Genomic DNA, 69,024 nt, shown 5'->3' with positions numbered 1-69,024 from the left:
AAAAAAAAAAAAAAAAAAAAAAAAAAACAGAAAACAAAAGATAAATCCATCTTTCGTGGGATGTACGATTGCATTTAGCGTATGCAACAAGCCTTTTAAACCACTAGGAATTCCATAGTGGACGAGTGAAGTCTCGTGAGGGTTTTCCAGAAATGTTACCCATAAACATCATGCACAGTTCATGTTATTCCAAAAATTAAAGCATCACTTCAAGATCATGATTTTCATTCATTAGCAAGTTTAAAAAGATGAACTCCATCTTCACAATGAATTGGAATCTCAAAGTGCAGTTACTTACAAAGGACATGCTAAATCATCACAAGTTTGAAATTTGTGTATAGTGAATCAGTACAAATTTATGAGGCTTTCAAATCTTTCCAATATGCAATGTCTCCTTATCTCAGAATTTACTGAATTTCCTATTAGAATGACACACTGACATTTTTTTTTTTTTTCGTCAGGTTGTGCAATGTTGGTTCCCTTAAGCTTTCTGATTGACCCATGTAGCAAGTGTTAAATCAATGACCCCTAAACCAGATGGTTTTAGGGCATTAGGTGTAGAGACACCCCTAAGGACCTACTAACTCGAGTCAGAAAGGCTATAGAACCAACTAACCATGATATTGATCAAATCCAAATTTTTCACCTTTTGACGTGAACACTCAATGCTTTTGAGGCAAGGGGTCCAGTTACTCAGTGAAAAGCTATCAATGATCATTTATTTCATTTTTTTTTTTCAAATATGCGAAGTGTCATCTAATAAGTCATCCAATTTCATCCAAGATGCAAAAACACACATATCAGACTTCATGTCATTCCTCACAAATTATGTGCTAATGTACTTGAGTGCTCAGTTCAAACATGTGATTTTTCAACTGTCCTAAACAAGTAACCAAACTAACAGATTCACTCATCAGATCATGTGTTCAAAATTTTAAGCTCATTGATGAATTCAAGCCACAATTCTTTTAGATTAACTTAAAATTTTTAGAGCAAACATGAATATGCATAATTATTTTTTATTTTTTATTTTATTTTATTTTATTTTTTAACTAAACAAACAACACACAAAACAAATAACATGAAATTAGGACAAAGTGTGTGTGAACAAACATGTGTGCCCATACCCCCAAACTTAAATTACACATTGTCCCCAATGTGTCTAAATTAAGGAAAGAGTGTACCCGGGAGATGGACGACATCGTCTTGGAAAGCATGGCGCATAGCACACCCCCAAACTTGAATTGAAGCACACTTGTCCCTGCAAAATAATAAAACACCCAAACAAGTAAAAAGGAACAAAACTGAAACTAAATAAAAATTGAACAAAACAAAATAAAAAAATAATTATGGGATGCTGCCAAGTGCGCTTGATCGCACATGCTATACGTTCGATCGCACTAACAGAGTGCGGTAGCCCCACAATTGGAGACCTGCACTCGATCGCATGCGTGGTGCGATCGATCACAGTAACAGAATGGGAAAAACATGACATAACACTAAAAAAAAAAAAAAACCAAAAACACTAAAATAAACAAAACACAAACACAACAAAATATAAGTCAAACAAAATAAAATAAAACAAACAACAAAATAAAATGATATGCTATGGGGTGCCTCCCATGAGCGCTAAGTTTCACATCTTCAGCCAGACGGTGGTCCCCTCTCAGTGTTGTCCAGAAGTAGATGCTCTAGGTGGTGGTGGTAACCGGTTTAGGATGGACCACATTAATTCTTCTAGGGCAGTTAAGCGTTGATCCATGAAGACCTTATCTTCTCGAGCCTCCCTTCTTTGATCAGCTAGCTCTCTCCAAAGGTCTGCCACTTGTTCACAAAGGGATCGGTATTGGATGGCTCGAATGTCAATTGAGGTCTCCTCCTCATCTTCTGCTACCAACTCAGCTGCCGGTTCATCTTTGGCCATTGGCTCAACCTCATCCGCCTCTTTCCCAGCTTTTGGAGGTGCCCGGGGCATGTGGGAGCAGCTCTTGTTCCATTGGCAAATGCCATATATCGGAGTGGTGGTGTCGGGCTCATCAGATGCGGTGCCTTTAATGCCCTTCTTCCGCAGAATGTATGTGATCAAGTAGGGGAAAGGCAATCCTTATGAATGTGTGGACTCTGCTCCCCCAATGTGCACTCTATTCCAAAATTTATGGATTTGGTTCCAAATGATGTCGGGAATTGTGGAAGGCGTAGAGAGTTTGGAGGAATTGATCACGCCTTTGAGTTTTGTGTCCCAAGGGGAAGGCATTTCGGTGCAAAATGGAATCCACAAACCACAACCTTCGAGGTAGCTTGGACCGGCTGCCGGCATTGTGGTGGGCATCCGTATAGTGCCCTTGGCACATATCTTCAATGATTTCCGCCACATATTATCGGGGCGGTTGCTCGACAAGATTTGCAGTTGCTGGAGGGTGCTCATCATTGCACTGCAAGGCTGCGGCTATGTCGGCCCTAGTCACACGAACAATTTGGCCTCGTACTTTTGAGGAGAGAGCAGCCGAGTTGTCACAGTCATGAGAAAGCTTGGCGTAAAATTCAATGACCAACTTCCGGTAGGCGGTAGAGGTGACAGGTTTAAAGAGCTTCTTGAGACGCCTTCGCCTAAACTCGGCGACCACCCATTGAGTCGCCTCATTGTTTTGAAAGTCTTCTCTAATGGCGAAGGTGGTTTCAAACAGCAGCTCCCGCTCCTCAAAAGTGGGTGGAGGAGAGATGGCTTGGGCCTCGGACCCCCGGGATGATGAAGCACGGGCTCTAGGCATTGTGAGCTTGACTGGGGACTTTTGTCGAATAGGTGGCGTGCACTTCTGATGACCACAAAGATAACTACGGCCAAAGATGCTCAAAACTCCCTGCAAACACACAAAAATCCCAACACAAAGGCAATGTGGGTGGATGAGCACCCACAATTGCAAGAAAATTGAAGAAATTTGGAGGTTGGATGAGTGTTCGGAGATACTGAAGTTTGGGGGTGATAATGGGATGTATAAAGTGGTTACAGTGGAAAGATGGTCGTATGGTGGTCGGAGAAGGGTCTTATATGGTGGTGGTGTAGTGGCTTTGGTGAAAACTAGGAGAAAGATGGGAGGTGGGGAGTTTGGGAGAACCTATACGGCGCCGGGAGAGTAGTTGTGGGCCATGGGAAAAAGTGACCTAAAATAAGTCGCAGGCCTTGCTATCCGAGTGCGCTCGATCGCATGTGTGGTACGATCGATCTCATTCGGTCAGAGATGTGGGTGTATGGGTCAGGTGCGCTCAATCGCACCTATGGTGCGTTCGATCGCACTGACAGAATGTGTCGAGCCACCTTTCAGTTACTGCGCTCGATCGCATACTTGTTGCGATCGATCGTAGTAATAGCATGTAAAAGATATATATATTAGAAAACCAAACAAAAGCAAAGTAAATCAAAGGTCACTACTGAAAATGAAACATAAAGGATAATTGAGACATATATGAAGTAAAGAAAGTAAGATGAAGAAGACAAGAGGAAAATGTTACCGCCTTCAGTGGCTTCAGTGCCACTGTTGTGAGTAGATGCGCTTGAGGTTCGTGCTTGCTCAAGCACGTCTACTTGTGATTGTAATGCTCCTAGTGTGAAGAGCTGCACTTGAGCTCAGAATTTGGCTCAAGTGCTCTTGTAGGAGCAGGACCTCTCAGAACTGTGGCTGCCTTCAACTGCTGGTGACTCCCTGGGTTAGGTATTGTTTGAGCTGGGAATTCTCCCTGCTTTCTCTCACTCAGCTCCTTTGCCATCTAACCCATTTGCACTTCCAGTTTTTGTATGGTTTGCTTAGTCTTTGTATTGACTTGTTTTTGATCAGAAATGAATTGCTGTTGTGAAGTCACCAGGTTATGGGTCATATTTTCCAGCTGGTTTATCTTTGGTTCTTGAGTTGGTTGGCTTGCTTGTTGGGGCCCTTTCTGCTGTCCTTGATTATTGCTCCAAGAGAAATGTGGATGGTTGCGCCATCCTGGATTGTAAGTACTGGAGTATGGGTTGTTCTTGTGGGGATAATTGTTTTGTCCCACAAAATTCACCTCTTCTTGTGCTGCAAAAGGACACGTCTCAGTGGTGTGATCTAAATGGGAACAGACAGCACATACCTGGATTGGTGTGTCCTGTTGCAGAGGTGAGATTTTCTAAACAGTCATGACCTTGACAAGCATATCCAATTTCTTTTCTACCGCAGCCAACTGATTGGTTGATCCCCCACTAAGTTTTACTTCATACATGCCCTTGCTCTTAATTCCTCTTCTTCCCCTTGAGCAGAATTGTTGTGAGTGCTCACTTAATGTCTCAAAAAGTTCCACAGCTTTCTCACTACTCTTCTCCATAAGTGTTCCTCCACAAGCTGAATCAACCATTCCTTTGTTAGTATCATCTAATCCTTCATAGAAAATTTGTACCTGGTCATCTTGAGGGATGTTGTGGTGTGGGCACTTTAGAAGCAAGGAATTGAAGTGGTCCCAGGCCTCAAAGAACAAATCTCCGTCACGTTGTTGGAACATTTAAAGTTCCCTTTTAAGTTGTTTTGTCTTCTGGGCTGGGAAAAACCTCTTCAGAAACTTGGTGGTCAATTCTTCCCAAGTATGAATGGACTCTGCAGGCAAGGAATTGTACCACAGTTTAGCATTATCTTTCAAGGAAAAAGGAAAGAGAACTAACCTGAGTCTTTCTGGAGTTAGGCCTTGGACATGCTGCAACTTGCATAAGTCAAAGAATTCCTTAAGATGCAAGTTGGGGTCCTCAGTAGCTGTGCCTCTGAAGTGAGTCAATGCATTGAGGATTTGAGGAGAGATATAATAGCTGCCATCCACCTCTGGTCGCTATGCTATGCACGAGGGTTGATGGAGGTTTGCTAGAACATATGCCTGCTTCATTGGTCTCCTCACCCGTGGTGGATTTGCCTCTAATGGTCTTGGCCCAATTGGATTCTCTTGCAAATCTTCCATCTCAATTTCTTCTTCTTCTTCTTTGTCTCTAGGTCGTTGTCGAATTGTCCGCTCAATTTCAGGATTGAGTGGTAGAACGGTTGAGGCTTGAGATCGACGACCTTGCATGAACTGGATTACTTCTTCAGTTAGGCAGCTTCAGTACTGCCGGTCCGGATGCTCCCTGGAACTGCGCTCGATCGCAAGTTGGTGCGTTCGATCGCAGAGCTCTTGATCGCATTTGGCTGACGATTGATCGCAATCACAGAATGCCAATCTGCAATCTAAAACAGAAAATAGAAAAGTTAGGGAAAATAAGAAATTCTTTTTGATTTTTGCTAACAACTAAATTAAAAATTGAAAATTAAAATGACAAAGCTAAAGGAAAATAATTTTTAAATAAAATTCGCCGCAATCCCCGGTAACGGCGCCAAAAACTTGTTGTGCAAAAATCTACCTAAATTAATAGGTGAATAATTGTACGTTTTACCTACAAGTGCACAAAGTCAACATAGTAGTATATGGTGCAAATACATGATCATTCCCATGAGAATTGCTGAATTTCCGTTTAAAAATAATTTCCTTAAGTAAAATAGAGATTGATTGAGTTGATAATGATAAAAGGTAGGGCTTTGATATCCACCACTAATTATATTAAGCTAATATATCAATATACCAATGCTTCGATCAAGTTATGCATATCTAATGTTTGTCAACCTAAGGGTATGGGTGTATACTCCTTAAGCTATTGATTTTCCTAAGCAACAAGTTAAGCATGGGTGTATACTCTAACTCTTTTCTTTCCTAAAGGATTTAGCATGGTATATACTAAGTTGTTCTTTAGAAAAGCATATGTTTTATGGAAATCGACAAACACACGAGGCCTAGGGCATGGGTGTATACTCTCGGTTCCCCATGTTGACTAACCCAAGAACCCGGTGTGGATTTCTTTTGTTACTTATATTAAACCTAGGACTCGATCATCCAAATTGATCTAACTAACTAGTCCATACCACATGCATATGTTGATCAGGTACACACATATGAGGAATTCATGCAAGCAGGTATTAATCAAGTTAAATAGCACAACAAGATCATCACAATGGCGCCAATATTGAAATATTAACAAAACATAACTAGGGCTTCAATCTAGCCCTACTAAATAAATTAGCTATACATAGGGTTGATGTTAAACATCTTCATAAAATAAAAGAAAATAAAGGAAAAGAATAAACCCGAGACTTGAACTTCCAGAGCTCCTCTTCTTCTCCTCCCAAAGTATATCTATTCTAGAGGCTTAAGGGTCTATTTATAGGCTTTAAAAGTCCTAGACAAAGTAGTAAACCTAGGGATTTCGTAGGGTTTTGAGACCTATTACAATTTGGAGTTGGAAAACCCTAATATGGAAAGAATGTCAATCTGGCCGCCACTTGAGAAGTCTCCTGTGCACGGGAGCACTTGATCGCAAGTCTGCGATTGATCCTTCTTCTAGCATGCGCTCGATCGCTCCTGTTCGGCTTGATGCTGTGTCCTCTCGAGTATTGCGCTCGATCGCAGGTGCCCTGCGATTGATCACAGTACCAGGGAGCTCCAATTGTCTCCATCTTCTCTTTTGAGCCCGAATCACCTAGTTTTACTTCATTTTCTTCCAAAAGCCTGTAAAAGTATGAAAAACATAAAAAAGAATTAAAATGGCCTAATTAACTAAAACCAAATGATTAAAACATGCAAGTTAAGGGCTGAAAATATGAATATTTTAGCACTTATCAGAGAAGTGAGGGGAATGGGGTATTTATAAGTGGAAAAAAGCTGAGGGCGCTGCAGGCTGTTCTAAAAAGCAGCGTACGTACGGTATTGTTTACCCAGCGGACCAAAGGCTGCATCGTACGTTTGGGCATTAACTAGGGGTTATCCAAAAGTCAGCGTACGTCCAGGTGGTCCCCCTGCATACGTCCTCACTGAAGACAAAAGTGTACGTGATGGAGAAGGAAAAATAAATAAGTTCGTTATTTTATTTTATTTAAGTCTTATTAGTTTATTTGGTTATTTATATTTAGATGGGTGTTTTATCTATATTTTAAGAGTTATTGTATTGGGCTTGGCCTAAAGTCATCTAATCTAGAGTTTAGTGATATTTTATAATTAGATAATGGGCTTAGCCCAAAGTCGATCAAATTAGGGTTATGGTTTATTTTATAATGTCTATTTAAATGCTCTATGTCCTCTATGGAGATTAGGTTATGATTAATGAAAAAATATGTTTTCTTAGAGGCATGATTGCTCTCTTCTTCTTGGTGATGAGACTTTACCAAAACCCCATTGTTGATCGATGAGACTCTGATCAACGTGGTTTATCTTATTTTCTGTTATTTTTTATATATTTTCCATTGTTCCCCTTCCGTCTTGCATCAATTTGGTATCAGAGAATCCTGCAATTATTTTCTATCAACAATTGCGAGATCCAATTTTGTTATCAACCCATGAGTTATTGGCGAGATCGTTACAGCCGCCGATCATACGAGTATACTCAATATACCCAACATCATACGGGTATACTCAACCATCATACAGGTATACCGAAGACTCCCAACCACAACAATTTTCCCAACATGAAGTTCTTTTGCTCCGTTATATAGCAGACCAGTTACGCCACTGCAACAGTCACATGGAAGATATATGCAATCACTTTTCCAGAAAATCACCACAACAATCCATGAAGCCAAAAACAATCCCCATTGTCGTTCCTCCAATCCCCATCCATGGAACCCAAGACACTAAATCACCATAAGAAGAAACCCCAATCACCCATACCCAATTTGTGGCCACTACTGCTGTTCAGAAACCAATAGACACCAAAATACAACCATCGTCTCAACCCATCACACCACAAATCTCACAAGATTCAAATAACACAAAACATTGTGATACCCAACCCCATATGACCCATCTGGCAACCACTACCATTCAACAATCAAAGGAAATTGAAACCCAGCCACCGTTGATACCCAAACCGCAAAACCCACAAAAAGAAACCCACAAACCCCTTTGTACACATCAAGCCACAACCGCATAAGAAGAAGTTGTGTCCCTGCCTACACCCATATCACCATCAAATCCCACCACTCCATAGAAGCAAATCCAAATTTCTATCCCCTGCGCAAAAGCAACTCTGGTTCCCAACAGACAACAACAATTCACCATTCAACCACATCCATCCGAGGTCTCAAACAATATCGTCCAAAAGACCTACTGTACTTAGTGACGTAGGACAAAAGGGGAATACGGAAGGGGAATAATAGAAAATATATAATAAAAAAAAAAAAAAAAAAAAGATAAACCACATTGATCAGAGTCTCACCAGTCAACAATTGGGTTTTGGTAGAGTCTCTCCACTAAGAAGAAGAGAGCAATCATGCCTCCAAGAAAACATCTTTTTCATTAATCATAATCTAATCTCCGTAGAGGACATAGAGCATTTGAATAAACATTGTAAAATAAACCCTAACCCTAATTTGACTGACTTTGGGCTAAGCCCATTATCATATTATAAAATATCACTAAACTCTAGATTAATTGACTTTAGGCCAATCCCATTACAATAACTCTTAAAATATAGATAAAACACCCCTCTAAATATAAATAGCCTAATTAACTAATAAGACTTAAATAAAATTAAACAATGAACTTTTATTTTTCCTTTTGCATCATTCTCCCATTCTTTGAAAAGAAAAACTTGTCCTCGAGTTTAAAACATTCGAGCATAGGCCCAGAATGCTTCAGTCCAAGTCCAAGCCCATTGCTGCTGAATAAGGGCTAAGGCATAATGCACGGTTGTTGCAAGTCTCTTTTTCTTTTGCTTCACAATCCATGGCCCAACACATGTGATAATTCCTTGCTTGGACCCACCAACGATACACTTCACTAAACAAACGACATGTTTCCCAATATTTTTTTTTTGTTTTTTTTTTTTTTGCTTCTTGAGTGTGGATCCCTTCTCTTGATGGTCAATTGACTAAAACGTTTTCACCAAAAAAAATGTCCTTTGATACCATTCTTTTTTTTTAGTCTTCTTTCTCTTTCTGAACCAAAGAGAGCAGACGAAACTTCTTCTTCTTCCTTTAATTTTTTTCTTCTTTCTCTTCCTAAACCAAACATAACAAACGAAGCTTCTTCTCCTCATTTTGTTGAGCTAAGAACTAAACGGCGATGCTGGCGATGTCGGTGGAGGCACTGGTGAGATGGGATGGTACCGGACAGAATGGCCTGGAGCGGTGGCCTGACAGCCAAAGAGGGTGATACGGTCGTTGGGGCCACTTTGGGACGACTGGACCCGGTACTTTCTCGATCTGCGATTGGAGTGGGCGAATTTGCGGCATTGGCGGAGTGGACGGAGAGGCTGAGTGATATAGAAGGAAAAATAAATAAGTTCGTTGTTTAATTTTATTTAAGTCTTATTAGTTAATTAGGTTATTTATATTTAGACGGGTGTTTTATCTATATTTTAAGAGTTATTGTAATGGGCTTGGCCTAAAGTCATCTAATCTAGAGTTTAGTGATATTTTATAATTAGATAATGGGCTTAGCCCAAAGTCAGTCAAATTCGGGTGAGGGTTTATTTTACAATGTCTATTTAAATGCTCTATGTCCTCTATGGAGATTAGATTGTGATTAATGAAAGAAGATGTTTTCTTGGAGGCATGATTGCTCTCTTCTTCTTGGTGGTGAGACTCTACCAAAACCCAATTGTTGACCGGTGAGACTCTAATCAACGTGGTTCATCTTATTTTCTGTTATTTTTTAATTTATATCTTTTCTATTATTCCCCTTCAGTCCTGTGTCAGTACGTACAGTCATTATACCACAAGTCTATATAGTAAGCCCATGGCCATTATATCGCACGTACCAGTGTATCATGTCATACGATGCATCTTATCAACCATTTATTCAGACTGTTACCAAGTTATACAAAAGTAGGCATGCTCGTATCATACGCATGCTAGTCAACTAACATATCACATGTTTTTTAGAAAAGTTGTCGTAAGTGTTTACTTACCTTGTACGCCTGCTTGAGTTGTTCGATATTTCGAATTCCTGCTATAATGAAACATGACTATCATTATATGCAATGCTAGAGGGTTTACTAAAGACATAAAAGGTCCTAGTAAAATATTGTAACGCCCCTAAAATTAGCCTTGGCTAACCTGGCAGGGTTATTGGTAATTACCCTAGTTAAACTAACTTGTGGCTAAATGAGGAATCGTCACTCTAAGCATTATCAGAGTTAATGCATAAGAAGGTGATATAAATATGAGAAAACTATCTAATCATAAAATGGACAAGCATATTCCTCAAAATTAAGACATTGAGCAACTAATAACAATAATATACCAACCTGTTGACCGCATGCAGGTTCTAAGCAAAATCCGTAGTAGCAATCGAGCCACTCTTGGGTTATAGTGACAAACATCCTAAAGGAGTAATAACAACATAAGTCTAACGATTTAGTAAGTAAACCTCACAATTGGGTATGATATGAGTCTAGTTAAACATAAATAAACGTGCAGTTTAGTAAAGATTCGAAAAGAAGTGTTGTCTCCATTAATACATCATAAAGTAGTATTTTGGTTTCCAAAAGTGTGGTGTACTATCGGCGGCAATCGCCTAAGTATTTTAATGCAGGAAGAATAATGCTTTTATAGGTCATCACTCTCATGTCTGGCCTACCCAAAATATTACCCCTTCTCAGCAGGGTTGGCGCTGTCCCGAGGGACCTGTAATACAATGTCGGTACCCAGTCATTGTACACTACCGTATATAACACTAGCGGCACAACCGAGTCCGACCTTGGATGGCCTGTTATGCAAATTTGAATATACTCGCAAGTGCACAAATCGTTTGCAACATAATGTTTTGCAAGTGCGAGGTCGAATCCACAGAGAATTGTATTTTTGAATGAGCAATTCAAATCTAAACTAATTAAATCCTAACCTAGTTCCCAAAGGGTTTTGAATTTTGGTTTTAAAAATTAAAAGACAAAAATAAACTAATTAAAATAAATTAAGAGATAAAATACTAATGTTTGAGAATTTACACTCACCGAATTATAACAATATACTTCCACGTTTATCAATATTAATCTGAAATTCTCACAATTAAAATCTTAGATATGTTTTACTATACTCCAAACAATTAATCAAAACCATCCTATGTATCCATTTATTGCACAAATCACAAGAGGAATCCAATATCAATTAAATAATCAAATATATCCATAAATCATAAAAGATATCCAATCTTAATTGAAACACCAAATGTATCCTTAGAACAAATCACAAGGGATATCTAATTATTTAGGCAAATAAAATCAAGCAATCAATTATGTGAAATTATCTTAAATCATCAAGTGTATCTTTGAATCACAAAAGATATCCAAGAATCACTCCACACATTGAAAAGAAGTAAAACAATTGAAATATTAAACCCAATAAAATTAGATCAATAAAGACTTACATGAAAGTATTGATGTTCTTCATCAGTGAGGCTTCATCTTCAACCTTAGTTGGGAATTTAGCTCCACATAAAAATAAAACCTAAATCTACAGAAAACTTAAACTAAAAAAGAGAAAAACTGTAGACTTTTGCTCTCTGGAATTCTATATATTTTCTTGAATACAAAGGTCTATTTATAGACTTAGGAAAGTCCTAAAAGCCCTATTAAACCTAGATAATTAAGAGGTCTGTCTCCCAGTCAAAATAGAAGTCTGAAATCGGAATAGGATTGTCCAGATTTGTGTCCTTTAATTGCGGGGCAATTTTGGCATAGTAACCGTCCGAATTAGGAAAATCCTATTTCACAACTAATTGTAGTATTTTGAGTTAGCTTTCCAATACCATTTGAATCACTTAAATCTGATATTTGATTGGAAAGTTATGGTCAAAATATTGAGACGTGTACATAATCTGAATTTGAATCCACTCCGAAATCTTATCCAATCTGAAATTTAATCCTATCAGATCTTTAATTCGATTTAACCTTTTCTTGGATTTGGCTAAAATTAACAACCTCTTCTAGGTTTTCTCAAAGTATGATTTCTTCCAAACTTTGCATTTTTTCATTTAAAGTTGTAATTTTTCTTTAATGACCTACAAAACACTAAAAACACAAAACTAACACAAAATATTAAATAATGACATAGCTAAAGGATTAACTAATGTAAATAAAGGGGACCAAATATGGAATATTTGGCACTTATCAAACACCCCTAATCTTACATTTTGTTAGTCCCTTAGTAAAACAAAACAAAAAATATAATGAAAGCAAAAAACATAAATCCTCTTTCGTGGGAGAGACAATTGTATTTAGCATATGCAACAAGCCTTTTAAACCCTTAGGCATCCCTAGTGGACGAGTGAAGTCTCATGAGGGCTTAACAAGAATGATACCCACAAACATTGTAGCACTATTTTGTTAACAAGAAAGAAGTTTCATATAAAACCATGGTTCTTATTCATGAGCAAGCTTAAAAAGACAAACACCATCATCACAGTCAAAAGGAAATCCAAAATCAAATCACTCATAAATGGACAATTGAGATCTCATATGTTCTAAAAAGTGTAATTAGCATACAATTATGAAGCTTTTAGCTTAAACTCAAGACAAATTCGAAAAAAATTTTGTAAGACTCCCTAACAAATGAAATAACCAAGGCAAGATATGCATTTTTTTTTTTTACAGGCTCTGCAATGTCTAACTTCCTTAAACTTTCTAATTGACCCATGTAACAAGTGTTAAGCCAATGACTCCCAAGCTAGATGACTTTAGGACACTAGATGTAAAACATCTATAAGGGCTTATTAACTTAAGTAAAAAAGGCTACGAAGTCAGATTAGCCATATCATAAATCAACATTGAACTTCACACCTTTTGACGCGAACACTCAATGCTTAATGAGGCAAAATGTCCGGTTACTCAGCAAAAAACTCAACATGATCTTTCTTTTATATATATATCTTGCAAGCCAATGGTTATTCATCAATAGGTCATTCAACAAATCTCAAAGAGAACAAGCTTAAGCTCAAACATCATACCTCACAGAAAATATGTTAATGTACTTATAAAAATTTATCTCAAAACAAGTGAAATCTCTTTTACTCAAAAATAAGTCAAGGGACTCAGACTCCTAATGACATAATAATGTGTTCAACCCTTTAAGCAAACTAATGAAATACAAATCACAGTTACAGTTTCACTCAAACTTGATAATAACATAGCACAATTTTTCTTTTTCAAAATTTTTTTAACACAAAATGACAAATAAAAATAAACAAATAAGAACAAAAATAAACATACAAAGTGTTTTTCTGTACTCCCAAACTTGAATTACACATTGCCCTCAATGTGTAGTATAGAAATACATTACTGGAAGTAATGAAACATTAAGGTGTGAAAAAGGGGTAGGGCATCCTCCAAACTCAAATATCAAAACACTTGTCATCAAAACTAATAGCAATATTTTCATAGAAACGACCATCAAAAGATTAATTGTTGAACAAATAATAAAAAAAAAGAAATGTAATGAAAAAGGAAAGAAAGAATTTGTGGAGTGAAGTGCAGAAAATAAACTGGAGGAGAAAACTTTACAGCGCTTCCCCCTACCATGCGGATGTCCAACCAATCCCTTCCACCCCTTCTTCTTCAAAACTTCATACCCATCTGGAAGGATGTGTCGCCATCTTATGTAGACTAGCTTGCTTTGAATGATCTTCTTAGGAAAGTGGTTCCCAGATTTGTGTGCTTGTGTGCACAAGTCCTTAAGTATCTTGACATAAGATGGCTCTTTGAGACATTTAGGCGATGATGCTTTGGGTTCTTGATATGTCTCAAGAGGGACAGTGATGCAGGCAGGAGCTTCAGTACTCACTTCTATGTCATTGGGTAGATCAGGATCTGTTGGTGGCACATTGTTCTCATGGTGCTCAACTTGCTCAGGGTGCTCAACTTCTTCTTCTTTTTCTTCCTCCTCAATGTTGTCAACAATTTTCTCTCTCAGGTGTGGTGGTGACTTGAGCATGCTCAACTTGCTCTGCATGGTCCTTTTTGTTATCCACAATTTCCTTCTCATCAACCATGTAGTGTAAAATGAATGGACATTCACTTTGGTGGTGAGTAGGATTATAACAATATTCACAAAATAGAGATAGTCCACACTTTTTTATAGTTCTGATATAGGCCGACCTAACTGCCTTGAGTTCTGCTATTCTCATTTTTAAGTCATCAATGTGAGCAGTTGGACAAAATTGAAATACCTCATCTTCAGGAAGATAATTTCTTGTAGCACTTTCCTCTCTTTCAAAGTTGGAGGTGGCTTGGACATGCTCATGATAAGAATTTCCGGACTCATCCTCATCAATCATGTAGTGTCCTTTAGCCATCAACTGACTTTGAAGCTCTTCTTCCTTATTGTTATCTTTTATGCTCTCATTGTCCCAATATTGAGTCATTGGGTCAAGTTGATGTTCAGATGGGTGTTCATTCTCACTCTGGCCAATCCATTCTTCCATCACTACGGTAGCTTTGAGTGTTGGCTTCTTTGATCTCTTGATTGGATTGTCGCAGTTCTTGTATGGTTTGTAAGTTGTAAGTCTTGAGCTCTTGTACAACTTGATTCATATTTTGCACGAATGCTTTCATCATGTCTTCCAGTGATGACTGTGATGCAGGCTGTGGCCCTTGAGTGGTGGATTGATAAGCAGGAGGTTGTGTTTGATGATCGAACTGCATATAGTCTGAGTGGTGAACTTCATCAAATTGGTGAACGTAATTTCCTGTAGCCTGAGCTGACCATGAGAAATTAGATTGCTTGCTCCAGTCCGGGTTGTAATAATTGGAATTTGAATCAAACCTTAGACTAGAGAAACTGGTGTTCATTTGCTCATATGGAAAATTAGAAGTTTGTCTCCATGATGGACAATCACTATAATGATAATAAGGATTGGAGCAGTATGGACATGGTTTATGTGGTGTGTAAGTGTGAGAAAAATGGGTCGGGATAGATCTAGCTACTTTGAAGTGCTCTAATTTGTCACGTAAGTCTTTGATCTCAACTTGAGAATCCATGATCACTCTCACTTTTTAGCACATAAAACATTAACCATTTTTTTATATATATTTTTAAATAAAATAAACGAAAAAAAAATGACTAACACAAAAAAAAAAAAAAATTAAAACTAAAATTTAAAAACTCACAAAAAGGACCAAAAATAAATTTTTGGCAAAGATCTACGGAACTGCTGCAGTTGCTGCCTTTGTTGTAAGTGTGCTTGATCGCAGTAACAGGGGCGTGTGGAAGGTATTGTGGCAGAACTATAAAACAAGCCAAAAAAAAAAAAAAAAAACAAGAAAAATCTTTTTTTTTTATTAGTAATAAGAATAAAACAAAACAAATTGTAGAAAAAAAAAAATCCTAATTATAACTAGTAGAAGAATAAAACTAATTTAGAAATAAATTGGTTTAAAAAAATAAACAATTCCCTGGCAACGGCGCCAAAAACTTGTTGTGCAAATTTTAATATACTCGCAAGTGCACGAATCGTCTGCAATATAATGTTTTGCAAGTGCGAGGTTGAACTCACAAATAATTGAATTTTTGAAAGAGCCAATTTAAACTAATTAAATCATAACCAGATAAGCGCTCGCGTGGGGGACCACGCAAGTGTTCGTCCACTGTAGCTCCGAGATTCTGAAATACCCAAAATGCCTTCAGATAATCCTAGACCAAAGTCCAATTAATCCCCTAATTAAGCTGTCTTAAGCCTAATTAATTATTTGGGTCACTACAAGTATCTTAAGTAGCATCCAAAACTAGGAAGTCTAGACAAGGCCGAAACAACACAAAAAGTGCCTTTCAATCACCAGCATCTTATCTAAATCATGCTTCTAGTGTGCATAATTTGGTCCAGTCAATATGTTCTAAAGACTAAATGAAGATATTTTAAAAATTGACAAATACAAACAAGAACATAATTAGGGCATATCAATTTTGTAAACAAAACAATATGATATGGAACCTTAATAACCATAATATATTAGAAGGCAACGACAACTTAATCCAACAACTAATAATCCTTCGCAATGAGGTAACATCAACTACTATAATTAGGTAATAACTATTCTCATTATTATTGTCATTTAGGTTGCTCATCCCAATTCATAATAATTTGCCGCTCTTCCTTTAGCCTCTAAAGTTTAAAGATAACAAGAACTTCACAAGGAGGTTATTATCTTAAATTAGTCAAGTGTATACCATTATATAGATTCAATGTAATTCTCGAGTAACTCCACAACAGCGTGGTTGTTTCTAATGTTAATCACATCCATCTATCCTAAAAAAGTCTATCTTTGAATTCGTAAAGTAAAAACACCTTTCACAGGGAGTATGACTCATGGTTAAGGCAATGTGCCTTACTTTACATTACTATACAACAACAATAGAGGCGGTGAAACTCAACTCTTGATTCTCTTTCTCACTTGATATTTTGAAATATTGAGTTTCCATAAAACAATTGTGATGGCCTTGCCTTATTAAAACTTTCTAAAATTGGATTAAAGTCTTAATCTCATTAAGAATTCTAGGTCAGATAATAATCCTAGTCAAACTAGGAAAACAAATATGGCGAAGGTTCTATTTAAACTAGGTTTTCTTATCCCCTTAGAAATCCTATTTAAAATGGAATTTTAGAGTCTCTATAGAAATTCTAGTTAAACTATCAAAACTAGGAAACCTACTCCTGTCTAAATCTTATATGAAATTTGGAATCAGTTAAAAAATTATTGAAAATTTTAGGTGAAAAAATAAAGAATAAATTATCCTACAATTATCCATCTTAATGCTTTTGTTTTATCCTTTGTGTCCAATAACTTTTTAACTTGCCTCCGGTCCCGAGCCGGGCATAATTAAAAAGAAAAATAAAAAAAAAAAAGAAAAAAAAAAAATTCCCCGATCGTCCCCGTGTGTCGACCCCCATCCCCCTGACTGTTCCCCCCCTTGTCCTAACTCACCGGCTTCTTCGCATTCCAAACCCTAACAAACATAACCGCAAAACATCTCCTTGCTACGGCTACGAAGGAAGCGGAGCAGAGAGAAGAAAGTAAACCCTAAACTACAACCAAAAAAAAACCCTAATTTTGTAAGTATGTTCTTTTGGCAATTCTGTTATTGCTGTTGAAAATGGATGTAATTTTTGAAGCTGAGGGATATTGATGCGATAAAAGCGTAGTAATGGTGGCCAGAACGACGTGAGAAGGAGAGATGAGTCGGTTGTCGTTCAGGCCTCGTCCGCTCGACATTCACAAGAAGCTTCCGATCGTCAAGAGCGTCAAGGACTTCGAAGATGACGACACCCCCACCACTTCCTCTACCCGTAATTCCCATCTGTTCCGTCTCGCCTCGGAGGTCGACAACGACGTACGATGCCCTGCCCTTCTTTTTCTTTTCTGTTTATTATAATTGGTTTCATTGAGGCATTTTATCAAAAAGTTTGCACGCGTGACATTTTGTAAGAATTGTGTGATTTTAGCTGGTTAGTCACTGATTACCTGTGTCATGTGTTTTGTTAAGATGCCCTCCGGTTAACATTGTGATGGTTGTTCGAAGCATTTCTTTTTCTTGGTTGATAAGTTAGGTCCGCAACTGTTCGTGGACCTCAAACCCTCCCTCATATTCTTAACGAGGGAGGAGGTGCAACTTGAGCTAGAGCTCATTGGCGTGGTGGCTATTTGAAACATAAGTTGATGAGTTTTTCGCTTCAAGTGTTGTTTCCTGAGTAATTTGTAATTAGCTTTGTTCAAGATATCTAAAACTACTACATGGACAAGACTGCATATTTTGAAAACCCAGTTGTTTCTCTGTGATGGTTTGAGATTTATTATCATGGGGTTGTGGTTTTATGACAAGAGAGTAAATAATTCAAGATTCCTAGTACATGCTCGCTAGAGTCTTTTTGCATGTATGGCTGAATGGTTAAAGCGCCCAACCTATACCAACCTAATAAAGAGGCATATTCATAGGTTCAATTCTGTGAATTGTGGCTCTGGAGCAAGAGCACTGCCTTATTATGGCTGCATTGGTCAACTTTTATGGGAACATTATTATGTTTTTAATGTATGTATATAAAATGTAATCCTCATGTGATGTGATGGCTGGACATTTGTGTCAATAAAGGCTCACTGAATCTGCTACTCTGGACGTCTTGTCAAGATGAATCTCTTAACCTTCCATTATTGTTTAATCTAAGGGTCATTGGTCTAACATTATTGTGTTTTGTGAATGACACTAGCTCTTTTTTCCCCTACTTTAAGGCACATTAATACAATCAATGCAAAAACTTCTCTCTCTCTTGCTTTTTTTTTTTTTTTTTGTTTTCCCTGGTGGTTAGGAGAGAATTTAGGCGGGGGCAAATGGCAGACAATGATTTGGAAAGTTGGCAACAAAATTGCATAGAAAGTTGTCTCAACTATCTCATGAAAGTGAATTAAAGAAGATGAAAGAGAAAATGGCGGAGAATAAGGTGTAAATTTCTCTCAAGTTATCAATTATCAGTATTGTACCGCAATCCAGCGTAAAAATGGAGAGCTGGGGAACTTGAGATGTTTTTCCGTTGAATCCAAGGTTTATGGTAGGGGGATCTGTTTTACAAATTTTTGGAAGAAGCAGGGTAGTTCTACGTTCAATCTTCTTGGGTAAAGTCAGCTTGTCCTGATTATTGGCCACCGTATAGGCTCTGTCTCAAGCAGAGGAGATGAAGGATTTTGTGAAATCCTGCAGGGTTGGAAACAAAGCCTTCATTTCCTAGTGCTGCTCTTGCAATCATGGTTGTTTCTTGGCTCTTGTGGAGTATGGAAGTGGTGGTCGGAGACGATTTATTGTCATACCAGAAGAAAGAGAAGATTTTTTTTTTTTTTTTTTTTAAAAAAAAAAAAAATTGAAAAAGAAAGAAAGAACAGCACCCCGTGAGCAGGGCCACTTCCTAGACCAAAAAATCAGCCTTTAAGGCCAAAAACCTCTTCTCATTCTGTAGCCAATCCTGTTGCAACTAATGCTACACGGAAGCCATCTAGTGAAGCATGAGTCAGTAATTAGCAGCTCAGATGCATCTATGATTATTTGAATAGATGAAACAACACTGTTGAATCTTTAAATGTTAATGCCTCTGTTTCTTTCTATACTACAGAAATTAGGGGGCATATTCCGCAGGTTTACCATCTTCTTTACTCTGAACAGTTTAGTTTGCGGTCTAAATTGGTTAGTCTTCATTTTAATTCCATTGGTGACGAGGAGGCTATCTGGATGGAGAGAGCTTTTGAGGAGAGAGAGGTTTTTGAGGTAATGAAAGCTTTGAACGGTGATAAAGGCCCTTTGACCTTCTTTCAGACTTGTTGGGAGGTTCTCAAAGAAGATATCATGAATGTTTTCCATGAGTTCTTTATTTGAGGTAAGTTCGAAAGAAGCCTCAATGCAAATTTTATTGCCCTTATTCCTAAGAAAGCGGAAATTTGAAGGTGAAGTGATGTGTTTGTTTGTAGGAATATCATTGAGCGTAGGGAATTGATTTTCCGTCTATTTGGGATAGAGTAGGTCATGCCCAACGAGTGGTGGAGTTATTGGCTTGTTGGAGATGTAAGTTTGGAAGCCCTTGCAATTTAGAAGTTTGGAAGATGATTCTTTTGTGCTCAATGTGGTGTATTTAGTGGAATATTCTGCAGTTTTACCATCTTCTTTACTCTGAACAGTTTAGTTGGCAGTCTAAATTGGATAGTCTTCATTTTAATTTCATTGGTGATGAGGAGGCTATCTGGATGGAGAGAGCTTTTGAGGAGAGAGGTTTTTGAGGTAATGAAAGCTTTCAATGGTGATAAAGGCCCTTTGACCTTCTTTCAGACTTGTTGGGAGGTTCTCAAAGAAGATATCAGGAATGTTTTCCATGAGTTCTTTATTCGAGGTAAGTTCGAAAGAAGCCTCAATGCAACTTTTATTGCCCTTATTCCTAAGGAAGCGGAGATTTGAAGGTGAAGTGAAGTGTTTGTTTGTAGGAATATCATTGAGTGTAGGGAATTGATTTTCCGTCTATTTGGTATAGAGTAGGTCATGCCCAATGAGTGGTGGAGCTATTGGCTTTTTGGAGATGTCAGTTTGGAAGCCCTTGCAATTTAGAAGTTTGGAAGATGATTCCTTTGTGCTTAATGTGGTGTATTTAGAGAGAATGCAATGCTCGAAATTTCAAGGATTGTGAGAGGACAATGATAGAGTTAATAGCCATTATGTTTAATTCTCTTTATGTTTGGATGGCTACTCACAACTGTTTTTGTTTTCTAATTTCTTAGTATTTCTTGATATATGTTCTTTCTCTTTCTCTTAATTGGATATTTCTTTCGTATGCTTTTCGTGTACTTGGGTTGCACCCCTCTGTGTCTTTATGAGATTAAATTACTTATAAAAAAGAAGGCGTAATTCTCATTAGTTACTTTAGTATTTCATTGTGTTTTATCATATCTTTTCAAACGTGAATGGACTAAATGCATAATTCCATAGGGGTCTTGCTTATGTGGTTTACTTCTCCGATTAATCTGGTAACCCAAAAGATTTCCAAACCTTGAGCATGTGCTCTAATTTTGTATTACCATTGGAAATATCTGTTTTGTGAATTTGGTACAAGTGGCCGAGCCATCTTGAGGCAAGGGGGGATGTGGCCATCTCAATACTTTGGATCAACTATTTGTGCAAGAATTTATGCTATATACTCACATATCATTGGGGCTAAAGTTCATGGCACCCCCAATTTCACAAAAATACTCTATGCTTTGGAACTTGTTACACCGCGTGACCATTCCAATTCTTCATTCACAAACATTGTGTAACAACTGGGTAATAGTCTACACTGCCAAATAATGCAGGAGATATAGTTTGTTTTAAGGAGAAATGATACTCCCAGTCTAATATTTCTATGATACTACGGCCACTGGGTGCTCCCCTCAGTTTTTGCCGGGTGTGTATTGGAGAGCTCAACGATCTTTTGTTGTCTTTGAGGTGGGTGAATCCTTTGAGGCAAGGGTTATAGAGTATCCTAGGGTAGCGCATGATGCAAAGTCGTGTTATCACATTATGGGGATCTCTTACGAGGGGGATGAGAAGGGTCTCTTGGATTTCCTGACTTTAGTTGATGAGGGGCGTAGTCAAGAGGTCTTATTTTGTGCTTCTTAGCAAAAAGAGAGAAGGGAGTTGAAGTATTTGGAATGCTCAATTAATTTTGATGCTAGGGGTGCTGGTTCTAGCAGGGGTAAAAGCAAGAGGGCTCTTGCTGTGCTATAATGTGGTCCTGGGTTTATGTGGGCTTTGGGTTTCTATTGTAGGGGTTCGCGGGTTTTTCTTTGCTTTTGTTTCTTTTTGCTGTTTTGGTGTTCTTTTTGTATACTTTCTGCATGCTTAGGGGCGCCTTATGCTTTCTATGATATTCCTTTGTTTACATATAAAAAAATATTTCTATGAATGTTTTATACTAATACCATCACATTTACCCATGTATTTATGTATTTATGAATTTATGCTTTGATGTAGCTATAACAACCATCCAAAACAGCTCCTACTTTAACTCCCTCACTATTCGTATGGCATTGCTTTTGCTATCAGAGACATCCAAAACCACTTTCATTGTCTATTTTCTCCCTCTCTTCCTCTCTTTGCTTTTGTTACGAAGGTTAACATTTCATCTTTTGGACTTTTCTAAGGGTGCTTGAGGTGGTTGTGGTGGGGATTTCTTGTGAGGGGGTTGAGGATCAGACAATGGCTCTCCTGACAGCCATTGATGAGGATAATCCTTGGGAGACTAAGGGGGGTCCTCTAATTCCAGAGGTAGAAGGGAGCTGTGAACCTAAAATGCTCCATAAATTATGAAAGTGCAGGCGCAAACTCTAGGCGTGGGAAATGCAAGGCTCATATTTTTTAGTGTTGAGCTCTTCATGTGGGCTTTGTGAGGGCTTTGTTTGGGGGTTTCGGGTTTGAGGGTTTTTTTTTTGTGGGTTTTTCTTGGTTGTGTTTGTTTGGTGTTGGGTTGTTTGGGTTCTTTCTTTTGCTTGCTCTAGGTGTTTCCTGTTGTATACTGCCCGCTTTTAATAAAATTTTATTTACTTATCAAAGTTATATTACAGCATGGTGATACTGTACCCAAAGTTATATTACAGCATCAAATACTTTTACAACAGTATGAATATTGGTCAACTTGAACATGTGGTTGTGTTTATAAGTGCTGTTCTGATACTACTGTTTATATTAATTTTAAAGATGTATTTTTATTAGGTACATCAAATCCCTACCAAGAAAGTGGCTGCTGAGATACCCACTCCTCAGTATGTCGTTGTGGATACATATGAAAGAGACTATTCCCGAACCTTTGCTCAACCGACATCTTACTTACGTGGAAGAGGAGGTTTGTGGCCAAGATAGATTCTTTATTGATATCATGCTAGTATTGATGTTCTTTTCAGTTGTATATCATTATTGTAGTAGCATTCTTAAATTTTGTTCATTTATTTTCAGCTCGGGCTGAGCTTGGAGAATTTGTAGAGTATGACCTTGACAATGAGGATGAGGATTGGCTTCAAGACTACAACAAAGAAAGGAGGATCCTTACAAATGAAAAGTAATCACACCAAACATTGTTGTTGTATTAATCTGCTTTGTTCTATCCTTTGTTTGATAATGGTTGGTTTCATTTTAATGTTGTCATTTTATTAATATCTTTTTAGTCACTCAATGGAATTATCTATAAAAACTAGAAGTTGTACACCATTTTTACTTTGGTTATGGAAATTGGTGGGAAACAGATATAGGCTGTTACAGTTGTTTAGAAACAGAAAGATAAGGGTAAAGGGATCTGCTAATGTTTTTGATCTTGAATCAAAGTCAAGTGTTGGTCCTTCAAAATATATAACATTTGGGTCATTTAAAAACAGGGATACATTTTACAAGATGTTTGGAACATTAATGTAAATGTTATATCAGTATTATTTTATTTTTATCGTTTTTTATGAGAGCCGACTCCATTAAGAAGAAGACATACAACATGTGCAATATTATTGGAGTGTTCTTCCTCTAAAAGTGAGAAAAGTGTGATCAATAAAATTTGCCGAAAACCACCAAACAGTTATACAAAAGAACAATAAAATAAGAATGTTTCTCTTTCACCTCAAACTTTATTAGTTTCTCCATTGAGTAAGATAATACCTCAAATTGGCTAAGCAAGGCATCACCTAACGGACTCAGGCAGTGCAGTGGAAAACCTCTCTCTTTAAGCATTTCTATGAACTGTAAATGACAACTCATCTAAGTTAAATTTACTTGAACTAACTACATCAATCAGGTTTTACCATCAAGTTGTTCATATCCAATTTGTGTGCTCCAATTTGTTCATTTCCAATGTTAAATTGTTGGATTTAGCCTGTAAGCAAATAAACTCAAACCCTGGGGTCTAGTAGCAATCTGGAATTCTACAGATTTTGCTGGAAAATAATGAATGTTATGAAAATATGGAGATTACCAACATATATTGTTATTTTTTCATTATCACTGAAAATTCAAGAATTTTATTTAGAATTAATACAATTCTTTACAAAATATAGTCATAACATAAGCATTGAGGTTTGCTTGTGCTTGTCCAAAAAAACTAAAAAAAATGAAGTGTGCTTGTTAATGCAGGTTTGAATTTCTTCTTTTTAAGTTGGAAGTATTGGATCATAAGGCTCGAGAAAGAGCAGGAGTTATTACACCAACTCTTGGTTCACCAATTTCTGTACTTCTACAACCAGATGTTGCTATCGAGGTGAAAATTTGTTTTGACCGTGGGTTCACACCAATATCAATGCTAGTTGTCACTCTATTACTTCGTCCATCAAATAGCTATTTGATACTCTGTTTTTGATTGATGAATACTAAATGGCAATCTATAGTTAGGTCTTGCTAAATAAGACATTAGCTGCTTAGTTTTAAGTTATATGTATATTACTATTACTTTATACAATATATTGACATGTATTTATAGCTATACGCATGTATAGAAAAGGTTCTCATTTCTCTGTTCCGAAAGAGACTGAAATTCAGCAAGAAAGAAACTTTGTGTGTAAGGTAGTCCTTAACCTCTTAGGCTTACAAAAGCAACAATGAACTTGTTTTTGAAATCAGTATTTCATAGCCCAAGATAATTGAAACCTATCCATAGATCTTGCCCACAAGCACAGATTAGGTGATAATGGAATACAAATTGAGCATCTTATTATAAATACTTTTCTAAGGACACACTGGGTGAAGATCAACCACCTTATGGAGATCATAAATGACACATTCTTGAAATACTCTTGAGTGACTTATTTTCCCACCACAAGAAGGGCCCATTTTCCTGCGGGCGGTGGGCGAGGAATTAGTATCTGTCATATTTAAGCACCTCTGATCCAAGGAACATAAATCATCTACATTAAATATTATTCCTTTTCATATTAATGTTTGCCTTCTAAAATGTGGCTTGCTTGAACTATTTCTTGTAGGTATGAAAGGTTTCATCACTTTCTAATTTTCTTCTTTCCCTTTCCTTCCTTTGAATGTTAGGCTCTACAAGCTCAGTCTTTCAGATATGCTGTTATCCAGCCTGTTTATAACTATTGGAAAGAGAAGGTACGTTTTAAAAACCATACTGAAGGATATGAGAGATTTTACATCCTTGGGAAAGAATGAATCTGCTGAATCACCATGCTGTTTTCTATTATATTTGGTTTAGGGGGTTATTTTACTTTCTCCATCCCAAAATGAATGTCTTGGTTTAAGTTGCTCAATTATTAGCAAAAAGTAGAAATTCTAATTAACCTCTTAAAATGCCTTTTATTTTATATTTATGACTTAATGAGAATCTTGTTTACTTTATAAAATAGGAGGATAGTTTAAGAAAATCATAAAGTAAATGTTCACTTTTGAAAAGTATTTTGAAGCATTCCAAAAAGGAAAATGAGAAATTTTATTTGGGATAGTGGGAATAACATATGAGAAAAATGTTTAGGGCTTGTTTGTGATTGCGTTGGAAAATAAAGCTTATCTTTTGAGCTTTGCCCAAAAGTTCTACTAGTGAAAAGTTGTTTAGCTATTTGGTAACTACATGTCTGAAGTGCTTTATAATCGTTATAGTTGTTTGGTAACAAAAAAGAAGTGTTTTTAGAAGCAACAAATGACATTTAGGGAAGTTGATTTTTTATTTTTTCCATTTTATTGCAACCTTTTTATATCAAAATGGTTAATTGGATTTTTTTTTTATATACTTTTTAATGGTTCGATTCCATACCCTGAACAAGAATTATGTAGTTGATGTCCAAAATTTTGTCTTTTTCGTGCCTTAAAATATTTTTTGTAATATGGTTTGATCAAGATGATTGATGATTTCAAATATTGTCTTAGTAAAAAGTCCCTTCAATAGGGACCTCAAATGACAAACTTATAATCTGGTTGGGGAGAGGTCCTACAAGGTTCCTTTGCTATCTACTTTGTATAATAGTAGTCAACAACAGCTACCCCTGTGCTGCTAGAATATAGATATTATTCTTATTTTCTCCTTCACCATAATCACTATCACTTGTATCATCTTGAGTGCTATAATCACTACTGCCCATATTTGTAAAAAGAAAAGAAAGAAAAAAGAAGCACAAAATGAATATGCAATAATTGAAAACAAACATCATTAAAATAAGAATACATAATTTGTGAAAAGCAGCATCACAATGCTTCAAATTATTTAGTGCATAAAAAACAACATCATTCTGATAAATCCTTGCAACGTTTCAAATAGTTTATAACAAAACAACATTATTTCACGTTTCAACAGTTGATTCTTTATTTCTTGTTTGCTTGCTAAAGTTTATCTGAAGTCATGGCTCCTTAAGGGTCACAAACATCTCTTTTACATGATCTCTTAAGGAATATCTCGGTTGCAATTCTAAGGATGTCAATGTCATTTTCTCTCTCGACAATCCCCCGGACGACATCCATAACCTCTTCAATACTACATTCGGGTTTATCATAACTCTTAAATGTCATTGTACTCTACTTTCTAGTACTTCACAATTACAACTCAAATGTTGACTAATCATTTGAACTCCTTTCTTTCATGTCTTATCTTGAACCTCATAAATGAAATAATGTCCTTGTTCAGCCAAGGAATATAGTTTATCTTTTTAATTAATATTATTTTTTATTTCATTGGCTAGTCAGCTGGCATTTAAACCGAAGTTTTACCTTATTGGTCTCTTCAACTTTCAAATGTATGCCTCATGTGTCTAATTATTTAGCTTTCTGAATGGCTTTATATTACTTTTATAATGAGGTGATGGTGAACATAGTCATGCGGGAGTAATGCTACAAGTCCCTCTTGTGTTTCTTTTGAGTCTCTCCAAGAATGATGTGGCTATTAAAATCACTGTTTGATCAATGGTGATTTTAATAGCCACATCATTCTTGGAGGGACTTAAGAGGGACACAAGAAGGACTTCTAAAATTACTCGTCATGCGGGTGTAATGACCTTTTCAGTAACTGGATATAGTGTTATAACCTTGGAAATAGGCACTGTTGTAGTTTTCATGTATCTCCAGTCTGGTTTGTTGAACCAAATTGGAAAACATGTAGAAAGATAGTAGAACCTTGTCACATAGCTTTGGAAAATTATTTTATTGCCAATTTAGATTACATAATAATAAGATTTCCTACTTATAAATTTCTTTTGCCGATCAGGATTGAGTGGTGTTTGTTCTGTCGTGAATAATTATGCTCCTTTTCTTTTTCTTTGCCCAGCGTGAAAGATGGCAAAAGCCTATTTTACGGCGTTTGCAGGTTAGTTTTGCTACCTTATAGTTAGATTGTGTGTTCCTTTTTTAATTGCTTTTTTGGATTAGTCTTGGATTTATTCATATTGTAGTATTGAATATAAGTGAAGATGACCTCATCATTTTTGTATTTTCCTTATATTCATTCTTTTTCTAGAATGTAATTTCATAATTATGCTTCTTTTTTGTCAATTGGAGAATATTTCTATGGTAAAATATTTTTTCTGATTGTTGGTTTGCATGGGAATTTACTTGATTTTTTTTTCTAGAATATTTTTATGACATGGAACCTCACTAAGGCAGGTCCGTTGAACCCACCCCTAGGGAGTAAATCATGGATACACGACCCCACCCACTAGAACCTTGTATCGGGTAATTCAGGGAAACTCCTAGTACAAAATCGAACCAAGGATGTCTAAGGGTGAGTCGGAGGCAGAAATGTACTCTTATGGAGGGGGTGAGTTGGAGGCAGAAATCTAGGGTGATGTGGTTGAAGGAAGGTGATAAGTATACTAAATTCTATCACTCTATAGCCAACTCTAATAGAAGACACAACGCTATAGATACTCTTATGATTGGAGACAATCCCTCCTCAAACCCGACTGAGATTAATGAACACATAGTTGAGTTCTATAAAAAACATTTTACGAAGCAATGCCGTTGGAGGCCTATGGTAGATGGTATTTCCTTTGATTCCATATCAGAGGAGGAGGCTAGTTGGTTGGAGAGAGACTTTGAAGAGGATGAGGTCAGAAAGGTAGTGTTCAAGATGAATGGCTATAAGGCGTCGGGCCCCGATGGGTTTTCTATGGCTTTCTTCCAAACTTGCTGGGAGGTTGTGAGGGGGGATATTATGAAGGTGTTTAGAGATTTTCACGCAGGAGGGTTGTTCGAGAATAGCCTCAATGCCTCTTTCATGTCGCTTATTCTGAAGGTTCCCGGAGCTATCAATCTCAAAGACTTCCGGCCGATTAGCCTTGTGGGAGGTATCTACAAAATCATAGCTAAGGTTTTAGCAAACAGATTGAAGGTAGTTCTGGACAAGATTATAACTTGGTTGCAAAGTGCTTTTATTAAGGGGAGGGCAGATTCTAGATCCTATCTTGATTTCTAATGAATGCCTTGATAGTCGGTTGAGATCTGGGGAGCCAGGGGTTATTTGCAAAATGGATCTGAAAAAAGCTTATGACCATGTGAATTGGGATTTCTTGTTATATATGCTAAGGAGGTGTGGTTTTCGGGGGATTTGGTGCTCTTGGATAGAACATTGCATTTCTTCGGTGCGATTCTCAATTTCGGTCAATAGTTCTCCTAATGGTTTCTTTAGCAGTTTCAGGAGATTGCGGCAAGGGGACCCCCTGTCTCCTCTGTTGTTTGTTTTTGTAATGGAAGCTTTGAGCAGGATGATTTCGGTGGCGGTTAATGGGGGACTGCTAGATGGATTCAAGGTCGGTAATACTGCGGTCTTACACCTTTTGTTTGCTGATGATACCTTGATCTTTTGCAATGCATGCCCGCTCAAGTACGATATTTGCGGAGTCTATTTTTATTATTTGAAGTTGCATCTGGTCTAAAGGTTAACTTGGCTAAGTCGGTGTTAATTCCAGTGGGGAGCAAGTGGGCATGTTAGCCGGTATTCTAGGGTGTGGGGTTGCCTCTCTGCCAGTTAAGTACCTTGGTATGCCGTTGGGGGCCCCTTATAAGGCTAAGCATATTTGGGATGGAGTTATCGAAAGGATAGAACGTCGGTTGGCCGGTTGGAAAATGTTGTATTTGTCGAAGGGTGGCAGGTTCACGCTTATCAAGAGCACTCTTGCTAACTTGCCTACTTATTATCTGTCTCTTTTTCCTATTCCGGTTAGCATTGCCAAGCGCATTAAGAAGTTACAGCGTAATTTCTTATGGGGTGGGCTAGGCGAAGAGTTCAAATACCACTTGGTGAAGTGGTCAAGGGTCTGCACTCCGATTAAGGAAGACGGGTTGGGTATTAGAAATTTTTTTTTTTTGATAAGTAAAGATATATAGAAAAAGCGCAGAGGGGCGCAACCCTAGTACACTGGGAGTATACAAGAGAGCGACTAAGAGGAAGAGAAAGAAGAAGAGAACATAAAAAGAAAATCTTGGAAGCTGATTACTATAGGCGCTAGCCAACCAGCAGTCCAAGAGAAAAGAGTGTACAAGAAAAAATGAATAAGGTCCTCTATATTCCTCGAAGAGTTCTCAAAACATCTAGCATTTCTCTCGTTCCAAATACTCCACATAAGGCATAGAGGAACCATCTTCCACAGAACGGCGCTGCTGGATTTACCACCCGTCCACCAAGAAGCAAACAACTCCTTAACGTTACCCGGCATAACCCAACACAAACCAAACCGAACGAAAATGGTATTCCACATGGTGCGCGCCACCCCACAATGAAGAAAAAGATGCTCAACAGACTCCCCTTCTGATTCACACATGAAACAACGATTTATCACCACAATACCTCTCTTCCGAACATTGTCCAAAGTTAGAATCTTTCCAAGCGCGGCCGTCCAAACAAAGAAGGCCACTCTTGAAGGAGCCTTGGTGCGCCAAATACTTTTCCAAGGGAAAGGAGTAGGGTCTTTTGTAGCAAGGATCCTATAAAATGATCTTACTTCAAATTTGCCTTTACAAGAAGAGATCCACCTTATTCTATCCTCCCCTTCCCCGCCCATCGGATGCGAATACAATAGCATGTAAAAAGAGGCCAAGACCTCCACTTCCCAATCATGTACCCTGCGAGTGAAGGAAACATTCCACTGAACAGAGCCATTTAAGCATTCCCTATTGTCTGCAATAGACGCATCCTTCTTGGTGGCAATGTTGAAAAGTCCAGGAAAAGCCTCCTTAAGAGACATATCTCCGCACCAAATATCCTCCCAGAACCTGATATTGGACCCAAGACCAGGGATAAATCTAATGTGGCTTTGGAACGACCTCCACCCCCTGCATATATACTTCCATAACCCAACCCCATGCGATCCTCTGGGAACCTTGGAGCACCAATCACCTCAAACCGCACCATACTTTGCCACCAAAATCTTCCTCCACCAAGCCTCCTTCTCCTGAGCAAATCTCCATAACCATTTTCCCAAAAGAGCTTGATTCATCAAACGCAAATTCCGAATGCCTAAACCTCCCTCAGAGATCGGAGAACATACCTTATTCCAACTAACCAGATGGAATTTAAACTCTTTATCAATCCCACCCCATAAGAAATCACGTTGAATCTTCTCAATGCGCTTCGCCACTGAGGCCGGAATAGGAAACAGAGACAGAAAGTAGGTAGGAAGATTGGATAAGGTACTCTTTATGAGAGTAATCCTCCCTCCCTTTGATAGATACAAGCGTTTCCAAGAGGCCAGCCTTCTAGCATATTTCTCCAACACGTCCTCCCAAATAGCCTTGACCTTAAACGAGGCTCCCAACGGGAGGCCCAAATACTTCAGCGGCGTAGAAGCTATACCACATCCCAAAATACCAGCCAGCCTGTCCGCATTGTCCATACTACCCACAGGGACCATGACAGATTTAGCCAAGTTCACCTTTAACCCAGAGACAGCTTCAAAGCAGACAAGTAAGGCGCCAATGTTTCTTACTTGAGTAGGATCTACCCCACAGAAAACCAAAGTGTCATCAGCAAAGAGAAGGTGAGAGACGATAATCCGATCCGTTTCTCTAGCTCCCACTAAAAACCCAGAAATGAGTCCCCTATGTAACGAGGCGTCGATCAACCTACTGAAAGCCTCCATGGCCAAGACAAACAGGAAAGGAGAAAGAGGGTCACCTTGCCTCACGCCACGTGAACTATCAAAGAAACCGGATGAAGAACCATTAATCAAAACCGAGAATCTCACGGACGAGATGCAGTGCTCGATCTAGGAGCACCATTTCTCTCCAAAACCACACCTTCTCAGTAAGTAGAGAAGGAACTTCCAATTCATATGATCATAGGCTTTTTCCATATCAAATTTGCATAATAAGCCGGGCTCCCCTGATCTAATACGACTATCCAGACATTCATTGGCGATGAGAACTGAGTCCAAGATTTGCCTGCCTTTTACAAAAGCATTCTGGGGTTTAGAGATTACCCTGTTCATCACTCTCTTCATTCTATTGGCAAGGACCTTGGCTATAATCTTGTATGTCCCTCCCACAAGGCTAATCGGACGAAAATCCTTAATGTCAGTAGCTCCATGAGACTTCGGGATGAGAGAGATGAACGTGGCATTAAGACTATTCTCAAACCTACCTCGATCATGGAACTCCGCAAAGACCGCCATAATGTCCCCCTTGAGCACATCCCAACAATCCTGAAAGAACGCCATAGAAAAACCTTCCGGACCTGGTGCCTTGTCCCTATCCATTCCCTTCACCACCTCCCAAACCTCCCTTTCCTCGAAAGGAGCTTCCAAACTAGTGGCCTCTCCAACATCCAACATGTCAAACTCAAGATCATCTAACCTCGGTCTCCAAGAGAGACTCTCTTTGAAAAGAGACTCGTAAAAATGAGTGACATGATTACTAATAACCTCTTGATCTGAAGTGGTGGAGCCTTCTACAATCAACGACTCAATAGTGTTATGTCTTCTATTCGCACTAGCAATCCGATGGAAAAATTTCGTACAATTATCTCCCTCTTTCAACCACCGGACCCTTGATTTTTGCCTCCAACTAATTTCCTCTTGTAAGAGAAGGGACTCCAACTCTCTGGCTAATGACCTCTTCCGCTCAATATCTTTAGGGGACAATCCTCTCTCTTCCTCCATCCTATCAAGAGCCTTTAAATCATCCATACGAGCCTTGATGTGCCCTCCCACATTGCCAAATTCATGGTTATTCCATCTCTTAATATCTTCCTTGAGAGCTCGTATCTTTTTTGCCAAAATAAAACTCGGAGTGCCAAGAAAGTGATAAGACTCCCACCAACTCCGCACTTTGTCCACAAAACCCTCCACTTTAAGCCACATATTTTCAAACTTGAATGGTCTCTTACCTTCCAAGAAACAATTACAATCAAGAACAATAGGAGCATGATCCGAACAAATACGGAGCAACCTCTTTTGTCGAACACCCGGGTAGTGAACTTCCCAACCTGGGGAAACAAGGAATCTATCTAGCCGAGACCAAGAGTGATTGTTAGACCAAGTAGAGACCCCCCCAGCTAATGGAAGGTCCATAAGACCCTGCTTCGAGATAAAATCTGCAAATTCCCTCATTGCGGACCGGGAATAAACGCCCCCCGACCTTTCACTAGGAAAGAGAGTTGCATTGAAGTCCCCACCAATACACCAAGGCATATCCCACCAACTCATAAGGCCCACCAACTCCTCCCAAAAATAATGTCTAACATTATCTCTGTTGGGACCATACACCCCCCCAAACGCCCAAACAAAACCGTCATCAACATTTTTGAAGGAGCAAGCCGCCACAAAACTGCCCAAAGCAACCTCAACCTTCGTGACTACCCTTCTATCCCACATAACCAGAATTCCACCTGAGGCCCCTCTTGACGGAACATAACACCACTCCGCATAAGTGCATCCCCACAAACTCCTCACAAAATTATTAGAGATAAGATCCACCTTAGTCTCCTGCAAACATACTATATCCACCTTCCAACTTCTAAGGAGATTTCTAACCCTCAATCTTTTGCCCCTTTCATTTAAGCCCCTCACATTCCAGGAAAGAATTTTAGGCTTCATTGAGCAACTCGATGACCCCTCCCTTTATTTCTAGCCCTCAAATAACTTCCACTTTACCCCTCATAATTAACAGAAAAGTTAAGGTTGTTGAGCTCTCGCTTACCTTTCTTTCCTGTATGTGTTTCCAAGGCCACTCCCTCTTCCACCGCCTCTCCCACTTCCTTGCCATCGCCCACAGAATCAGCCAAGATAATCCCGAAGACCTTCGAAAGCTTACTATCTTCTCCATCACAAGAGACACCCACAAGCTTGCTGAAATCAGTAACATACTCCACCGTAATCGGCTCCAGCTCCGCAAAAGGAACCACCGCTAAGGATTCTGAATCAGTCACAGGGCTCTCCTCACATACACTTTCCAATGCCCCACTCAACCTCAAAGTGTGGGTCGATCCTGGTAGCTCCCACTTCTCAAGACCCGGTGGAATCTCCCCCTGCTTCTCAATCATCTTCTGCCCAGCACTTTCTCCTATCCCCGTATCCTTCTCCACCAACTCCTGTCCCATTCCCGGCAAGTCCCATTTCTCGAGCCCCGGTGAGAGCTCACCCCGAAGGTCAGACCCCTCCTTTCCAGGCACCTGCACCAGCTGCCCCGTCTTGGTTAAAACTAACTGCCCAGAGCCACCTCTCTCCGCTATAACCATCCCCCTCCCACACGTCGACATCTTCACCATCCCACGATCATCGGCAGTAGGCCCCGAAAAAACCCGCGGAGAAGAACTGGTCGAGACCTCCTTGCGAGCGCATGCCGGTAGGACTGTCGGCACTTTACCCAAAATGCCCAGAATTGGGTCGCTCCGTCGCGCCGGCGATGAAGAAAGTTCCACAGAACCGCTCGCCGGAGAAGACCCATCGATTGTATCAGTTCCCCGATATCCTTCCCTTGCCGACACCAACTTCCACGGTTCCTTGACTGTCGGCAACTCCTTCACCGGCGCCTCTGCCGGCGGCACATGAGTGACCGGCACACCATGATGCGACAAGGTCGACTGAGTGCGAGTCTCCGTGAAGGATGACGAAGCACCCAAGAGCCCTGTGTTGCTGGACTTTACTGTCTTCCTTCGGTAAGTATTAAGCAACTTACTGGGCCCAAAGCCCACAACTGGGGCCTTGTCCTTTTGACCTACCGGGAACTTAGAAATGGCCTTGGGCTGGGCCACCATAAGGGTCTCCACAGTACTGGTTCTAGAAGGCCCAAAGGATCTGGCCTCACAACTGCATGGGGATCGGGAGATAAAATCAATTCCTTCGAGGCAGATCCTTTTCTCTTCCTGTAACTTCAGCAGGGATTTCTTCAGCTTTTCCTTACCTCCTGCAGACACGCAACCTGAACAGCACGCACCTGAAAAATCTGCTTCGGACACTTTCTCCTCGGAACTTGAAGATTTCCTCTGCACTACCTCGATCCTGCCTACACTGTTCAATTTAATGGTGTTCAATCGCGCCTCAATCGCGCCCTGTTAGGAAATTGGTTGTGGCGTTATGGATCGGAAAGAGATGCTTGGTGGAGGGTTGTGGTGGATGCAAAGTTTGGAAGCTTATGGGGAGGGTGGTGCTCTATGGAGATTGGAGGTACTTTTGGGGTAAGGTTATGGAAGAATATTAGGAAAGGGTGGGACACTTTCCAAGGCTTTACGCGCTTTGAGGTGGGGGACAGGACTAGGGTTTGCTTCTGGCATGATTTGTGGTGTGGAGATACGGCTCTCAAGATAGCTTTTCCTAGTTTATTCAGTATTGCCTGTGCAAAGGATGCCTCAATTGCGGCTCATTTGGAGGTGCAGGGTGGCTCTAATCAGTGGAATGTTAGTTTTTCTAGAGGGGCTCATGATTAGGAGGTGGATGTATTTGCCTTTTTTTTTTTTTTTTTTTTTTTTTTTTTTTTCAGGTGTTGCATTCTGCCCGAGTGAGATGAGGGTGTGAAGATAGGTTGTGGTGGATTTCCTCCAAAAGAGGCCATTTCAAGGTCAAGCTTTTATTTGCTTCCTTGGCATGTACTAAAGGGAGGTGATTCCCTTGGAAGAATGTGTGGCGTATACAAGCTCCTTTGAGGGCGAGTTTCTTTGTGTGGTCGGCGGCTTTAGGCAAAATTTTGACACTAGACAACCTAAGGAAGTGGCATGTGATTGTGACGAATAGGTGTTGTTGTGCAAGAGGAATGAGGAGACGGTGGATCATCTTCTTCTTCATTGCTAGGTAGCTTATGCTTTGTGGTGCGCATTTTTCGGTTGGTTTGGGTTGTCTTGGGTGATGCTGAGACGGGTTTCCGATTTGCTCGCCTGTTGGTGGTCTTCGAGAAGGAGAGGGAGTGCTGTGGTTTGGAAGAAGGTGCCTACTTGCTTTTTTTGGTGTTTATGGAGGGAGAGAAATAATAGGTGTTTTGAGGACTTGGAGGGTTCCTTGGAAGACTTATTATCCTATTGCTTTCATACATTGTACCTTTGGATTGTGGCGCTTGTCTTTCCGGTGTTGATTATTTACGATGATTTTCTTGTTCGCTTTTCCTTTTCTAGTTAGGTGATCTTATTGTATACTCCCGGTGTACTTTGGGGCGCCTTTACGCTTCCAATAAGAATACTTATTACTTATCAAAAAAAAAAAAAAAAAAAGTCTACAGCTCATCCCAAGCCTGCCCTTTGACCACTAGGTTGCATTGTGACAGGTATTTTCTAGAATAATTCATAAACGGGAAGTGTCTTAGATTTTTAGGGCATGTTTGGTATATAGAATGAAATGAATGGTTATTACTGGAAATTGAAGATAAATATACCCATATTGACTAAAAAAGAAAAAAAAAAGAAGAGTCAAATCTAATAATCTATGTTTTACATCTCAACCAAAATCAAAGGGCATTTTGTATAATATCGGATTGTAGTAACTGTTTCTGTGGAATAGTTATTCTAAGGAATAATAAAGTAACCAAACTAATAGAATAACTATTCCATAGGAAGAGCTATTCTATTCCAGGCTTTACTCTGTGTATCAAATGTGCACTTATTCTTTTATGGAAGTTATACGTTGAGGCACATGAATAATCCTTAAGTTTGCAATTTTTCTTATAGGAAAATGTATTTTAGAATTGAAATTTGTGATACCATTTTCCTAAGCTTTACTACTGTATAGAAATTTTTTGGTTAGTAGCAAACAAAATAGAAAATGCAGATTTATCCAACCCCCCCAAATATCCGTGCAACAAACAAAACCTAGAGTTGGTACAAATTATCTTTTTCTATATTAAAATTGTCCTTTGCACAATCCATGCCAGGCTTAAAAAAAAAAAATCACATGTTGGACCTGTTCTTCAATAAAATCAAGACTTGCTATGAAACTGCCTTGAGTAGTCTTTCTGGGAAATCTAGCTCCATTTTTATTTTCAATTTTTTTGTTTCTCATACTAACATTTGCTTGAAATAATTTGCTCCTAGTGCACATTATGTTCAGCTATTGACAGCCTCAAGTACATTTTCTTTACAGCCTCCTCCACCTGTTAATGATACCAATCCATACAATGTCTTTAGGCCAAGGGAGAAAGCTCACAGACTTCACACAAGAAGGGTAGGTATTGAACTTGGTTCACTTTTGCGTTTCACTTAATTTTGAGTGAGAAATTCTCTTGCTAGATATTAAAGTTTGAAAACATCAGTCTCTAAGATTCCTTATGGTGATCTTTTGTTCAGATGCAAAGGAGGGAAAATAATGTACAATCATTTGAAAAGCTTCGTCAGGTTTGCACTACTTTCATTTAATTTATTGCTGATTTTTGTGCTTACTATGGTCTCAGAGTTATTACTCTGCTGCAAATGAGTCGGGCCCGTGTTCGGCTAAAGTTGACTCATGGTTTGCTTAACAAGCTTGAGCTCACTTGTGAGGAAATTGCTAAAATCAAGTTTGGCTTGGCTCATTTAGTTTGATGAGCCCAGGGATGGCACCAGCAAATATAATTTATGATGTACTAATTTAGTCTTATGTGTGTGTGGGTAAATCATAACATATATGCGTGTTGTTGTATATCCTGTATGTTGATATACATAGGCTTTTGAGCTTATAAGCCAAGCCTGGCCGAGGAAGCCTAGAAAAGGTTGAACTGGAGCTTGTTTACTGACAAGCTTGAGTTTAGTCTCGAGTTTGACTCAACCATCAAACGAAGTGAATTGAGCCAAGATATGAGCTTAAGCAGGTTCTAGTGGCTCCACTCATTTGTTGCCATAGGCATCACTAATGTAAAACTAGTATTTCATCAAAGCAGCTGCACTTTCTACAACCAGTGCTTGATATCCTGCAGTTATATGAATCAGTAGTTTGTTATCCTTGGTGGTACCTAGTATTTTCATTTGGTTATTATTTTCGTGTGAAGTTTTGGATTTCCACTTGCATATATATTAACTTTTGGTGCTTTATTGTCTGGAAAATATCTATGCAATGCATGTTGATGCTCACGATGACAATCATACTTATTGACTAAGGAAGGGGGGCAGTTATTTTTAGATGCAGCTCTTTGCTTAGCCATTTTGCTTTTGCACCATACCTCGTGTATATGGTAATGTTTGTGGGTGCTGCTTAATTCTCTTTTCATATCTTGGGGAATTGCCCCTACTACATTAAAAGGAGGAAGATAAATAGGAAAGCTCAAAAGAAAAACAAATCTGTGCAAATCCGGTTGTAGAGTAACGACATCAGTAAAATCTGAAAATGAAGTCAAAGTTTCAAAAAGAAAAAAAGATACATGTGATAACTAAAAAGTGAAAAGGGGAAGGGTTATGCCTAAATGACATGGTTGGAAGTATTGAAGAAGGATATTATAAACAAGAATGTGAATGAGAGTACGTTCTTAGATAGAATAGAATGGTGGAAAAAGATATCTATGTCCAACCCTAGTTAGTTTGAGAAAGCATCCAGCTTGAAAAGGTATTAATGGAGCTGACCCAGTTAAGGTCAGATTAAGGCGTAGTTGAGGCTCTTGTATACTTTCTGTGTACATGGGTTGCGCTCCTTTGTGCGTTGTTTGAATATACATTATTTATTTATTTTTCTTATCAAAAAAAATTTACATTATTTATTTTTTTAAAAAAGGTGGATCCCTTTTTCCATGTGTAACCATACTATGAAGCCCCACATTTTCAGCTACAAGTACCCAACAAATCCACCTTGAAGTAGAGCTGACATTCTCTGAAGAGAGAAATATTTGATGAACCAGAGATTTATGGAGCTCTATTCTTAGTTTGTTTGGTGTTGATTGGGTTATGCCTAGAAGTGTGAGATTTGTTGGTGAGTTGGGCAGGTCAGGTAGGGCATGTGAATATTATGGAAGTATGGAGGTTGGCTCCATTGTATTTAATGTGGTGCCTTCGGCAAGAGCAGAATGCTCGGAGCTTTGAAGATATTGAGAGTTCGGTGATAGAGTTGCAAAGGATAATCTTCAACAATTTATATGCTTGGATGTTAGCACATCATAGCTTGCTTTTTTCTACTTTTGTTGGGAATATTGCATAAACGACAGATGCAAAGCAGAAAGTAAAATTTTCAAGCCAAGATCAAACCTTTCAAAGAACATGTGAAGAACTATGCTATTTTAATATGAACAAGAGCAGAATTACTTGTTGTACGGCCACTCCTTGGTTATGGGGCAAAAACTTTTTCTTTTTGCTCCTCAGGAAAAACAGATTAGCCTCAGGGATCTTGAGACCTTCAGATCTTCTCACTAATAACTAAATATAACCTAGAGAGTGGGCTTTCAATTTACTCATCACAAAACTTTTACTTATTCTTGAGTAAGTACTGAAGAGCTAGAGGGAATTGGTGATTTGTGAGAGCTACAGAGCTATCTATTTATAGGCTTAGCATACTAAGAGAGAGGCAGTTCCAACCCATGTAGGTTTAGGAGTAGTAGTTCTAACCCATGTGGGACTAGGAGTAGTAGTTTCAATCCATGTGGAACTAGAAGCAAAGTCCTAACACCATTAGGACTAGGGGGCATGTGGCTAGGGTTAAATTGTACCCTAGCCGCACCCCCACTGTAAATCACGGCTTGGGTTGGGTTTTCACTCCTAGCCCATGCGCCTACTCCTCTAGCTTGGGCTTTGGTTTTATCCTTTAGCCCATACCCTTCCTTATGCATCTCTATGCATTAATTCTCTTTAGCCCAAATAAAAGCATGTACCTAGTTAATTTACATTAGCTTAGTGAAGGACCCAAATGAAAAAATAAAACTAGCTTAATAGGCCTGTGACCCAGTCATCTCTATATCTGTCACCACACTCCTATTTAATTACATTTACTTCCGCTAAAGAAATGTAATTGCACTCTAGTATTTATTTTTGATTAATTCAATTAATCCCTTAGACATTCGTAATATTGACTTTTGATTCCTTCATGAAATATTCCGTAGAGAATTAAGTCAATAATACTGTCAATTTAATTCTTTATCTCTTGTTCCTTGAGTACCCAATTTAATCACAATTATTCCCGGACATGTGAAACTCTTTTCATTATGTATAAATATTTTAGTAGTTCTTTACCAAAATCCTTTGGCCAGTGACTAAGAATAATTAATCTATTAAATCTATATCAAGGGACTATTTCTTATCATTTTTCTATAAAAAACTATGGATTCCATCTTCAGAAAAGTCTTCTTACAATGCTACATTGGATCATCAAACGCAAGGAGAATGTTGACCACAGTAAAAGTCTCACTCCTTAATGCATCAAAGTGACATGCAGTTGACATCTGAGTTTACAATCCTCTTAAGATTTATAATCAATATTATATGAAGTCAGGGAGTTACAATCATTCCTTGATTAAGAGGGGTCTAGCCGTGATAAAGGCAAGAGGGTGTAGGGTGTGGGTTTTGGGTTCCATGTTTAGTTTGGGATGCTTTGAGGGGGTTTTCCTTTTTTTTTTTTTTTTTTGTGCTTTTGCTTTTCCTTGGTGTCCTTGTGTATACTATACTTCTAGTGTACTTAGGGGCGCCTCACACATTTTTTTAATATACACTTGATTACCTATAAAAAAAAAATCATTCCTTGATGATAGTGTTTGTAAGGAATGACAACTCCTTTGGTCCGTTCAGTGCATTGCATCACCATGCTTCTGCACCAACACTTCAACCTGAAGTCTTTACTTCTCTTTGATCAAGATAAATCATTAGGTTGATGTGCTACAATCTTATGTAATGGAAATGCCCAATTCCGTTGACTGCGAACAATAGATTATGAACTTGTGAGGTTTATGGTTAAAATCTTCCTATGTGATAACCTCTTTACTCACACTATAAACTATATTTAATACAAGTCATGGACCATTTACATGCAGATTGTGTATAATCAGTAACAATAAGCATCTAAATAGATTATATGTTATATGCTCAATTAAATAAATCAATGAATAACAACTATATTCAATATCAACTAAAATGTCTTACAATTAAACTTGGATTTTTGGGCGCTACCCCAACAATTTTGCAATTTTTTTGAACTTATGTTTATCTTTTTATCTTGACTAGGGGGCTCTCTTGTATATTAGGGTTGCGCCCACTACGCTTTTTAATAATTGAATTACTTAACTTTTTTTCCTCTCTTATTCATCACGAGAGAGAGACAAAAGGAAAACTGCCTTATAGTTTCTTCTGTCCATGAAAGCTTCTTAAAAATCAGAATTTTGAAATGTTAACTGCTAGAGAGAGAAAAAAATGGTGTCAACAAAAGGAAAACTAGTTTCTTCTGTCCATGAAAGCATCTTAAAATTCAGAATTTTGAAATGTTAACTGCTTAATATGTAAGGAACCATGTCTAGGTGTCAGATACTCAAGACTTGTTTGAGGTATTGGTGCATGATGGCATAGCTGAACTACTAAATTTCCTTTTTTTTCTTCATCTTTACCTTAAGGTAAAATGAAGCTTTTGTGTATCATTAGAGATTTATCAAATAGAAACTCAGTCACTCTACGATTAGAAATGCTAGATGTTTCGAGGACTCGTCTAGGAATATTGAGGACCTTCTTCACTTTTTCTTGTACACCCTTTTCACTTGGACCGCTGGCTGGCTAGCGCCCTTAGTGATCAGCTTTCCTGACTTCCTTTTTATGTTCTCTTATTATTTTTTTCCCTCTTAGTCGCTCTCTTGTATACTCCCTGTGTATTAGGGTTGCGCTCCTCTGCACTTTGATAATATATCTTTACTTATAAAAAAAAAAAAAAATTTTTTATTTCAAACAGAGGCATGTGGAATACATCCAATATGTGTACCTTTGTCTGCTGTCCCTTACAAGATTAAAGTCTTGTATAACATATCATTGAAGCTAAACGGGCTTAATTATAGTAGCATTATAACATGATGTCCTAAGCTCTGCAGCAAGATTCGTATCTTTGTAAGTTTGTGTCTTGGCCTTCCATGTAATGTTTCTTTTATGGATGGCATACGAAATGGTAGTTAGTTGATTTGTTTTATCACTGTTCAACTTCAACAAAAAAGGCATTAAATTATGGTAAAGAGGAGGAATACTGGAATAATGGATGCACAAGTATTCTAATGAAATAGAGAATGATGCATTAAGAGTTCATTGGTGAAAAAAGAGAGAAAATTCAAACTTTAATAACCATGTCGACTAAATAGGCAATGCTGGGTCAGCAGAAAGCTGGGCAGGCACCCACGAAACAGATAATGGTGGATTGAAGCGCTTTGTCTCCCAGCTTACCCACAGAGATATACTAGAAGTGTGTTTGCTAAGTGGGTTGTCTAGACTATAGTTAACCTCAAATAACAAGATACCATAACTAAAATCATTAAAAAAATCCTGTTTTGTAAATCAATCTGGGCCCTTTGAATTATCCATGAAAAAGGTGTGATGGTATCACTTTTGCTTTTCTGCTCTTGAATTTCTTTTATTTGGATTGTGCTGGTTGCATAAGATGATTTTTGTCCTTAGATGTATTCTGGAAGAAAGAATACACTTCATCTATCAGAAGCATTTATACGTTTCTGTTGTCTTAGTAATTTATTTGTGATTTGTTGGTAACAAATATATGATCAAAATCTTTACCTTCGGTTTACCTACTTTCAGGTCAGGCGCAACCTGGACCAAGCCAAGACCATTTTGGAGGCCTTAATTAAGGTTGTTCTTTCTAATTGAACTTTCAAAATATATCCTGGGTAGTTTCATCTAATCCAGGAATGCAGATCTCCTGTATTGAAATGTAAGACTCATTATTCAGTATTCGATTTTGTGCAGAGAGAGGAGATAAAGAGAGAAGTAATGGAGACTGAAGTTAGCCTTCAAAGGATCCAAATGAAGTATAAGGTATGCAAATGATGTGTATTATTTTCTTTGATCACATGTATATCATGGAAGGCTACAGTGATTTTCTGTTTTGTGTATGAATTTGTTTAGAGAATTTACATTCTACATAGTTGCATGGTATTCTGACAAATGACACTTGGTGTTTTTCTCTGTACTTGCTTTTTTGTTCAAACTCAATTTCTTTTCTTTTCATTTTTTCGTTATTTTATTTTTTAGTTTTTGTGTGTATGGACCATGGATTTAGGTTGCATTTCGATTGGCAAGAACTTTCGTAGGCGCAATGATAGGAATGTGATCCTTCTTTGGTTGTGTACAAAGGACGAGAAAGAATGGATCATTTGCGTCTCCAGTGTTCCTTTGCTCTTGATCTTTCTTTGGAGCCCATTGGGTTTCACCAACTTCTGTAGTTCAGTTGTTGAATGGTGTAGGGATTGAATGGAGAGCAACTGCATCCCGTCTTATATGGTGTGTATGATAGAGGAATTATAGCCTTGAGTTTTCTCGAGGCTCTATTGAATGGGTTTTGATGCATCCGCCTTTTGGTTCTCTGGGTCATTCTTTGATGTTATTGATGATGATAGGTTTAGTACCTGATTTTAGTTTTCCTTCTTTTTTTCCTTATTTACCCTCTTGGGTGCCCTTTTGTTTCCTCCGTAGGAAGTACTTCAGTTGCTGCCTGTGCTGCCCTCTCAAATGATAGTACTGATTATGAAAAATGAAAAGAAAGTAACCATTCTTAATCTTTTTGAAGACTTCCGTGGATAATACCTGAATTTGTGTAACACCTTGGCTAGATTGTCATTTGCTGTAATGAATGTGGATGCTAGGAATATGGCAATTCCATGCTCGGAAAATTATACAGAACTGGGATATTTCAGCTAAAGATTTCCTTTATAGTGTTAGCTTCTAATATGCATCCTGGTGGGTATGGTGTAGAACATGGAGAGAATCCTACCCAATGTGGTTTAAAAATGTATGTTTTGCATGTATGAACTGTAATCTTCCTTGTAATCTTTTAATCCTTGCATCTACACTATGTTTGAATAGCATGAATGTAATCCTTCATCTATTCACTTTGCCATCTTATTAATCATATGGAAGTGATTAGAGGGGTGGATCTTTTGTGGGCCATGTAATTGCCAATTCAATTGGTCTGAAATCTGTTATTAATTGTTGGCTGACTTATGGGTTTTCAGCATGAAACTGAGCTCCTGGAAGATAGCTTGGCGCTTTCTGGATTTGCACCCTTCTCTTGCAAGTTTGGTTCTAGCGAAGATGAATATGTGGATTCAGATGACCTTGCAAACAGCCGCCCCCGAACACGCCCTTCTGTAATACAGAATCCACCTATGACTGACTCCAACTTGGTAATGGTTCCCTCAGGAAGCATGAAGCAAGAGTTTAGGAGGCGACATGTACAACATGGATGGCTTCATAAAATGGTATTCCAATAGCCCTTCTGCCCAATCTCCTCCTCTTGCTTCTTTTTTATGGAGCAGCTCTTCTCTCTTCCCGCTGTTTTCTCCTCTCTCCTCAGTAGGGAGACAGAATCCAAAAGTAATTGCTGAAATTTTTGTCGGTATCAACTGGACCATGATATAGCTTAGAAAAAAATAAAAAAATAATAATAGAAAAAAACCCAAAACTAGGCGTGTGTATAAAATGGTTTAGAAAAAATTAACCCTGTAAAATGTGGTAGTATCTTCTTTTTCTCGCAGAATATCAATTGTATCACAGTATGAACTCTTATGCGGGATTATATGATGCAGGATCCTCTTGAACCAATTTTGTTGTTCACGAAACCTCTAGTTCCAGAAAAGTTGGCAGCTTCAGGCATTGTACCGCCATCTGATAAGTCGTCAACAAGAAATAATGTGTCTGCACCACCTTGTACATTTCGTGGAAGAATTGGCCGAGGTGGCCGGATAATTTTTGATAGATTGAATCCATTGTTGCAAACTCCAATTGACTGTGGTAACTCTTTTTATATACCACCAAAACCCCGGTCTTCGACATATAATTGATTTGGTTACTTGCCATTGTCCAAACCTCTAACTGGGATGGGGTACCTGCTGAAAACAGACTTTCAAGTGATATTTATTTGGATGATACAATAGTGGGCTCTTGAGGAATTGTAGAGTTGATGAACATTATGTTAGGCGTAGAAGTTGGGCATTAGTTGGGGCAGGAAGCTGGATTTACTGTATTTTTTTTGTTTTCATATGCTGATGTTTGCTTAAAATGTATTCATCTGCCCTGTCTTGCCCATGTTAATTATTACATTGCTTAAAACATGCTCTCTTTTCCTTGAGGATCAGCGCCCCAACGGCCACAAGAAAGTTGCAGAAACTATATATATATATATATATGCTACTGTTCATCGTGATAATATGGTTGTGCAGATTTGGTATAAGGAAAGAGAAATTTGAACTGCTATTTTCTCCAGAACTCCTACAACGGTAACGCCCCGACCAGATAAATGTGATAATTTGCGTTATACATATGGTGCTATTACTATTCCTCGGTACACCTGACGGTGGAAATATGCCATAAAAAAAAAAAAAAAAAAAAAAATTTTACGTACACGAGGAAATATGAGTCCACAACTTAATTAAGTAGAGATATCAATCAACCATGTGTGACGTGAGCCCTAAAATTTCTCTCTTGGTTGTACTGAAATTCCCTTGCTTTAATGTCATTTACAGAAATTACTCTACACATTTCCTTTAAATTTATTTTGGTTTCCGTAGATACAAAAATTGAAACATTACTTGAAATCATTAATTCCACTACCACTTTCTCATGCTCAATGATCGCATTCATCATAACAATAAATACGTACTTTACTTTTCTCTTATCATATCCTAATCCTTCTTACATTTTCCTTTAAACTTTTATTTGTTTCACTTTGGGGGAATGGGAGGGGGAATCTCCACATTGTCGTTTCTTGACCATTGCCATGTGAAGACCAGCCACTATGCCTGTTTATTGAACCATTGACAAAGCAAGATAACCATACGATTTTATTTCATTTCATTTTTTCCATTCCTTAACATTTCTTACACTTTTGGGGAGCGGGAGGAGGAATCTTCACATGGTTGTGCTTGACCATTGCCATGTGAAGAAATTGCAAAATTCATGCGTCGGCCTTTCCCACTTGATCATTGCCTTAAGACACCACGTGCCCAAGAAATAAGACTCTCTCCGGCCAAAACTCACACTTCTTGAACTTAGCAAATAACTTCTTTTCTCGAAGTATTTCCAACACTGCTCGTAGATGGTCCTCGTGTTCTTCACGACTCTTTGAGTAAAATAAGATGTCATCAATGAACAGGCGCATGAGCCAACTCGAACAACATAACTAAACACTCATAGTGGTTGTACCAAGTTTTAAATGCAGTCTTCTATATATTTTTACTCTTGATCTTCAGTTGATAGTACATCGACTGAAGGTTTATCTTCAAAAAGAAACTCGCTCCTTGCAACTGACCAAACATATCGCAACGGATACTTATTTTTTAGGGATTAATATACTCTAGGCCCTTGAACTAATAACTATTTTTTATTTAGCCCCATGAAATGAATAGGGTGATAGATACATCAAACTACAATTTTGTTGTAATTAAGTCCCTTAGTAAGCGTTGACTGTCTATTTGGATGGAAAAGCCATATTTGACCAAAGTCTTCTAAAACTACATTTGTTTGGAACCTTGAAAACCCCAATTTGCCCGTCATGATTATTAATCAATAAAAACACTAAAACAAACTGAAGTGGGAATGGTTGAGCCACCCCCAAATAGCATAGGGGTGGCCCATGAGCCACCCCCCATGGGGCGGGGGTAGTCCCCAACCAACCCTAGCCATCTCTGGGGGGTGGCTAGTCCGTAGGAGGTGCTTGAGCCACCCCTACCTTAATTTTGGCATTGGATATTTCAATTCTTTTTTTTTATTTTTTATTTTTTTGAATTTCATTAATTTTTTAAGTTTATTATTATTTTATTATTTTGGTTTTAAAGAAATGTGGGGTACAGGAGGGATGATAGAAAAGTGGTCACTGTTGGGATCGTTTACATAAATTTCAAAAAATTTCTTTTTACACAGCGGAATAAAACATGATCCCAAAGACCTTTTACTATCAAGACATACATATTTAGATTTAAGGCAAACACATAAGTTAGATTACTTACATGTAGCTTTGTCCTCTCCTAGGCATTGGGGTGTAGGAGTGTGCATCCGTTCTTCCCATGGTGTTGGACTCAGTAATTGAAGTTCCAACTAACTTGAAAACTTCAAACATGAGTCTATACTCATCTCATCTTCATTGTGTTCTTTGTGTTCTTCGCGTTCATCGTGTTCTTCATGAACTTGAAGAACATCTTTATGTATTGGTATCTTTGTAAATGTAAACTTCAAAAAATTTACATTTTATGCAGCGGAATAAAAACGAACCCCACGACCTTTTACCATCAAGACAAACATGTTTAGATCTATGGCAAACATATAAGTTAAATTACTTATATGTAGATTCGGCCTCTCCTAGGCATTGGGGCGTAGGAGTGTGTGTCCGTTCTTCCGTTGGTGTTGGACTAAGTAGTTGAAGTTCCAACATGCTTGAATACTTCAAGTATGAGTCCATACTCATCTCTCCTTCATTGCATTCTTTGTATTCTTCATGAACATGAAGAACATATTTATGTTCTTCATCATATTCATAAAGAATTTCTTGGAGACTCGAGAGTTGATCAAGAACTTCAAGATCTTCAAACAGCTGGGGAGAAGATTGCTCTATTAGATATTCTCTTTTATTACTGAATATGACTGTGAGTGTGGGCTCACAAAGTTTTCTCAAGAACAATAGAAAACTATAAGCAAAACTTTGGAGAGAAAAATCTCCCCTATTGGCCGTGTATTCACTCTTGCGGGAGAGTGAAGTTGCAATTTTTGTTTTCACAAAATTCACAAGCTTCTGAATTGTTTCAGATCAAGGCATTTCTTTGCTTCTCAATTGCTCCTCTATTTATAATACTAGGATCCTAGGAGAAAATGAATTTTAAACCATGTGGGATAGGGACTAGAAATCCCAGTCCTAGGTGAAATGGGACAAGGAGTAATTACACTCCTTGCCACCCAAGCAGTGGTCGGCCATAAGGAGTAATTACACTCTCTCCTCATGCGGCTAGGGCTAGGGTTAAAACCCTTGCCCACTTCCACTTAGTTATGCACTTGGGCTTGGGTTTTATCCTCAAGCCCAATGGTCATTTTGTTGGGAATATGATTGCAAATTAAATATTTGTGCAGCAGAAGGAATCGAATTTCCATGCTATGATTATTTACAAAGAACATGTGAAGAAAAATTGCTATTTAAAATTAAATTGAAATAACAAAGAACACTTACTTGGATATCAACTGACATTCCTTGCTTTGGGAAAAAATTATTTTTGCTTCTCCAAGAACATGTTCTTTCTTGTTCAATAACACGAAGAACAATTTCTTCTTTCTTCAAGAACATGATGAACAAGTTCTTCTTTCTCCAAGAACACAATAGATCTCAGGATATAGAGACCTATAGATCTTCTCACCAATGACTGATGATCACCAAGAGAATGTGGGCTCTTACTTGACTCTTCAAATCTTAAACTTTTGTTTTTCGTGAGTTAACACAAAGAAATATTAATTCTCATCATGTTCTGAGAATTAACTATCAATCAAGAGAACTTGATAGATTGATTGAGTGATTTGAGAGCTTATGCTCCTCTCTATTTATAGGCTTAGTAGGGAAGCAGAGATTTAAATTTAAGCAATGTAGGACAAGAAGCATTAGGAGACCTGTCCAATAAAGACTACTAAAGGGGAGTGGATGGCTACGCTAGGAAAACCCTAACCTCCACTCCTCTAGTGGGTGTATGGCCCAAGAAGACAATCTCCTTGGGCCATGCGTTCCCATGCCTTGGAACTGGGCCTCGGTTTTACCCCAAGCCTTTTTCCTTGTCTCCAATAAATAGGCTCAGTGATTATTCCCTGGCCTTATGTGTTCCACTTATACTCATTGGGCTTCTGGGTTTTATCCCAAGCCCAATTGCACCAAATCTCTTTAGCCCATGTTTTATATAAATAAAACACTTAGCCCAATAAATAAGAAAGCCTTATGGTTAAATTACATCAACTTGGTGAGTGACCTAAAGGAAAAAATATTATTGGCTTTAACTATGTTCGTAATAATGTCACCCTGACATTTATTATACAACAATATTTTAATCACAATTTATTCCACTAAATGATTGTGACTGAACTCCAATAAATATTTTTGATTAAACAATTAATTCCTTTGACTTTGACTTATGATTCCTCCATGAAATATTCCGTATCAAAATTATGGCTAAGGATACTGCCACTTAATTCTCTACTTCTTTATCCTTGAGTCACTGATTTTATGTTATTCTCATACATGTGAAAAACACAAGTATATATTTTGGTATGTCAACCAAAATGCCCTGGCCGGAGACTCGGAAAATAATAGCCACAAAATCTATCTCAAAGGAAAATTTCTTGTCTCTTTGTTTACCAACAAAGGACTTGGATTCCCTTTTGAAGTTGGTGTTTTCACAATGTTAGATGTGGTTACCCAACGTACTGAGTACTGTTGACCAATGATAGGTCTCATTCTTAGATACATCAAAGTAATCAACACTTCGCATCTGAGTTCACGAACTTCTCAGGATTTTAGAATTAAAGTCCAAGTAGTTTTAAGGAGTTTATTGTCTTTTTTTAACGTACAATATCTTTATGAAATGACAACTCCTTAGTCTGTTCAATGCCTTAGGATCTCAACAAACTATACATCAATCCCAAAATCAATGCTTCACTTGATCAAGGTAGGTTGCCAATATTTGATGTGTAACAATCTTACTTAAAATGGAATACCCATTTACTTTTACCGACTGAGAACTTTATACATTTAAGGATACAAGGATTGTGGACTATGACCTTGTGTGGGAATGAGATCGTCTTCATTTTGTTTTAACCGGATCTGAGCTGGTTGACTGCTATGATTTATTTCCAACAATCAAAGGTTATAAAACAGCCATGTCAATTAAAATAAATGTGTGGCAACTTAATAGTGCGAGAGAGAAGAATGAGCGGCAACTTAACAATGTGAGAGAGAAGAAAGCTTAAACAAGTGGGAAAAATAAAAAAAAAATTAGGAAGGAAAAGTAAAGACAAAGGAAGAAGAAAAGACAAAAGAAATCTTTTGAGGAAAGAGGAAGGACAATAACTTTTTGTAAGGAAAATAGGAAATCACCATAACTATTTGCAAGGTAATCTTCAAGCTCTACGTTATGGGTGTTGTTGTTTTATTTATAGTAGTTTTGAGGCTTTTGAAATAATATTTGAATGCTTTAAGGATCTTGATTATATAGAGTTTATGCACAATTTGAAAGTGTATCTAATCCAAGCTTTTACAGTTTGAATACCAAAGATAAGATATGTATCTATCCTAATTGTTATAGATTTAAAACAAGATAACCACAAGGCAAATGTTAACTCAAAGACTACAAGCTACATGCCATTTATGTTTTGAACATGAATGCATCTTTGAAATTTGAACGTGGCAGTTAAATAATAATGTAATTGCCCACACGTTGGGCACCTGTGCTCTTTATAGGAAAGTTTTACATTCAAAAGCCTTATAATGTTATACAGTGAATGTTTGAAATACAAAATAGATATGATAACAAATGAGGTTGTTTGGTGCGCATCATCTTTAACTTTAGTTTGAACTTGCTTCTGATGAGGTGGAGCATTATCTTTATCTTTGGTTTGAACATAAGATAATCCAATACACACAACTCATACATTTCTCTGTTTTGTGGTGTAGGAAATAGACAAAATTGAGGTGTATAACTAGTGAGTAGAAGCTCTGTTTTGTCATGCATTAAAAAAAAAAAAAAAAAAAAAGGCGGTGAGTACACTTTGATTAATGAACTCATGAGCTTGTGAAGGAAAATAGTAGAAGAATAACTAACAAAACTATAACTACAAAGCTTTGTACAAGATTTGAGTAAAAAAATTACTTAATGAACTAGAAGGCTTGCGAATTTCATGATTGGCTCTAGCAATGTGGTATAATATGTGGACTTTTTGGAAAAGATAATAAACAATGGAAAGTATAAATGATTATGTTTTTTGGATGTAGGAAGCAATCTAATTAGTATTTGATTTTTAACTTCTGTGAATTTCTATAATTTTCCAAATGTCTATTTATTTTGCCATTCATAATTAAGATTGCCTATTATTTGGATTATAATTTGAAATCAAATATTCATTGGACATTGTATATGCTATTGACATAAGAAAACAAATATGTTTGGAATTGACAGCTTATGTTGGCAGTTGTTATAGATAAAGATGTATCAGATAGGTTAGTTCATTGTTCATGTGTATTGTTGACGTTATTGTTCATGTCTGAGAGATAAAGTTACATTTAGACTTGACTTCAACTATTGTAGAGATAGGATTGGACTTTGAATTTGTAGACTCATAATCTGATGTAGATATTATCTTAATTATTGGTAGGGATAATTAACCTTGTTCTCTTATTTTCTCTAGTTGGTTCCGGAGAGAATGGTTGGGTCAATTTGCTTTTTATTTATTTATTTATTTTATTTGGGGGGGGGGGAGGTCAATTTGCCTTGATTTTGCTTCACCTTCAAGTTATTTTTTTCATGTTAATTAAAAATCAAGTGAATCATTAGTACTTGCGCACTGGGGCTTGACTTTGGCATGGTTGGGCTTAAGAGTGACTGTACTGGGCATGAGTGCAGATGCGCTCGAGCATAGAGTATTGTGTTCGATCCCATGTCCATTGACAACTTTTTTCCAAAATATGCAACTTTCACATAAAACCCGCAATTTTCCCTTTGCAACTTACAAAATAGTAAAAACACAGAACTGACACAAAACATCAGATTATAACACAGCTAAAGAATTAACAAATGTAAATTAAGGGATCCAAATATGCAATATTTTGCACACATCACATGACATCTATTTGTTGCGTATTGGACTATGTGATAATGCCTACTTTTTTTTTTCTTTTTTAAGTAGTGTCCACTATAAGGTTGAAAGCACTTAGATAAGGACTGAATGAAAAAATAAATAGACTTAATTGGCCCAAGGTGCTTTTTCTTGTTAATCTAATTTTGGTTGGTTAAATGCTTAAAAATATGAAAGAGTCAACTTGATGCTTGGCATATATGTAGTAGCTCCATTGATGCTTGTAAATATGCTATACATTTTTCTGTCATACAAGTTATTTTTTCATGAGTCAACATGTTTGTTAGGTATTGTAATCTTTTGTAGGGATAACAATGGATGTCCCAATGGAAGTTTTTGTGTCTCCAAATGTACCTATAAAACTTACACTATCAAAAACATGCAGTTTGAATCAAATGATATTGCATATAATTTTTATAATGAGTATGGGAGAATGGCAGGTTTTAGTATCAGAAAAGAGTATGTGAACAAGTGTAAAAAGACTGAAATTAATACTTCAAGGAGATTTGTGTGTGAGAAAGGGGGAATTCGGAGTATAGACAAGTGAGATAGTAAAACAAGGAAAGCTCAAGCAGAAACAAGATGTGGGTGCAATGCACGTATAGTTATCGTATATAATCGAGATAGTAGCAAATACGTGGTGATTGACTTCATTGCTCAGCATAATCACAATCTTCATCTCTCAACAACTATACACATGATGCCATCACAACAGAAAATGTCTACAACTCAAGCTGTTGAGATTGATTTGGCATATGAATCAAGAATAAAACTAAAAGATTCTTATCAACTCATGAGTAAGAAAGTTGGTGGAAGTAGTAACCTTGGTTTTACCAAGCAAGATCATAGGAATTATCTATGCAATAAGCGACAAAGAGTCTTGAAGTTTGGGGAAGCTACTAGTTTGGAAAGATATTTCTTTCATCAACTTAAAGAAAATTCTTCATATTATTATGCTTTTCAATTGGATGCAGAAGAGTTGATTACTAATATCTTTTGAGCTGATGCAAGAATGATAATTGACCATAGCCACTTTGGTGATGCAATAATGTTTGATACAATGTATAGCACAAATAGAGATGCAAGGCCACTTGGTGTATTTTTGGGACTCAATCATCATACATAGACTGTCTTATTTGGAGCTACACTGTTGTATGATGAAACAATAGAATCTTTTGTATGGTCATTTGGAAAGAGGCCAATTACTATTTTCACTGATCAAGATGTAGCAATGTCATCTGCTATTCAAGAAGTGATGCCTGAAACGTATCATGCCTTGTGTAATTGGCACATGTGGCAGAATGCTAATAGACACTTGGGCTATTTAAAGGTAGGTTTCGATTTAGTAAAGATTTCTTAGCCTATGTCTATGAGTGCGATGATGAAGATGAGTTTCTTTTAGCCTGGAACATAATGTTGAAAAAATATGATGCTCGTGAAAATAAATGGCTAATGGGTATATTTCAATTGAAGGAGAAATGGGCTCAAGAATATGTAAAGAGGACGTTCACTGCAGGAGTGAGAAATACACAACTTGGTGAGAGATTTAATTGTGACTTGAAGGATTGCTTGCGTACCGGTCTCAATATACGAAAATTCTTCCCTCATTTTGAAAGAGTTGTGAAACATAAATGTGACAAGGAGTTAGAAGCAAAATACAACTTTAGACAAAAATTAACAAGATTGAATCTTAAGAGCTCACCTATATTAAATTGAGTAGCAAAAGTGTACAAGCCTAAGGTGTTTGAGTTATTTCAAAATGAAGTTGAATAGGTACCACCACTTTCCATTATAGACCGCAATGCAAGTCAAGCGACACATACATATGTTGTTGGATTTTTCAATGGATATAGAACATACAAAATTACTAAGTTAGTATATATGTGTGCTTATATATATTAGTATTACTAAGTTTTTTTTTGAAGTGAGTATTACTAAGTAAGTTAACTATTTTTTTTTTTTTTTAAAAAAAAAAAGTTAATTAACATAAGTTACATGAAATATTAGTTAGTATGAAATATTATGACATATGGTTAAGTTGTTAACTAATTAAATATTTAACTATATTAAATAGTTAGTATAAAAGTAAGTATTAACATACTAAATAATAAATACTAACTATAGTAAAGTGATACATTGCATGTTCTAAGATTATGTGAATTGTTAGATCATATGATCATATATATTACAAATCAACTGATTGACATTAGGATCAACAATGTATTTGTTACAAACACATATTAGGTATTATCATTAGAATTTAGATCACTGAATTATCATTCGAATTTAGTTACATGACCATATGGTCTAATATTGCGCCATATGAACATATAATTACTAGTTAAGTAACTAAGTAAGCATAGTTAAGGATTAGGGTTTAAGTTACATAGTATTTTATGTACATATATTATTATCATCATTATTATTAGGGTTAGTAACCATTTTGGTACCTAGGTTTTAATGTTTTTATTTTTTTCTCCCTGGGTTTTAAAACATGACAAATCTAGTACCTCAAATTTTGGAAAAGACTGAATCACCACCTCCGTTAATTTCTATCAATCCCCAACTAACGGAAGTCCATGTCATCACCTCGTAATCACGTAATATCGCGACATGTGTCCACCTAAAAGAAAAAAAAAGGGTATATCCATGTCGATATAACAAACTTAAATAAAAAATTGAAATAATTTGACATTTTTCCCTCTTTATCCCATTTTTCACGTTCGTCGTCGGCTAGGGTTCAGACTAACTAGTTTTCCCCCAAATTTTCTGCGATTGCAATTTAGGGTTATTGGATTCTCGTGTTGGTCTAGGGTTTGCTTTCGATTGGGAGTAGTCTGTGTTGGGATTTTGATTGGAAGTAGTCTGGGTTTCAGTTTGAGGATTATCGTGGGTGGAGTGGGTCAATTTCGGGCAGTAAATTGACCTTGCGAACGTGGCCTGGGCTATTGTTTGAGTATTTTTTAAATCGTAATGGGTGACTTGATTTGAGCACATTGGTAGAGACCTTATACGCGGGAGGAGTAAAATGAGACCACCTCAGAGAAATCGTAGAGTTGGAGGTATGTACTTTTGCTTTGCTAAACTAAATCCCCGACTAGTGGGGTGTTTTTTTAATACTATTTAGCATATGTAATTGGTAGGTTGCATTCACTTTTATGGCTGCTTGTTTTTGTAGTTGTCCCTCAGTGTAGTACTTTTTGTCCGTTTCGAAGCATAGTATAAAGTTCTCACCTTTTTTCACATTGGAAATTGGTTGTTGTGTTGTGTTGTGTTGGTTGTCAATGGGCTATTGTTTGAGTTTGTATGCTTTTGAAGACTTCTTTATTGTTGTGGGGTTGTTTGGTGGGTGGGGGCCAATGTGCATGATAGATGGATTTGGTACGTAGGTATGTATTTGTCTCACATGGCCATTATTTTGTTCATGCAGGATCACCACTAACAAGATCCATTGATCTCGTTATTCACCATCATGGTTCATTTTGTAGACCACATATGGAGTATGTAGGGGGGAAAGTGATGACTTTTCTTGATTTAGATATTTCTGTGTTAGGTTACTCAAATATTACAACCCTAGTGGAAGTGTACCTTGGTTATCAGTATGGTAAGGTGTCTCCTCTCTATTACAAGGTTGATGATAATGAAGAATTTATGTAAGGAAAAAATGAAGAAATTCTATGGGTAGCTAGGGAGGCTACATCAAAGTGATTCAAACCATGGGGTGTATCATCATCAGCTGATAAGGAGGTTCACGCTAGAAATGGTAAATTCAAATAGCCGAATGAAGAGGGTGTGGAAAGTCATGAACTGTGCAGCTTAGAAAGTGAAATGATGAAGGTACAATGAAAAGAAAAAGAAGAAAGTATCTGGAATGGCATGGATTGACTGACCTTAAAGTGAAGGTAGAAATATATGTGGGACAGTTATTTGCAAACCCATCGGAGTTTAAAGAGGTACTACAGCTGTATGCAGTGCATAATTCATTCGATTACACATACGTGCATAACGAGAAAAAGTGTGTTTTAGCTTATTGTAAGAAAAAATGTGGATAGAGAGTATATGCGTTATGGAAGAGTAACACCAAATACTTTCAAATAAAGACATTATTTAATGTTCATAACTATGGAAGTCATTACTACAATAAAAGAACGTCAATCAAGTGGGCAGCACACTGGTAGGCTAATACCTTCAGAGATTAAGCTAATTGGAAGGCGAGTGCTTTGAAAGAGGCGATTTGAAGGGATTACAATGTGGAGATGACTTTGCTTGCTTGCCACCTTGCCAAAAGAATGGCATTGAAATTGATAACCGGGTTGCATGATGAGCAATACAAACTTATAAGGCCATATTGTAGTGCAATACGTAAGTGGAATCCCGGTAGCTCAGCTTACATACAAAGAGATGGGATATTCTTCCAAAGGATGTATGTTTCCCTAGCTTCTTGTAAGCGGGGTTTTTTTGGATGGATGTAGGTTGATGATATGTGTGGACGCCTGCTTTATGAAAGGTCAGCATAGTGGGTAGCTACATGCTGCCATTGCACGGGATGTGAATAATGACATCTTCTCAATAGCATATGCTATATGCGAGACCGAAAGCAAAGCCATATGGACATGGTTTTTGAGCACTGTGTTGGAGGATATTGGGAATTCAAGGGAGTACACATGGTCATTTATGTTCGACAGACAAAATGTAATAACCTGACATCCTAATTGAATGAATATTATTCATTTGTGAGAAAATTAAAATTTAACATTTATTAATTACATTGTGATATTCTTACACAAGGACTAATGGAAGCCATAGAGTATCTGATGCCTGATGTGAAGCATAGGTTATGTGTTAGACATTTGTATGTGAACTTAAAGAACAAGGGTTACAAAGGCAAGGAATACAAGGATGCATTGTGGGGTGCAACTTGAGCAGTAAATGCAAATCAATTCAAGTACTACATGTTTGTGATAAAAGGAATAGATACAACAACCCATGATTACATTGCGAAGGTGAATTCAAAGATGTGGTCAAGACATGTTTTTAGGGAGTACGGTTGCAGTGACATACTTTTGAATAATACAACTGAGACTTTCAATGCAGGTGTAATTGAAGCTAGAGATTAGCCCATTCTTACTGGCATGGAGATGATAAGGTGGCAACTGATGAATCGGATTAGCCAAAAAAGAAATGGTACAGCAATGTCAACTAGTGCTATTTGCCCTAAGATTGTGAAAAAGTTAGACATGAACAAGTCAGAGGCTAGGAATTACATCTCTCACTAGAGTAATGACTTGACATTTGAGGTTGACTACAGTCATGATGTTAGGAGGGTTGTCAATCTAAAATTAGGAATCTGTGAATGTGGTAGGTGGCAGTTGAATAGGATTCCATGCCCTCATGCTTGCTGTGCAATTTATGCAAATAGGAAAACTTCAAAGAAGTATGTAAGTAAGTGGTATTCAATGGATACATATAAGAAGTTATACGCATATAGCATTGAGCCAATGCTTGGCCCTAAAGATTGTGATATTTTCCATGAGGAGGAACCCACACTACCACCTTTACCCAAAAAACAACGAGGTAGGCCGAAGAAGGTGAGAACAAGAGGAGCTGATAAAAACGAGCCTGATGAAAATGTTAAGGTCAGTCGAAGGGGTATGATGTACGGTGTGGAAATTACAATCAGCTAGGCACAACGCTAGGGTTGCACCCAACCACAGAATCTAAATAGGAAGATATGGTCAAAGAAGGTTAAGAAGCCAAAGCTGAACACTAACACTGAGGTGAGTTTGTACATAATATTGAGGGTAGTTTGACATTTGATATTTTTAATGTTTTCCATATTAATGTTTTTTTTTATTATATGGTATGACAGGGAGGTACCTCACAGACAACTCATGCAACTGACACGCCAAATCCAACTATCATCCCGAGTGGACAAAGTAGGAGTTCCATCAAGGTGAAAAGGAGAAGGTCAGCTAGGTTACACTCAATGGTGAGTTCCTCAAGTTTGTTTGTTGTGTAGTAGATTAGGCTGCCATTTTAAGCTAATTTGTGTGCATAGTATTAATTGTATTGCTTATGTTGATGCAGGTTAGGCAATCACAGCCAGTGGGGCAACACCAACCTCATCCACAACCAACACAATTTAGAGCAACACAATAGGAATTTTATGAATATGACAATTGTGTAATTTTTGTACAAAAGAAGTGATGTCCAACTATATGGAATTTTTGAGTACTAATATGCCCCCTTATAGTTTTTTTATGACAATGTAGGTTAATGGACATTTGTGCCATATTTGTTTCATTGGAATTTATGGCGTATTTGGATGTTTGATGTTTGAATGTAGATGATATGGTTCAGATTGTGAACGTACTTGTTTAGTTTGAATGTTCTTTTCTAGTTGGAATTTATGGCATATTTGGATTTTTTTTGTCGGCCATTATTTTTTGTTGTTTGTATTGGATGGAGTGCATGTACATTTATGGAAATTGTGAAAAATATGCATTAGGGCATATTTGTGGCTAAATTATATATTTTCAACCTTTTTGGTGGGTATGAAAAATGGTCCAAATTGATATACTAACATATTGTGACAAATATGCATTAGGGGATATTTGTGGCTAAATTATATCGTTTCAACTTTTTTGGTGGGTATGCAAAATGATCCAAATTGGTATACCAACATATTGTGACAAATATGCATTAGGGCATATTTGTGGCTAAATTATATCAATTTCAACTTTTTTGGTGGGTATGCAAAATGGTCCAAATTGGTATACCAACATATTGTACAACATTACAAAACATTTAGTTGGTTAGTGCAATAACACACAAGTCTAACTAATCACTTATATAAATACAACATTACAAAACACTCATTTACTTGATTAGTGCAACGATGCCAATCAACACTATTATCAACCATGACAACAATAAACCAAACATGAGAAATTTTTCTCTTGCCTTATACATATTCTTCTCATTTTCTACATAGGTAAGCATTTCTAATTGTCTGTCATCATCCTTCTCTAGTTGATTTACCATTGCAATGTAGCTATCACGTTCAGTCTGAAGGTCATCACGTTCACTCTCAAGGTCTTTCACCATTGCCAAAAGATGAACATTTTCATTCTCCAGCTCTTTTATCTTAGCCAACAGTGCATGAATAACTTTCATACCCCTTTCACAAATTGGTTTGTCCATCCATTTGAAAAATCGGCATGCTGCTTTTCTCTACATATACATAAAATATCAATTAAACCAATACACACACCTTCTAGATGGTTATTAGCACTTCAATTTTGAAAAATTTCATGTGTTTGATGTAAAACATGTATAGATTTGTGGTGCAATGAGACTACTCACGTTAGAATCATAAGTAGCATAGCCCCAAAATCTTCTTCTAGGGTTTTCTGGAGTCCAGGATGTCTTCAAAGGTGTAGGTCACGAGCAATAATAAACCCAGGACATCTAAGTATAGTCCACCGAAGTAGACCCAGATCCAGAAGATGACTTCATTTGCTACTCCTAAGGAAAATTGCGTGAACCCTAGCTTAATTTGGGTACCGTAATCACTAAAAAAACCAAAGCTGAAATTTTGGCTTGAGTTTGAGTAGATACGTTATCCAAGCCGAGAGAAGATTCTTTGCCATTGGATGCTCGTTCTTGACGTGATGACATTTTCTTCTTCATGCCTTCCAGTGTGAGTTCTCACTGTCAACGAATGGAAAGCAGATTGAGATCCCTTACGTGTGCATCTGCAACCCAGATTGAAGCTCAATTTGGGGACAAACGATTTAAGCTCGATTCTAGGGTTCAGGTCATTCGGGGATAACTGGGTGTGTAGCTCTGGGTTGACGAAGAAGAAGGAAAGGCAGCTCGACATTCCCATACCTACACGTGAGTCGGATTTTAGCTCGATTTGAGTGGTAATGTAGAACTGACTGTGGAGCTTGTGGTCTAGGGTTCATGCAATTTAGGGGTAAATGGAGAAGGAAGCTTCGGTTGAGGAAGAAGGAGATCAAATTAGTTTAAGTTTAATGTTATACCGACGTGGATTTACGGTTTAGTTTTTTCTTTTTTAGGTGGACACGTGTCGTGATATTACGTGATTACTTGGCGATGTTGTGGACTTCCGTTTGTGGGGGATTGACGAAAATTAACGAAAGTGGCGATTTAGTCTTTTCCAAAATCTGTGGTACTAGATTTGTCATGTTTTAAAACCCATAGGAAAAAAAAAATAAAAGCATTAAAACCCAAGTACCAAAATGGATATTAACCCTTATTATTATTAAAGTAGCAACTAGTTAGTTAATATGTTATCATGTTAGTGTATATTAATTATAGTTAAGTATATAATAAGTTATAAGAATAAAATATAACATATATAAGTATATCATATTAATAGGAGTGAAATCACCCCTAATTTAGTATGTATACACACTAACATAAATTAACTAGTTAGTTAATATATATACTAACTTAATTACTAATATACATACTCAAACTTTATATATTAATTAAGTGTATAACATTCTATATTAACTTAATATTATATAATAATAACTAATTAATGTCATAATATGCTAGTATATATACTAACATATTATTTTTTAAAAATATATTAATATTAGTTTTTTTTTTTAACATATTGATTTTTTTTTTTTTTTTTAAGTAGGACTTTATGATTTTCATTAATAAATCATAATTAAAGATTTTCTATTCATAATGGATTTTCTAGAATAATTTGTAGAATAAGTAATATTATTAAATTACAAAAAATGATAATTTATTTATATTTGGTGGTGTAAGGTAAGTTGTTTACTTAAAACGTTTTTTTTTTTACTTAAAAAAAGTACTATTTTTTAAGTTTTTTAAAGATTAGACGATTTATACTTCTATTCTATTTATTTTTCTTAAGATCGGATGGTTAGCTTTTAATCTGACCATTTAATATTTTTTTTGAAGATTGAAATTGAACACATGTTGTTCATCCAGATTCTAGAGACACACGAACACATCCCAGCTGTTGGATTATTTGGGCACATCCTAACAGTCCATTTCTTATCGTTTGCATTAAATGCATTCAACTACCTCCACTTATTTGAAAGTTGATCAAACGACTATGAATATAAGAGACCATATAAATCTCACCATCTTAAGCATTCAGTCCTATAAAACTCTAAAGACTATTAGAGATCTTATATTTTAATCTAACCGTTTAATATTTTTTTTGAAAATTAGACTTGAACACGTGTTGCCCATGCATGTTCTAGAGACACACAAACACATTCCAGCTGTTGGATTTATCTTGGGACATCCTAACGGTCCATTTCTTATCATCTATATTAAATTTTTTCAACTACCCCCACTTGCTTCAAAGTTGATCAAACGGCTGTGAATATAAGAGACCATACACATCTCACCATCTTAATTGTTCAATCCTATTAACCCTAAAGACCCCTGCACTTCATCACCTGCACCATCTCATTTTACAGGTCACTTTTTATTTTACTTCCCTTCTCTTCTAACTTCCACTATTCTCTTTGTCTCCTATTGACAAAACCTCGTTGTAGATTCAGAATTCTGGTGTCATCGTTTGCCTTTGTGCCAACAAGTCTCTCTCTCTAACATTTTATGCAATCTATTGTTGCTTTTTATTTTGTCAATTTGATATATATGTTCGAGGTTTAAGTTTTTTTTTTCCATTTTAAGATTTGAAATTCGTTTGAGCCTGTTGCTTGTTACCGATGGTTTAAGCCATTTTTGCAGTGTCTCAAGCTTTCTCTTTGTTTTCCTTTGTTGCAGATGGGAAATACCATACCTCTAGCTCGAGCTGAGCCGAGCCACTCGAGTGCTCAGCTTGGCTCAAAATTGCCCTTGTAGCGATCTCGAGCTTGATCTCAAGCTACTATACCTTCCCAACGAGCTGAGTTCGAGTAATGGTTTCCCAGCTTGGTTGGAGCTCGAGACCGGCTCAATTATATACCCTTTAAAATGAGCCGAGCCAGGATTGCCAAAATGCAACTCGGCTTGGCTTGTTTACAGCCTTAGTCTCACTAAACTTGATGTTCCATGATCGAGATGCTTGCTTAAGTTTACAAATGGTACCTTTGCAATTTATACACCATATCTCCTTATTTTCAGCTATAAAGTTGTCTAGTCACATCATATTGATGTCTTTGTCAAGTTGCCTATTCATATAGGCAGTCTTGACGTCCATTTGCCCAATCTCATAGTTAAAATGTGCAGCAATGGCCAAGAGTATTCGGACAAACTTATAAGAATACACTGAATAGTAAATATATTTTTCCCTATACTCATCTTGGTGAGATTGTATTGATACTTATAGAGGTTACAAGAGTAGTGTATCTACAACAGAACTCTAGGAATTTATCCTAGTTGATCACAACATATATAGATAGCTATACATCAAAGACTCCTAGCTATGCTAAGGCTCATTCTTATCACCTTATCACTTGTTTACATCTAATATGTTATCACTTGAACTCCGTATAGAATTAGTGTTTGATTGAATGTGTTCTGTTGTGGATAACATGTTATGTGGTTTAACATCCTCCCACAAGACTTGTTACAAAAGTCTTGGAAACATGTTGACACAATTAGTTTGGTAAGAACATCGGCCAACTGATCTTTACATGGAATAAAAAGAACTTGTAACAATTTTCATCCACACAATCACGAGCAAAGTGAAAATCTATCTCAACATGCTTGGTTCAGGCGTGGATACCGAGATATACGTTGCTCCAATGTTGTCACACCATAGAGTCAGTGGAGAAAGCAAGTGAAGGCCAAGATGACGGAGCAAAGCGTGTATCTATAGCAGTTCTGCCGCTGTATTTGCTATGGATTTGTACTTGGCTTCAATAGAGGACTGAGACACGGTTGGTGATGTGGTCTTTTTTTGTACAAAAATTATCAATAATAAAATAACCACTCACAAATTCACAATAGAAAGAATCCTTATAAGATAGGACTATATTGAGGGTGTCGAACCTCAAGGACTGTGTTGGTAGTGTTATCAAGTCTTTGAGGATTAATTTTATCTTAATTTAAAGAAGCTTGATTTGTTTTTGTTTTGAAAAGTAAATGCATAAAAGTAAAGCTAAAGTAGATTGTGATGATGGGAAGAATATTGGGTTAACTTCACCACTAACCGCATAACAATGGTCAATCATATTTTAACAAGGGAAATTCACTCTATGCATGATAAGACTCATGTCACTTAAGTAGTCAAGAAAATGCCATTACTAAGAAATAAGTATAATCCATCTTTAGTTGGCATTGCCTGTCTGCCTAACTTCTAGATGGGTTACGGTCTGTCTTCCCTAGATATGAACTATCAAATTTCTTAATGAGTTACACACAATTAAGGGATAAGCATAACTCATCTTTGGTTAGTACGACTCGTCTACCTAAATTACACTAAGCTAGGGTCTAGAACGATTCGTCTTTCTTAGGCATGACCTATCAAATCCTCTTAATCATGTATCAATTAAAATCGTCGAATAACAATTATTCACATAATCACAGAAAATACAAAGGATTAAGGTCTATTTAATGAAAAATCTTGTAATTTATTTGTTGTTTAAAAATTTGGGAAAAAGGAGTCAGGATTTTAGGGGTTGTGAAGTTTTCTCTATTTTTTCGTCAGAAGCCTCGTCAGGATGGGCTCATCACGGCACTTGAAGAAGTGTTCTCTGGTTTCCTGTCATGAACCACGTCAAGACGGGCACATAACGGGATTGAAGCTGATACATACTCTTTTCTTGTCAGAAGCCTTGTCAGGACGGGCATGTAATGGGATTGAAGCTGAAGCTTAAGCTACTATTTTCTCGTCAAAAGTCTCATCAGGACGGGCATGTAACGGGATTGAAGCTGAAGCTACTGTTTTTCTTGTCAGAAGCCTCATCAGGACAGTCATGTAACGGGACCAAAGTTAGACTCCCTATTTTCTCGTCGAATGGATCGTCAGGATGGGACACGTGACGGGAATGAGTCATTTGTTCTTCCCATCATGACAACACTCTTTTTCCATTAATACATGAATATCCTCAGATCTGAAGTTTTCTTCATCTCGTCTTAATGAGAAATGAGTCCCATGAAGATGTGAAGAGTAAAATGTCTTCCCTATAAAAGGATTTTCCTATCACTATTCACTGCAGACTTTTCGGGAGAATTTTATCTATGTAGTCTCAAAAGTTCTCTTCGAGCTCTGTGTCTCGGGAGTTGTTTTTACAAGACAGGATGTGATAAAGCTTCAGGCTATCCTTTGCTCTTGATTGGTTATTGTTTGTTCATTCCACTACATAAAGGTTTTGTTGTGCTACTTGGTGTTGTGCCAAATACCAACCTCAAAATTAATAGGCGAATATTTGGTATGTTTTAACTCGTAAGTGCACAAGATCAAACAATAGTATAGTGCGGCAAATACGAGATCATTCTCACGAGAATTGTTGATTTTGCTTAGAATTGATTTTTTAAATTAAAATACCAAAATTGTCACGAAATTGATATTATGAAAAGAGATAAAGATAAATGAAAGTGTTTATAGATTCGATATCCATCACTAATCAGACTAATTAAGATAACAATATGCCAATGCTTCAATCATACCGGTATATTTAATGTTTGCCAACCTAAGGGCATGGGTGTATACTCCTTAAGCTATTGATCTTCCTAAGTAACGAATTAGGCATGGGTGCCTACTCTAATTCTTTTTTTTTTTCTCAAAAGATTTAGCATAGGTGTCTACTAAGTTGTTCTTTAAGAAAACATAAATCTTGGAAATCGACACACACATGGAGCCTAGGGCATGGGTGTGTCTACTCCCAATTTTCTATGTTTATTAATCCAAGAATCCGTGAGGAGATTCTTTTGTCACTTTATTAAGTCTAGGACTCGGTCATCCAAATTGACTTAAATAACTAATCCATACCACATGCATATGTTGATCAAGCACATTCATAAGAGGAAGTCAATTAAGCAGGAAATAATCAATTTAAATATATCAAAATATGATTGTAGCAAATGCGTCAATATTGAAATCCTAAAAAGACGTGGTTAGGACTTCAATCTGGCCCCTAACGAAAGAGTTAGTTAACATAATTAAAATAAAGGGAAAAGAAAGAACTGAAAACGACTCCTGGAAGTAGCCTCCAAATTCTCCTCCAAAGCTTGTATATTTTCTAAGAGGCTTAGAGGTCTATTTAGAGGCTTAGGAAAGACCTAGAAATCCTAAGAACCCTAGTAAACTTGTAGGTTTAAGTCCTAGTTCAACTAGGACTAGGAAAACCTAATTTGGGTTGAAAACGGACTATTTCCGCATGTCTTTTTTTCTCCAGCGAACAAGTGTGCTCGATCGCACACTTGCAATCAATCTCTGGTGTTGGGCGCTCAAGCCTTCTTCTTGTGTGCGCGAGCACAAGCCTGCACTTGCTCCTTGGCTTGGGTGCTCGAGCGCTGATGCAGTTGAGCTTAGGTGTAGTTTGCTTGATCGCACTGCACCTGGATTCTTAAGCTTGATCCAAAGACTTCTAGCTTTTTTCCCAAATTGCCCTTTATGCTCAACTTTCCAGAATTGCTTCCTTTTCTTCCATGACCTACAAAAAATAGAAAACACAAAAAGGAAATAAAATGGCACAAAATATCAAGACTAAGAAATTAACAATTGTAAATTAAGAGGCTAAAATATGAATATTTTAGCACATAACACTTGGTGAAAGAAGTCTACTGAAGGGGTGGTGAGGAGATGCACTCTATGAAGATGGTCAGGCTAGAGATGAGCTAGGAGCTTGTCGTTCTTACAAAGTCTAGAGGTTCTCCAGGGTTGTGAGTATTGTCTAGTCTATAAACTGAATTTTCTTATAGTGATTTCCCGGGTTTGGCTGCCTTGGAGTGGTTTTTACCTTTGATTGGTTCAAAGGGTTTTCCACTTTGTAAACAAACTTTGTGTTGTATTTTTTGATGATTTTATAATTCCATTGTGCATGTTTTGATTAACTCAATGGCTTAGATCTTTACAGATTATTTGGTGATTAGAGGTAGGACACGATCGTTGTACATTTTCAAAGTTCAATCAAGATAAAAAGCTTTCTAAGACAAGAGAAGAATTTTATAATGATTGAATATAAACTTTAAAATCAATTCTCTAAGTTACACAACCATTGTGCATAAATAGGAAAACCCTAAATTAAAATATAATTAGACCATTTTTACTTGGAAAGGGCTACATCAAGACCATATTACAGAATTAGTTGCTCATGGTGGTGTTGGGATTGCCTTTTTCCATGTTCATCTTCTTCAACTCTTTAAGCCTCAAAGAAGATCTTTATGTGAATTATCTCTCCAAAACCAAGCACCCCTTTCTCTTGAAGTTTATGGCCTATTTATGGGGTTTATAATAAACCCTAGGTGCCCTTGGAGTCCCATAAACATTAGGTTTTCGTCCCTAGTCAAATTAGGAGACCTAGGTTGAATTCCAAATTAATTACATGTTTCTGTCCAACAGGTCGGCGGGCGTGAACTCGAGCTCAAGGAGGAGTGTGCTCGGGCCTAAAGGGATGTGCGCTTGAACGCACATGCGCTCAAGCGTAGAATGGGGAGCTCGATCCCTCTTGCTGCCAGTGTTCCCTGAAGTGTGTCTTAAGCAAAAAATCTATAGAATTTCTTACATCTTTATTTAAAATCTTAAAACATTAAAACCACACAAAATCAAATAGATAACAATGCTAAGGAATTAACATATGCGAGTTAAGGGGCTTGAATGTGCAACATTCGATGCTTATAAGTTGGATATTTGTGAGAGCACCATAATAGAAGATTTGTGCCAAGAAACACACAATAACCATCTGTGGATCGTCTTCCATCATGGCAACCAGGCCAATCTACGTCTGAAAAAGCTTCTAGATTAGGTGACTTCATTCGTATGAGTAGTAAGCCATGGGACAAAGTGCTTCAAATATCTGTTAAGTGCCATAATATTCATATTTTAGCCCTTAACTTACATGTGTTAATCCTTTAGTTTTGATTAATTTCTGCCATTTTAGTTATTTTATGTGTTTTCTTTATTTTTGTAGGTCCTTGGAAGAAAAGGAAGCAATCTCAGAAGTTTTGGGCATAAAGAGCGATTTTGAAGAAAATTGGAGGCTTTGGTAGTGCGATCGATTGCAAGGAGCTATGATTGAGCGCACAACAGGTGAAGACCACGAGTGCAAGGCACCTGCGATTGAGTGCTAGCACAAGAGGATTGATCGCAGTCCTGCGATCGAGCGCACCCGTGCGTGATGAGCAAGTTAGCCATCAGTCTTGATATGAAAAGTGTAATTTCTAGGGTTTTGTAACTTTGTGCAAACTAGGGCTCAAACCCTACGATTTTTAGGGTTTCTAGAGTATTCCAAAGGCTTATAAATAGACCCTTAAACCTCTAGAATAGACACACAATTTCCAAGGAGAAGAATTGGAGCTCGTCAAGTTGAAGTTTTGGGTTTATTATTTTCCTTTCTTTTTATTTGATGAAGATGTTTAACATCAAACTCATATGTAACTAATTGACTTAGTAGGGCTAGATTGAAGCCCTACTTATGTTTAGTTAATATTCAATATTGGCGCCTTTGTGATGATCAGGTTGTAATATTTAACCTGATTAATTCCTGCTTTCATGAATTCCTCATATGTGTTTGCCTGATCAACATATGCATGTGGTATGGACTAGTTAGTTAAATCAATTTGGATAACCGAGTCTTGGGTTTAATAAAAGTAACAAAAGAAATCCACACCGGATTCTTGGGTTAATCAACATGGGGAACCAAGAGTATACACCTATGTCCTAGGCCTTATGTGTTTGTCAATTTCCATAGAATCATGCTTTCTTAAAGAACAACTTAATATACACCCATGCTAAATCCTTTAAGAAAGAAAAGAGTTAAAGTATACACCCATGCCTAACTCGTTGCTTAGGGAAATCCATAGCTTAAGGAGTATACACCCATGCCCTTAGGTTGACAAACATTAGATATACATAACATGATCCAAACATTGGCATATTGTTATATTATCCAAATATAATTAGTGCTGGAAGTCAAAGCCCTACCTTTTATTATTATCAAATCAAAATCAATCTTTGTTTTGTTTTATTTAAGGAATTTATTTAAGCAAAATTTAGCAATCCTCGTGGGAATGATCCCGTACTTGCATCATATACTACTATGTTGACCTTGAGCATTTGTGGGTAAAACATACAATTATTTGCTTATCAATTTAGGTAGATATTTGCACAACAAATTTTTGGTGTCATTGCCGGGGATTGTTTGATTTTGTTTTTTTTTTTTCCTTTAATTTATTTTTGTTTTAGATTTTTCTGTTTTTCTAGTTTTTTCCGTAGTTCCTGTTCTGCCTCTAGAGGTGCTATCGAGCTCTCAACTAGGGTGATCGAGCACACCTCATGGTGCGATTGATCGTACATCTAGAGAACAACACAGTTACTGCACTAATTATAGATTTGTTTTGTTTTTGTTTTTTTTTTTTTCCTTTTATTTCATGCAGGGTCATTCAAGTCTGCATATTAGTAAGTTTTGTTTTTAAATTTTGTTTTATTTTCCCTTTTAGTTTTGACTTTTTGTTATTTTATTTTCACACATGTGGGGATGCATTTTGACACCCCATGGACCATGTTCTTTATGTCATGACCTTTATCACCATGTTGGAGAATGTCTTATAATGATACAAATTTCTAACAAATTTAATGGGCATAAGAACACATCATTCTCTAGACTTGGGAACGACTGCTATTTTGATTCCTGCAACCCGTCATGGAGCCAATAGTCCAATCTCTCACAGCATGCTCAAGCTCCCGGAATTCATGCTCCACAATCTCATAGAATAAAACATCACTCATATCAGCAATTCTATGATCGTGCATATTCCTCTTAATCAGCTCCACAACAGTAATATCAGGTTGAACCACCTCCCCTTGTGTTTTCTGAAAATACATTAGCTCTGATCAGTTCATCAATTAAGGAGAAGAGGAACTCTCATTTGAAATCAGTTAATAGGACGGAGGCCCATTGTACACAAAGAACAAATTTTCTCAAAAAGGAAGAGCCCCAAAGTCAGTCAGTTACCACTCTTCGTGGACATTATATGGAGGAAGTGAGTATTTGCTATCATGAAGAGAAGTTATCTCCACAGTTCTATGATCATTCCTATTCCTGTCTTAGCCCCAGTCTGTGGCAATCCATTTTCAAGATAGAAGCTCATGAAGAGGAGCCATCTCCCATCGATTAGCCTCAACAATACCAAGAAGAACCACCTCCTCCAAAAAGGTCTACCTTTGAAGAAGCGCATGCAAGCTTAGAAGAAATAATATCAGCTTCTCTTACCCAAATGGAGGAAAGAAATCAATCATTTGAAAGGAGGGAGAACTCCCTCATGCAATCATTTGAAAAGATGGAGGCTCATCTCAAGAAAATATCAGATATGCTCAAAGAAGAAGAGCGTCAAAGTCAGTTGGTGGCCAAACCTAATGAGCACTACATGGAGGAAGAGTGCACCTACTATCATGAGCAAGTTGTCACACCGAGGAGTGAAGAGGTGGTTGAAAAGCAAGTGAAAGTAGGGAAGGAGGAGCAAGCCGAAGTTCCACAAGTGTCACATCAGGAAAAAGAAGAGAGCACTGAGATTTCCTTAACATTAACTCTTATTCTTGAAACACCAAGAGGCTAGGAGAGAAGTTTGTTAGAGCTACCACATGAGCAAATTGAGGACATCAAGATAGAGATGCTCCCTGAGTTTTCTTCCTACTTTATTCCAGTTCATGATTCCCCACCGGATGAGAAACTATTTGAGAAAACTCACAGTGGTCCTCCCTGATCTATAAACACTAGGAAGCATCTTGCAACAGAAAAGATTCATTCCCTTTGGTGCAAGAGAAGAAAAGACTGGTGCTTCAAGTTTAAAGTGCTACAGTCTGGCTGAAGACATTAAACTTAACACTCATGGAAAGCACCCCACAGCATATCCTTTTTATTTTGTTTGTCTATTTTTATTTTATTTTGTTGTGTTTGTTTTATTTTATTTTGTGTCTGTTTT

The 69,024-nt window shown here is 37.3% G+C and overlaps 1 protein-coding gene across 3 annotated transcripts; it reads left to right on the top strand.

Annotated features, from left to right (window-relative positions):
• Window positions 1-16,930: 16,930 nt before the first annotated feature.
• On the top strand, window positions 16,931-44,251 carry LOC132187628 (enhancer of polycomb-like protein 1). Of its 3 annotated transcripts, none has more exons than XM_059602006.1 (13): window positions 16,931-17,088; window positions 17,188-17,405; window positions 22,290-22,419; window positions 22,530-22,632; window positions 23,688-23,811; window positions 24,591-24,656; window positions 26,815-26,853; window positions 36,044-36,124; window positions 36,247-36,294; window positions 41,626-41,676; window positions 41,794-41,862; window positions 43,059-43,304; window positions 43,632-44,251. In XM_059602006.1, the coding sequence occupies exons 2-13, from the start codon at window positions 17,250-17,252 to the stop codon at window positions 43,884-43,886; spliced, it is 1,368 nt and encodes a 455-aa protein (XP_059457989.1). In that variant the 5' UTR covers window positions 16,931-17,088; window positions 17,188-17,249; the 3' UTR covers window positions 43,887-44,251. The 3 variants fall into 3 exon arrangements, with proteins under 3 accessions (XP_059457989.1, XP_059457990.1, XP_059457987.1); XM_059602007.1 differs by having other exon boundaries at window positions 16,931-17,127; window positions 17,218-17,405; XM_059602004.1 differs by having other exon boundaries at window positions 16,931-17,405.
• The last annotated feature ends 24,773 nt before the right edge of the window (window positions 44,252-69,024 follow it).

Source organism: Corylus avellana, chromosome ca7 (genome assembly GCF_901000735.1).
Source record: "Corylus avellana chromosome ca7, CavTom2PMs-1.0".
In the NCBI taxonomy this organism is placed as follows: Eukaryota; Viridiplantae; Streptophyta; class Magnoliopsida; order Fagales; family Betulaceae; genus Corylus; species Corylus avellana.
This window is presented reverse-complemented; position numbering and strand designations above follow the sequence as displayed.

Bases quoted from the DNA above. Each gene is read 5' to 3' on its own strand.
- LOC132187628 (XM_059602006.1), top strand. From the start codon at position 17,250: ATGAGTCGGTTGTCGTTCAGGCCTCGTCCGCTCGACATTCACAAGAAG. The intron at 22,420-22,529 runs GTTTGTGGCCAA...ATTTATTTTCAG, and splicing joins TTACTTACGTGGAAGAGGAG to CTCGGGCTGAGCTTGGAGAA. The intron at 22,633-23,687 runs GTAATCACACCA...TTGTTAATGCAG, and splicing joins AGGATCCTTACAAATGAAAA to GTTTGAATTTCTTCTTTTTA.